The sequence below is a fragment of the Macaca thibetana genome, chromosome 1 (genome assembly GCF_024542745.1).
Source record: "Macaca thibetana thibetana isolate TM-01 chromosome 1, ASM2454274v1, whole genome shotgun sequence".
In the NCBI taxonomy this organism is placed as follows: Eukaryota; Metazoa; Chordata; class Mammalia; order Primates; family Cercopithecidae; genus Macaca; species Macaca thibetana.
In genome coordinates this window covers 219,594,585-219,666,673 of record NC_065578.1, presented here as the reverse complement: position 1 = coordinate 219,666,673, position 72,089 = coordinate 219,594,585, and the positions used below count along the sequence as shown (strand labels likewise).

General features: G+C 36.6%; 4 protein-coding genes across 5 annotated transcripts; all 4 read right to left on the bottom strand.

Moving 5' to 3' along the window:
- Positions 1-6,699: 6,699 nt before the first annotated feature.
- Positions 6,700-9,740, bottom strand: LOC126943492 (olfactory receptor 2L8). Its single transcript, XM_050772326.1, has one exon. It carries the CDS (start codon positions 9,548-9,550, stop codon positions 8,612-8,614), a length of 939 nt encoding a protein of 312 aa, XP_050628283.1. The 5' UTR covers positions 9,551-9,740; the 3' UTR covers positions 6,700-8,611.
- Positions 9,741-29,619: 19,879 nt separating this feature from the next.
- On the bottom strand, positions 29,620-30,945 carry LOC126943486 (olfactory receptor 2L2). The gene has a single exon (XM_050772286.1). It carries the CDS (start codon positions 30,665-30,667, stop codon positions 29,729-29,731), a length of 939 nt encoding a protein of 312 aa, XP_050628243.1. The 5' UTR covers positions 30,668-30,945; the 3' UTR covers positions 29,620-29,728.
- On the bottom strand, positions 29,826-50,322 carry LOC126943487 (olfactory receptor 2L5). 2 transcript variants are annotated; one of them, XM_050772302.1, is made up of 3 exons: positions 50,196-50,322; positions 41,017-42,008; positions 29,826-29,854 (listed from the first exon to the last, which is right to left on the bottom strand). In XM_050772302.1, exon 2 carries the CDS (start codon positions 41,985-41,987, stop codon positions 41,049-41,051), a length of 939 nt encoding a protein of 312 aa, XP_050628259.1. In that variant the 5' UTR covers positions 41,988-42,008; positions 50,196-50,322; the 3' UTR covers positions 29,826-29,854; positions 41,017-41,048. The 2 variants fall into 2 exon arrangements, with proteins under 2 accessions (XP_050628259.1, XP_050628270.1); XM_050772313.1 differs by lacking the exon at positions 50,196-50,322 and having other exon boundaries at positions 41,017-42,045.
- Positions 50,323-63,997: 13,675 nt separating this feature from the next.
- LOC126959489 (olfactory receptor 2L8-like) lies at positions 63,998-64,764 on the bottom strand. The gene has a single exon (XM_050798699.1). It carries the CDS (start codon positions 64,541-64,543, stop codon positions 63,998-64,000), a length of 546 nt encoding a protein of 181 aa, XP_050654656.1. The 5' UTR covers positions 64,544-64,764.
- Positions 64,765-72,089: the final 7,325 nt, after the last annotated feature.

Sequence of the window (72,089 nt, the reverse complement as noted above, 5' to 3'; positions counted from 1 at the left end):
GCAGACCAATTATTAGGCAATCTTCCTGACTTGATTTCTGCGACAGCTTCCCCTTCAACTACTGAATAACCTTTGTGTCTTTTCCCTTCAATTACCTGGGAAGAGCCATCTAAAATAAGTGCTGCCCTGTTTTGAAAGGGGTCTCTATTAAATCAGACCTTCCTTTTGTGTGATAATCAATTAAATCTAAACACTGATGCTCAGGTCCTTTTAGATTTGGATTCCCTGTTAGGAAACCTGCTGGGTCAAGTGAATTATCAGTGGTTAGGGTTAAATCATCTCTTTCTCATAGGATAGCTTCATACTTTAAATCCTTGAGCCACTGATACTTTTAAATCAGTGAGCCATCTTCCTGCTTTCTGGTTTAAAATAGTTCTAACTTGATGGGGTGTGCTTACAACCAAATTTCCCCAAAGGTCAGCTGTCTGCTTTCTTCAGTTAACAAGGTGGTGGCTGCAATAGATGGAACACATTCGGGCCATCCACAGGTTACAGAGTCTAAAACCTTTTGATAGGAAGGCTACAGGTTGCCGGTGGCCCCCATGTTCTTGGGCAAGTACCCCTAAAGCTACCCCTTATTTACATTATCTTGTCCCCCAGTCTGGAGTGCAATGGCGTGATCTCGGCTCACTGCAACTTCCACCTCCCGGGTTCAAGCGATTCTCCTGCCTCAGCCTCCCTAGTAACTGGGATTACAGGTGCGCCCCACCATGCCCAGCTAATTTTTTGTATTTTTTAAGTAGAGATGGGGTTTCACCATGTTTGCCAGGCTGGTCTCAAACTCCTGACCTCAGTTAATCCACCCGCCTTGGCCTCCCAAAGTGTTGGGATTACAGGTGTGAGCTACCGTGCCCGGCCGACTTTGACTCTTATTCTTAAAAATAAAATACATATATTATTTAGATATTAAAGAAAATTAATCTACAAAAAGAATAATATGAGCAAATAATTGCACTAAATATTTTTATTATACTTAGGAGATTTTCCTGGGTTTTTTAAAAACATGCAACTATCTAGGAACAATCAAACTCAGCAATTCAGAGGAAGCCAATTAAAACTACCAGTGAAGATACAGTATAACTATATTTCTAACAAATCAGTTTATTAGGGGGCTGAAAAGATATTTTAGTTGATAATGTGTCAAAGAAGACAATTCTGCTATGATACTGAGAGTTTCAGTACACTTTATGCTGGTAAAATTGCACGTTGAAAAGGTAAATAGGGCTAAACCATTCAAAACTTACAAGATGTTTAATCAGGAAATTAACTCTAACTTGTGAGAAAATTCGTAGCCCTGCTGAATTACTTGTTGCACTTTAAATCAGTGTCACATAGCCAGTGACTGCTCCCTGACATTAAGCCCTTCTTCTTCTCCTGGAGTTAATGCTTCTTCCTGCAAATTGTAGATACTTGTATTCATTTACTTTTAATAAAGTCTGTTGAATCAGTATTTCGCATCTGATCCCTGGTAGGGGATCTTCATTAATTAAGTTTTAGCACCAGGGAAATATCTTTGCAACTACCTAATTGGCCCTTCTAGCTTCACCAGACAGCTTACAATTATAGAATGCATAGAGGATACTGAAGGTAAATAACACACTACTTGTGGTAAAGACAAAATTTCTGTGAAATTTTAAGTTTCCTTAGAGAGGGAAAACCCTATCAAAAGTAAGGGCAGTGAATAGAGGGATGGAGGAAGACAAATGTATTTTAAAATATTTATCAGATAAAATTAAAAGGATCATATGATTGAATTTGTGGCAGTGAGACAAAATAGCTGAGATTAAGTCCCAAATGTCAAATTGACCTCAATCCAACATGTGTGATCCATGTATTCATCTTTGTATTCTCCTCAAACGCTATAAGTACCAAATAAGTATTCAGTGATTTATAAGATATTTCATCTGTAAAATAATTGTCTATTTTTTCTCCAGATTTTAAAGGCAAGTAAAAAACATAGTTAGTAGTGGGGTTGAGGTAAATCTTTTTTTTTTTTTTGTTCGAAATCATCGCTTTTTTATTGAAATTTTCATTTGAAATCATTAATTACATGTTACTTTGTGCCATACTGATAGTATATGTAAAAATCCATTATAGTTTACATGAATTTAATTTTTTGTTTGGGTGCAAAAGTTATCCTGATAATTTCTAGCTTTTTGACTAGATACTAGTTTTATAATATATTCATGTGTCTTTGGCTCTAGTAAATGAAGCTAACATTATATATTTTGTTGCCATGTTTTTCATCTTCTTTTAAGAATGAGGATAATATCTATATAATCTCTATAATATCTATCCTCATTCTTTTTTTTTAATTATTTTTTATTATACTTTAAGTTCTAGGGTACATGTGCATAACGTGCAGGTTTGTTACATATGTATACTTGTGCCATGTTGCTGTGCTGCACCCATCAACTCTTCAGCACCCATCAACTCGTCATTTACATAAGGTATAACTCCCATTGCAATCCCTCCCCCCTCCCCCCTCCCCATGATAGGCCCCGGTGTGTGATGTTCCCCTTCCCGAGTCCAAGTGATCTCATTGTTCAGTTCCCACCTATGAGTGAGAACATGCGGTGTTTGGTTTTCTGTTCTTGTGATAGTTTGCTAAGAATGATGGTTTCCAGCTGCATCCATGTCCCTACAAAGGACACAAACTCATCCTTTTTGATGGCTGCATAGTATTCCATGGTGTATATGTGCCACATTTGCTTAATCCAGTCTGTCACTGATGGACATTTGGGTTGATTCCAAGTCTTTGCTATTGTGAATAGTGCCGCAATAAACATACGTGTGCATGTGTCTTTATAGCAGCATGATTTATAATCCTTTGGGTATATACCCAGTAATGGGATGGCTGGGTCATATGGTACATCTAGTTCTAGATCCTTGAGGAATCGCCATACTGTTTTCCATAATGGTTGAACTAGTTTACAATCCCACCAACAGTGTAAAAGTGTTCCTATTTCTCCACATCCTCTCCAGCACCTGTTGTTTCCTGACTTTTTAATGATTGCCATTCTAAGTGGTGTGAGATGGTATCTCATTGTGGTTTTGATTTGCATTTCTCTGATGGCCAGTGATGAGGAGCATTTTTTCATGTGTCTGTTGGCTGTATGAATGTCTTCTTTTGAGAACTGTCTGTTCATATCCTTTGCCCAGTTTTTGATGGGGTTGTTTTTTTCTTGTAAATCAATGTGCAAAAATCACAAGCATTCTTATACACCAGTAACAGACAAACAGAGAGCCAAATCAGGAATGAACTTCCATTCACAATTGCTTCAAAGAGAATCAAATACCTAGGAATCCAACTTACAAGGGATGTAAAGGACCTCTTCAAGGAGAACTACAAACCACTGCTCAGTGAAATCAAAGAGGACACAAACAAATGGAAGAACATACCATGCTCATGGATAGGAAGAATCAATATCGTGAAAATGGCCATACTGCCCAAGGTAATTTATAGATTCAATGCCATCCCCATCAAGCTACCAACGAGTTTCTTCACAGAATTGGAAAAAACTGCTTTAAAGTTCATATGGAACCAAAAAAGAGCCCGCATCTCCAAGACAATCCTAAGTCAAAAGAACAAAGCTGGAGGCATCACGCTACCTGACTTCAAACTATACGACAAGGCTACAGTAACCAAAACAGCATGGTACTGGTACCAAAACAGAGATATAGACCAATGGAACAGAACAGAGTCCTCAGAAATAATACCACACATCTACAGCCATCTGATCTTTGACAAACCTGAGAGAAACAAGAAATGGGGAAAGGATTCCCTATTTAATAAATGGTGCTGGGAAAATTGGCTAGCCATAAGTAGAAAGCTGAAACTGGATCATTTCCTTACTCCTTATACGAAAATTAATTCAAGATGGATTAGAGACTTAAATGTTAGACCTAATGCCATAAAAACCCTAGAGGAAAACCTAGGTAGTACCATTCAGGACATAGGCATGGGCAAGGACTTCATGTCTAAAACACCAAAAGCAATGGCAGCAAAAGCCAAAATTGACAAATGGGATCTCATTAAACTAAAGAGCTTCTGCACTGCAAAAGAAACTACCATCAGAGTGAACAGGCAACCTACAGAATGGGAGAAAATTTTTGCAATCTACTCATCTGACAAAGGGCTAATATCCAGAACCTACAAAGAACTCAAACAAATTTACGAGGTAAATCTTACAAAAGAAAGCCAATTATTACTTCTATAGAAACCGAGGGATCACCTCCACCTCGCCCACTTTATATCCCCTGTGAGCCTTTTGCCAAGGTCTAGGAAACAAATCTATACGAGACAGATTAACGAGGGAAAAGCATATAAGTTTTATTCATTTTACATGTACATGGGAATCTTCACAAGACTGTGAAGTCCAAATAAATGGTCAAAGCAAGATTTTTTTTATAATTTTAGCAAAAGAATGATAAATTGCAGAAAAAAGTACAGAAAAAAAGAGAAACTAGCTCGAAGCCATACATTCCAAGGGAGTCACTGGGAGGTATATGGGGGTGTAAAGATAGTAAAAAATGAGGGTTAATTCTGGTAGTTTATTTATTCAGGCCCACTGCATTCCTCCGGCTGTCAGGCTCTGGTGAAGGGCAGTTTTCTATTCTGATACAGAAAGGGTACTGGAAGAGTATCAGAACGTACCAGAGGCTCCTGGAGGAATCTTCAGAACTTGCTGTATGCTGAAAAGACAGGTGAGATAACCTTTTTCTCCATTGTTAACCAAAATTTCTCAAATGTTTTCAGCTCAAACTAATAAATATGCTGACTCAGCATATTTGTGGATGGTGTGTCATTCACTCCTTCACTCTACTCAATTATTTCACTATTGAACCACAGCTTGTTGTGATGTGAAAGATACTGTCCTTTATAGTAGAAAGAATACTCATGTCCCTTTCTATAAATCAAACTTTGCTAATTTAATACATAAGAAATTTCTAAATGCACACAGTGTGGCATGAAATGCTAATAGATACCGCATGCTGTAAAATTTGCATCTTCTAGCCTGAGGACATGAAACAATTAAAGAATGACTGTGAAGTGAAAAATAACCACAGCATAACATTTGGAGGGAAAGAAAACTGGCTAAAACCAGGCACAATGAACAGTGAGCCAAGGACTCTGTGAGGTAATGAATTCATTAATTTCCCCAAGATGGATTATTATCCAACTTTCAAAATTATCAGGACTACATTCTCATAAACAATGTAGCAAGTGACAGTATATTTGGAAAATTTGACTTTTCTCCATTATTCTTCTTAATGACCATAAGGGGGAAGGAGTGGCCTCTGAGTGCAGATACTATGCCAGCGGGGAGGGGCTTATTGCTTCCCTGAACCAGAGCCTATGGGGGTAAAAGAATTTTGAAGTCATTTCTGATAGCCTTGAAATGCTCAGCATTCATTGGTGACCTCTTTATCCATTCACAGAGACATTGGCATGAAAAATAGGATTACCGTTGCCTATACAGGAATGTCAGTAGGTGGGACTTCAATGATGCCATTTACCAACAAGGTAAAGCCTTCCATATTGTTTTTCAGTAAACTAACTTCAGAGAGATGGAATGATTTCCCCAGCCATGGTACGTCACAGAAAATCACAGAGCTAGGTCTCCTGCTTCCCTCCATGAACCACCACCTGGAATGGGTAAAGGGTCTGAACTGGGCACCACCGCTCAATTCAGTCCTCCCTCAGGCTCTTTCCAGTAATAACAACTAACAAAAACAGCCGGCATTGTATCTCGGTCTATTCAAGCTTCTATGACAAAAATATCTTAAACTGAGTAACCTATAAACAAGAGAAATGTATTTCTCAGAGTTGCGGAAGCTGGGAAGTTTAAGACACAGTGACTGAATATTCAGTGTCTGGAGAAATCTTGCTTTCTGGTTCATAGATGGTGCCTTCTATGACACCATACATGGTACCATCTGCTGTGACCCCACATGGTAGAAGGGACAAATAAGCTCCCTTGATCCTCCTTTAGAAAGGCATTAATCTTATTCAAGAGGGTGCCATCCTCATGACCTAATCATTTCCCAAAAGGCCCCAACTCTTAATACTATGACATTAAGGGTTAAGATTTAAGCATATGGATTTTGGGAGAATATACAAACACCCAGACCGTCTCACATTCCCACCACTATCCTAGACTGCATGATGTCATTCACTTCCTGCTCACTCTTTCCATCCTTCTCGAGACTGGCCTCATGGACATATGCACAGGATTCCACACTCAAAGGGCTCCATGCATAGTTTCATGCTCTGCTGTTATCATTGGAATATTTAATAATTTCATCTCTGAGTATGCATGTGACAGAAGAGCTGGACAGATTGGTCACATTTGCAAGCAGTTTTGGTCCAGTAGTAGTGTGTACACAAGGGGGCACACACACACACACACACACACACCTTGTAATACTTCCCAGCACCACAGGATTCCAAGGAGTGGCTGGGGTATGGCTGGGCTCAGATTGGTGGTGACGACAGAAGCAGTGGCACAGGTGGCCGTAGGGTACAAGTGTCTCTAACGGGGAAGGAAGGAGGTGATCTCCCTAGAAGCAGCGAGTGACTCATGATGGGAGGCCTATTTTCCCTCTGTTCCAGAGCCCCTCCCCATTGTATTCATGGAATATGACCTATCTGAGTGAATATCAGGACAGGAAATGCCAGGAAGCTAAGGCAGTAAACTTTGTTAGTAAATCATTACAAAATAAAAATACACACTGCTCATTGCAACAAAGCACAACAAAGACTTAGTCTGATTTGTAAAACAAGTTCAAAATTTATGTTTTAACTGCTACAATATGGCAAAACAAATATCCACAGATTAGAAATAGAAATGAAATTTAAAGAGCGTTGAACTATGTAATACTTTACTGTTAACTGTAATCATGGAAGAGAACACTATAATGTGTTTGTAAAAATCATTGGTGAAAGAAAATGAAGAGGAATACAAATGAATGGAAAGAAATCTAATGCTCATGGATTGGAAGAACTAATATTATTTAAATGACCAAACTACAGATTCAATGCAATGTCTATCAAAATACTAATGACATTCTGTACATAAATAGTAAAAACCATTATTAAAGATTTCTATCGAACTATTGTATGGAACCCAAATAGTCAAAGCATTCTAGAATGAAAAGAAAAAAACTGGAGCCATAATAGTACCAAACTTCAACTATACTACAAACAAGTAATAACCAAAACAGAATGGCAATGGCATAAAAACAGACACATAAAACAGTGAAACAGAACAGAGAACGCAGAAATAAATCCATGTATCTAGAGCTAACTGATTTTTTTATTTTAATTACTATGGATACTTAATAGTAATACATAATTGTGGAGTATATGTGATGTTTTGATAAAGACATACAATGCATAATGATCAAATTGGGGTAATTGGGGTAACCACCTCAAATATGTCTTGTTTCTTTGTGTTGGGAACATTCTAATTGCAGACTTTCAGTTATTCTTTAATACGTACAATAAATTCTACAATAATTATTGTTTACTATAGTTACTCTATTGTGCTACCAAATACTGATTCTTATTCATTCTATCTAATTATATTTTTGCAACTATAACCATCCCCACTTTACCACCCCTCACCTGTACCGTTCCTACCCTCTGGTGACCATCAGTCTTTTATCTATTTCCACTAGTTCAGTTTTTTAAAATTTTAGATCCCGCATAGGAGTAAGAACACACAAAACCTTTCTGTGTAACTGATTTTTGACAGCAGTACCAAGAACATTCATTGGGAAAAAGACAGTGTCTTCAATATACGGTGCTGGGAAAACTGGATATTTTTAGACAGAAAAATGAAACTAAACTCCCCGTCCTTACACTATACCAAAATCAACCCAAAACAGGTTAAAGACCTAAATGTAACCATTTTTATTACTGCTGGCACATTCCAGTCCTTGTTGTTGATCAAAATATACCTAATGTTAAATCATTTCCTGGGATTCATTCCCCTATAAAGAACATACTCTTGTCATAGGCCATCCAGAGTGGTATCAGGACTTAAGAATCCCTGATGAGCTCTCTGCTAAACTGCGTAAAAACAACTTCCCTAAATTGAAAGAATGGGTAACTGGTATGTTAAGTGTCTAAGATAAGAAAGATAAGACATCTTACAGCTTTCAATTAGATACACCAAGTCAAGAGACTTATTTTTTGTTTTGTTTTAGACATAAAGTAAATTTAAAATTACTGGAAAACAAATTGACCATAATGAAATTGTTATGCTGAGTGCCAAATTTAGACAAATTTCATTTCCGTTTCTGCATGACCAAAACCAAAAATTATCATTGACAACATATTAGCAAAAGTAGGTGCTTTCAAAATTTATGGAAACAATGCCATGAAGAAAAAAGGTTGTTTAGAATTATGTGTGTGTGTGTGTGTGTGTGTGTGTATGTGTGTGTGTGTGTGTGTAACAATTTTGTCCAGAAATCAGTGATTTTTTTTCTCTTACCTTGATTACTTTTAGCTCCTGAACTCTAGGATTGAAATAATGTTTTAATTACTATACACTGCTAGATGGATGTGTATCTGAGTCCTGGGGCCTTAAAATAGAAAATGTTTCTACATTTTCACAGAGCAGAGTCTCTGACTCACTCGTGTCAGGGCCCCCATCACCTCCTTGTTTCTCAGGCTGTAGATGATGGGGTTGAGCATTGGGGTGAGGATGATGTAGAAAACAGCCAGAACCTTGTCCTCTGTTGGAGATCGCAGGGATCTTGGACGCAGATAGGTGTAGAGAAAAGGTGCATAGTAGAAAGTCACTACAGTGAGGTGGGTGCTGCAGGTCAGGTAGGCCTTCTTCCTCCCTTCTGCAGATTTCATGCGGTAGACAGCAAGGAGAACCCGGCCATAGGAACATGAAATACCAATGAAGGGAAACACCAGAAAGATGGTGGTGCTCAAAAACACTGTGCCCTCATAGACCCAGGTGTCCGTGCAGGCCAGCGTCACCATGGCTGGGACATCACAGAAGAAATGATTGATGGCCCTGGATCGGCAATAAGGAATATGGAGAATATATACAGTGTGAGCACAAGCATTGATAGAGCCTATGATCCAAGATCCTGTTATCATCAGCACACACACTCTTTTGCTCATGCGGATGAGATAGTGAAGAGGAAAGCAAACAGCAATGTAACGATCATAGGCCATAGATGCCAAAAGTAGTGCTTCTGCACCTCCTAATGCCAAGAAGAAGAAACTCTGAATCCCACACCCAGTGAAGGAGATAGACTTGTTTCCATGCAGAAAATCAGAAGCCATCTTAGGAACAATGGTGGAGATGTAACTTAGGTCAATGAGGGAGAGCTGACTAAGTAGGAAATACATGGGTGTGTGGAGGTGGGTGTCCAAAAAGATGAGAAGAATCATGGATAGGTTTCCAAATAGAGCCATGAGGAAAATGAGAACAATGAGGATGAAGAGCAAAAGGCCAATTCTTGATGGCGGGAACAACCCCAATAAGATGAAATCAGTTGATGTTTGATTGTAATTTTCCATGGCGTTTTCATATGCTCTTTCCTGAAGGGAGACACAAGGATAAGTTAAGCACAGAAATCCATCTTTATCTGCAGCGGATGCATTTGAAGCCCCCCAGTAAATTCTCGAGACTGGGGTTGACACTGAGCCCTATATATATTATTTTGTGTCCATACATACTTCTGATAAAGTTTAATTTTTAAATAAGACAAGTAAGAGATAAACAAGAGTAACTTATAATAAAATAGAACGAGTGTACAGTATAGTATAATACAAATTATCTGAATATCGTCTCTTTCTCTCTCAAAATGTTTTATTGTACTCAGCCTTCTTTGATCTGATTTTGTACCTGTTTTGAAAAAGAAATCTTGTTTTTTTACCCAGAGTTTCACATTTGATGAGACCAACATTTGTTACCAGATTTTTTTCTGAGAAATATATAAACTTATAAGAAAGATATCTCTATTACAACTTCAATAGAATAATATTTTACTGCCTGACACTAACTCAGATATAATCAAAATCAGATGTTATATTGAATACATATGCATAGAAAGTCAATATAAATGCATACATTTAGATTTATATTTGAAAAAAATAGTATTATCTTTATAGGAAGATATATTATCTTTCCATATTTATACTTTTATTTTTTTGAGTGACAGGGTCTCTTTCTGTTACTCAGGCAGGAGTGAAGTGGCAATATCATTGCTCACTGCATCCTTGACATTCTGGCTCAAACGATCCACCTGCCTCAGCCTCCTGAGTAGCTGAGACTACAACCACGTGCCACCATACCTAGTTAACTTTTTTTTTTTGTAGACATGAAGTCTTGCTATGTTGCCCAGGCTGGTTTTGAACTCAGCCTCACCAATACTCCTGTCTCGGCCTTGCAAATGCTAGGAGTGCAATCATGAGCTGCCTCACCCAACCCATGTTTATTCTGCCAGATTTACTTCTAAAACTGCAGCAGCCTCTCCGTCATTTTGAGAAACTTGAATGATGTTTGCACAATAATGCCAATTATCAATTATTTCATCAGTTATCATTATTTGGTTCATTTATTTAGAAATCCAGAATAAATCCTTATTGCTATGTCCCTTTAACCAAAGCCATGTTAATTCACACTCTTGATTTTCAACATTCATCATTATCCATTCTCTTTTGCCTCCTTGCCTAATTTCAAAATTCTCTAGTGAAAGCAGACCCCTTACCAAATAGGTTACACATTCTGTCTTTTCCTTCTCTAGTGCTTAGATAACATTATAGATTGCTTTATGGATCCTTCAAAAGAATGAATTTTGAGGAAAGTTCTATCTCCTAAATAAAAACAGAAACTAGAATTCTGGCAAACTTCTGGGTAGAGGTGCGTTAGAAACTCTACTCCAGATAGAAGACGTCAGAGAACAACTTTGCACAGTATGCCTAAAAGGACTGGATATTTTTAGCTTAAATATTAGCCTAGAGCCAAATACCACCAGAATTTTGAGCTAGTATAGCCACATATACGACTAACATTCACACAGCATGCATACACACAGAAATATGCATAATCACACATGATCATACTCATAAATACACTGAGATTATGATGATTAAAAAATGCAGAAGAATTGTTGTGATCAGAATTCATTATCTTCAGAGACGTATGATATGCTATGAAATCCATGAAATAAATATCATTTGCTATCTAAAAGGATGCAACAGGTAACAATAATGGACCATTGAAAAGTAAAAATATAATAAATGATAAAAAAAAATTAAGTGAAAGTTTCGAAAGGCAAAGTAAGAAAAATGTATTAGAAGGTAAACAAAAGCAACAACAATATGAAAATATTATTATTGAGGAAAGATTTTAAAAAGTAGGGAAATCATATTGGAGGAACAATATGTGCTTAAGGACTTTCTTAGAAATGCATTCAGTAAAATAATGAAGTTAATATTCTTAAAAAATTTTCTCTGAAATGAAATATGTTAACTATCATATTCAAATGGCATGCAAATTCACAAAAATAAGTGAGAAATACTTTCCTGAAAAATATTATTTAAAAACTCTATTTCCTTGGAAAAATTTCCTAAAAATTCTAAATATTACATGCAAGACAAAATTGTAAAGCTTTTGAAATGAAAGTAATAAATATCAGAAGAAATATAGATAGATAGATAGATAGATATAGAGATATCTATATATATCTCAAACCAGGTTTTACAATAGTTTATATTTTTTTGCATTGTAGCAATAAATTCTATAAGATTAAATGATGTTGTCAACCCCTCAGTGCAGACATAAAATGGAATGCAGTTCTGCTGTGACAGTGGGAGGAGTGTAAGGAACCTGGGGGTGATGATGGAGGAGGGAGCAGGCCACTATCCGTGGGAGCCTGTATCATGGATCAAGGAATGGAATTTGAGATATAGAAAATCAAGCATTAACAGATGAATGTATTGTCTGAAAATACATGGACAAATATGAGGGAAAACTGGAAAGATAATTTGATGTCCTTGTCTTTGGGGTCAGCAAGAGTTTGTTATGTTTCTAACATTTCACCCTGTGGTCTGTTGAGACCATGTCTATTCATTTGTTGCATAAAACATTAAAGTGATGTAAAAATTATGTCACAGATGGAATTTTAACCCACAGCTTCATCATAATAATGAAAGACTGGCAGTTTTGACTCTAAGATTTGCAACAAGATACGGAAGTCCACTTTCTCTGCATCTACTTAACACATTACTGAAAGTTCAGTCAAAACAATTAAACAAGAAAAGAAATAAAAATTATCTTAATTCAAAAGAAAGAACTAAAATTATTTCTATTTGCATATGACATAATTATATATGTAGAAAACTTAAGATAAATAATAAAATTAGCAAAATTACAGGATGCAACATTAACAACGAGAACGTGTTGTAATTCTATACACTAACAAAGAACAATCTGAAAATTATACTCTGATTTTATTTACAGTAGTAACACAAAGAAATGAAACACTTAAGAATAAACCTGACCAAGGAGTTAAAAACTTTATACATTGAAAATGAGAAAATGCTGACTAGAGCTATTAAAGAAGACAAAAATAAATGGGAATGCATCCTATATATTTATCAATTGGAAGGCTTAATACTGTTAAGGTGTCAACAATGCCCAAAGTCCCCCATCAGTGTGCTGTATTCAAGAGACATGTCTCATGTGCAAAAACGCACATAGACTCAAAATAAAGGAATAGAGAAAAAGTTACCAAGCAAAAGGAAAAAAGGAAAAAGCAGGGGTAGCAATCCTAGTGTCTGACAAAATAGTCTTTAAACCAACAAAGGTCAAAAAAGACAAAGAAGGGCATTACATAATGTAAAAGAGTTCAATTCAACAAAAATTTCTAACCATTGTAAATATTTATGAAACCAATACAGAAGCATCCAGATTCATAAAACAAGTTCCTAGAGACCTACAAAGAGACTTCAACCCCCAAACAATAATAGTGGGAGACTTTAATACCCCACCATCACTATTAGGCAGATAATTGAGACAGAAAATTAACAAAGATATTCAGGACTTGAACTCAGCATTATCCATTCTCTTTTGCCTCCTTGCCTAATTTCAAAATTCTCTAGTGAAAGCAGACCCCTTACCAAATAGGTTACACATTTAGATCAGGTAGACCTGATAGATATCTACAGAACTCTCCATCCCAAAACAACAAAATACACATTTTTTTCTTGGCATCATAAGGCATTTACTCTAAAACCGATCACATAATTGGAAGTAAAACTCTCCTCAGCAAATACAAAAGAACTGAAATCATAACAAACAGTCTCTCCAACCAATCAAATTATAACTCAAAGTTAAATCCCCCTTAAGGCCGGGCATGGTGGCTAATAACTGTAATCCCAGCACTTTGGGAGGCCGAGGTGGGCAGATTGCCTGAGCTCAGGAGTTTCTGACCAGCCTGGGCAACATGGTGAAACCCTGTGTCTACTAAAATCCAAAAAAATTTAGCCAAGCATGTTGGCATGCACCTGCAGTCCCAGATACTTGGGAGGCTGAGGCAGGAGAATTGCTTGAACGCAGGAGGCAGAGGTTGCAGTGAGGAGAGATCACACCATTGCACTCCAGCCATCAAAAAAAAAAAAAAAAAAAAAAAAAAAAAAAAAGCCCCTCGAAGCCACACAATTACAGGGAAATAGAACAACCTGCTCCTGCTTCTGAATGACTCCTGGGTAAATAATGAAATTAAGGCAGAAATCAGGAAGTTCTTTGAGACCAAAGAAAGCAAACAGACAACTCATCAGAATCTCTGGGACGCAGATAAATCAATGTTAAGAGGGAACTTTATAGTACTAAAGGCACAAAGCAGAAAGCTAGAATGATCTCAAATTGACACCCTAACATCAAAACTGAAAGAACTAGAGAACCAAGAGCAAACAAACCCAATAGCTAACAGAAGATAAGAAATAACCAAGATTGGAGTGGAAATGAAGGAGATGCAGACTCAAAAAACCCTTCAAAAAATTAACGAATCCAGGAGCTGGTTTTTGAATAAAATTCAATAAGCTTGATAGACTGTTATCAAGAATAATAATGGAGAAAAGAGAGAAGATTCCAATGAACACAATCAGAAACAATAAGGTAAATACTACTACTAACCCCACAGAAATATAAACAACCATCAGAGAATACTAACAGCACCTCTATGCAAATAAACTGGAAAATCTAGAAGAAATTGATAAATTTCTGGACACATAAACCCTCCCAAGACTGAACAAGGAAGAATTTGAAACCCTGGATAGACCAATAACAAACTCTGAAATTGAGGCATTAATAGCCTACCAACCCAAAAAAGCCCAGGCCCAGATGGATTACAGCTGAATTCTACCAGAGGTACAAGTGGAGCTGTTACCATTTTTTCTGAAACTGTTCCAAACAATTGAAAAGAAAGGACTCCACCCTAACTTTTTTTTTTTTTTCTTTTTTGAGATGGAGTCTCACTGTCACCTAGGTTGGAGTACAGTGGCACAATCTCAGCTCGCTGCAACTTTCACCTCCCAGGTTGAAGTGATTCTCATGCCTCAGCCTCCAGAGTAGCTGGGACAACAGGTGCGCAACACCACACCTGGCTAACTTTTTGTACTTTTAGTAGAGATGGGGTTTCACCATGTTGGCCCGGCAGGTCTCGAACGCCTCACCTCTGGTGATCCACCTGCCTCGGCCTTCCAAAGTGCTGGGATTACAGGTGTTAGCCAACATGCCCAGCCTAGGCTAACTCATTATATGAGGCCAGCATCATCCCAATACCAAAACCTGGCAGAGACACAACAAAAAAAGAAAACTTCCTGTAATATCCCTGATGAACAATGTGATGCAAACATACTCAATATGGACAAATTGCATCCAGCAGCACATCAAAAAGCTTATCCACCACAATCAAGTCAGCTTCATCCCCTGGATACAGAACTGGTTGTACATACACAAATCAATGAATGCAATCAATCACATAAACAGAACTAAAGACAAAAACTACATGATTATCTCAATAGACACAGAAAAGGCTTTCAATAAAATTCAACTTCCCTTCATGTTAAAAACTCTTAATAAACTAGGTATTGAAGGAACATACTTCAAAATAATAATAGCCATTTATGACAAATCCATAACCAATATCATACTGAATGGGCAAAAGCTGGAAACATTCCCCTTGAAAACTAGCACAAGACAAGGAGTCCATCTCTCATGACTGTTACTCAACGTAGTGTTGGAAGGTATGACCAGGGCAACCAATCAAGAGAAAAAAAGAAAAGGTATTCAATTAGGAAGAAAGGAAGTCAAATTATCGTTGGTTTCAGATAACATGATTCTATCCAGAAAACCCAATTAACTCTTCCCAATGCCTTCTTAAGCTGATAAGCAAATTCATCAAACTCTCAGGATACAAAATCAATGTGCAGAAATCTCAAGCAATCCTACATTCCAGCAACAGACAGGCAGAAAGCCCAATCACGAATGGGCTACAAATCATTGCTCAAGGAAATCACAGAGGACACAACCAGAGGGGAAAACATTCCATACTCATGGATAGGAAGAATCAATATTGTGAAAATGGCCATATTGCCCAAAGCAATTTAGAGATACAATACTATTCCACTTAAACTACCATTGATATTCTCCACAAAATTAGAAAAAAAAATAACTATTTTAAAATGAATTGGAACCAAAAAATGGCTTGCATAACCAAAGAACAAAGCTGGAGACATCAGGCTACCCGACTGCAAACTATACTACAAAGCTACCGTAACAGAAACATATGGTACTGGTACAAAAACAAGCACATAGACCTATGGAACAGAATGAAAAACTCAGAAATAAGACTTCACATCTACAACCATCTGATCTTCAACAAACCAGACAAAAACAATCAATGGGGAAAGGATTCCCTATTTAATAAATGGTGCTGGGAGAACTGGCTAGCCATATGCAGAAAATTGAAACTGGATTCCTTCCTTACACATTATATAAAAATTAACTCAAGATGGATTAAAGACTGGAATGTAAAACTCAAAACTATAAAAGCCCTAAAAGAAAATATAGGCAGTATCATTCGGGAAATAGGCATGGGCAAGGATTTTATGACAAACACTCCAAAAGCAATTGCAACAATAGCAAAAATTGACAAATGGGATCTAACTAAACTAAAGAGCTTCTACACAACAATCAAAGCTATCAGCAGAATGAACAGACAACCTACAGAATGGGAGAAAATTATTACAATCTATCCATCTGACAATGGTGTAATATCCTGAATCTACAAGGAACTTAAGCAAATTTACAAGGAAAAAACAACCCCATTAAAAAGTGGGGAAAGGATATGAACAGACGTTTCTCAAAAAAAGACATACGTGCAGCCAACAAACATATTTTAAAAAGCACAACATCACTGATCATTAGAGAAATGCAAATCAAAACCATAATTAGATACCATCTCCTGCAAATCAGAATGTCAATTATTAGAAAGTCAAGAAACAACAGATGCTGGTGAGGCTTTGAAATAGGAATAGGAATACTTTTACACCGTTGGTGGGAATGTAAATTAGTTCACCTATCATGGAAGACAGTGTGGCAATTCTTCAGAGACTTAGAACTGGAAATACCATTTGATCCAGCATTCCCATTACTGGGTGTATACCCAAAGGAATATAAATTATCCTATTATAAAGGTACCAGCATGTGTATGTTCATTGCAGCACTATCCACAAGAGCAAAAACATGGAATCATACCAAATGCCCATTAATGATAGACTGGATAAAGAAACTGTGGTACATATACACAGTGGAATACTATATAGCCATAAAAAAGAACAATATCATGTCCTTTGCAAGGACATGGATGAAACTGGAAGGCATTATCCTCAGCAAACTAATGCAGGAACAAAAAACTAAATACTGCGTATTTTCACACAGAAGTGGGAGCTGAACAATGAGAACACATTGACACAGGAAGGGAACAACACTTACTGGGGCCCGTTGTGGAGGGCAGTGGAGGGGAGAGCATTAGGGTGAAGAGATAATGCATGCTGGGTTTAATACCTAGGTGATGGATTGATAGGTGCAGCAAACCACCATGGCACACATTTACCCATGAAACAAAACTGCTCTTCCTGCACATACACCCTGGAACTTAAAAACAAACAATAAAATAATTATTAAAAATAATAATAATAAAGTACACAAAGCCAAAAAAAAGTGGAATCTCTATCAAAATTAAAATGATAAATCTTTTTTTTTTTTTTTTCAGAAACAGGAAAGCACATTCTAAAATTTACATGAATCTTAAAGGATCTTCAGTAGTCAAAAAATCTTGATTTTTTTTGGAAAAAGAACAAAATTTAAAGACTCACACAATCTGATTTTTTTTTCTTTTGAGATGGAGTCTTGCTCTGTCACCCAGGCTGGAGTGCACTGGCACCATCTCAGATGACTGCAAGCTCCACCTCCCGGATTCACGCCATTCTTCTTCATCAGGCTCCTGAGTAGCTGGGACTACAGGCACCCGCCACCACGCCCAGCTAAATTTTTTTGTACTTTTAGTAGAGACAGGGTTTCATCATGTTAGCCAGGATGGTCTCAATGTCCTTACTTCAGTATCCGCCCACCTCGTCCTCCCAAAGTGCTTAGATTACGGAGGTGAGCCGCTGCACCCAGACATACACTTTCTGATTTTAAAACTTACTCAAAGCTGTAGTAATCAAAACAATGTGGCAATGGCACAAAGCCAGACATACGCTCAACGGGATAAAATAAGAGTCAAGAAATAACCTCTCACATACATGGTAACCTTTTTTCAAAAAGGAACTAAGTCCACTCAGTGGAGATGGAACAGTCTTTTCAATAAACGGTGTTTGGAAAAATGGATATTTACATTCAAAATATTGAATTTGGATGTTTACACCATATTAAAAAATTAAGTCAAAATGAATAAAAACCTAAATGCAAGAGATAGAAGTATAAAGAATAGTTGGTGAAAATGTCGAATAATAAAGGCACTCTGGAGTGCTTCTCAATTTGCAGTGGAGTTTCACCTTTATAAACCCACCGTAAGTTGAAAAAATTGTAAGTAAAAATGCATCTAGTATCTGGATAAACTCATCATAATGTCAAAAATTGTAAGTCAAAGCATGTATGTCCAGGTATTCCTCAACTTACAATATGGTTATGTTCCTATAAACTCATCATAAAGTCCAAAATCATCAAATTATTGTAAATCTGGAACCATCTGCATAGTAATTCCTCCAAAATTTAAACAAAGAATGAGTATATGATCCAACAATTTCAGTTCTGAATGAAATAAATAAAATAATAAATAAATTAATAAAATAAATAAAAGCAGACACCTGAACAGATATTTTTGGATTTTTTTTTTTTTATTCAGGAAGTACATTCGTGGTTTGTTACATGGATATCCTGTGTGATGCTGAGGTTTGGGCTTCTGTTGAATCCTTCTCCAAAATAATGAACACAGCATAGATACGTAGCTTTTCAACCCTTGCCTCCTCCCTCACTCTCCTCTTTTGGAGTCCCCAGTGTCTACTGTTCCCATCTTTATGTCCGTGTGTACCCAATTCTTAGCTCCCACTTATACCTGAGAACATGCAGTATTTGTTATTCTGTTTTTGCATCAAACAAATATTTCTATTCCCATGTTCATAGCAACACTATTCACAATAGCCCAAAGGCAGAAGCAAAGCAAGTGATCATCTACAGAGAAATCAATATAAATATAGTATGTATATACAGTTTTTAAAAGTGAAGAAGCTTTGACACATGCTACAACATAGATGAAACTTGAATACATTATGCTAAGAGAAATAAGCCCATCACAAAAAGACAAATATTGTATGAATTCACTTACATGAAGTACCCAGAGTAGTGAAATTCACAGAGACAGAAGTGGAATGGTGGACTCTGGAGGATGGGGGAAGGGAGAGAAGGAGATTAATTGTTTAACAAGAACAAAGTGTTAGTTGGAGACAATGAAATGGTTTTGGAGATAGGTGCATGGTAGTGATGGTTACACAACAATATATGTACTTAATGACACAGAATTCTACACTTAAAAAGGTTAAAATGGTGTTTCTCTTATGCATATTTAAATCACTTAATAAAATCACCTAATAAAAAAATCACTTACATGTACTGAAACTATTCCAATTTGGATTTCCAAATAAATTTTTTAAATATCTTGGCAGGTTTCTAAGCCACAGCACAGCAATTTATTTTCAATTATTTTATGACACCGGTAATTTTTGAAAGAAAATTTAGAAGAGCAAATTATTTTCATAAATGTCATTTGGAATCAAGAGGAGATTGGCATTAAGACTATTCCAATACTTAATAATTGGATTAAGACTAATCCAATACTCTGTAATTTATATTACTAGGGTAATTATTGGTAAGTAGAACATGTAATATTTGAAATTATTAACACAATTAACATTTCAAACATTTATATCATTTGTGTTCTACATAGGACTCTCTATGACAAACTGTCCAAGAGATAGTTAACATTATTCTAATTTTAAAGAGAAGAAAAAATAACATAGAACAGCATAATAAATGGCACATCAGATCTGATAGTTAATGCCATGTTTTATGACTGCCAATGTATCATCTTTTTATTATCCATGTTCCAGGGTTCTAATATTCTAATGTCCTATCATATAATATTATTTAAATAAAATTAGGGGCTGGTTCCTGGCAGGAAAGCAGCCTCAGCCATGATGCTCCCGTTTCAATAATGTGAAGAAGATATTTTTTTCTTATGTACAAATAAATACAAATGGATTATTTCTGGCTCTTTCATTTTTGTATTAACAGAAATAGCTATAAGGAAGGTATTTTAGCCTACTAAGAAACATCTTCACTTGCTTTTACTTTTTTTTTTCACTAAAAGTTCTGTATGCAGTCATCAGCATTAATGACAGAATACACAGGAGGAAAGAACAAGCAGAAAAATTTCTGGTCAAGATTTCAGAGTTAGTAGGACCCACAAACCTCAAACTTGAATTACGTCTCACATGAAAGGAAGGAGGGAGGCATGAACTTTCACGGACTATCTCCACACATTGGCACCTAGAATGTCACAGGATTCATTCCTTGATTCTGTTGGAGTTCATCAAACTAACTCTTCAGATTGGTATCACCACTGATATTTTATAGATATCAAAACTGAGATTCAGAGATTTTCAGTAAACTTCTCTAGATTCACAAACACACATACATATATGCATATATACATATGTACACACATATCTGCTACAAATAAATGTGACATCTAGATAAATAAACATGCATTAATATAAACCTTTTAAAAATGTGTAGTGTAGTTCATTCCTCAAAAATTTTTGGCAGTAAATTTGAAATAAGGCTGGTTCAGTTTTTATTCAGCCAAGACAAAAATAAAAGAAAAAAATTAAATGTATTAAAACAAAAACTCCATATAAATATTAAATTGAGAAAGTATAAGAAATGTAAAACAAGAAGTAGGATTTTGTAATAATTAATATTTACTCATTACAAATCTTTTTCTGTTTCCTTGTATCACCCAGTTTTACTGTACTTTCACTTTACCTGGCAACTATTATGTAAATTCACAGAAAAAATGGCTTCTCAGAAACTCTAAATGAAAGACATTTTCTATCTTGCTCCCAATGTAAAAGTTTCCCTACTGGAAGAATTCAGTTACCAAAAAACACCCATATACTCTCCTGTGTAAATCAATTTGAGGATGTACATATTCAGCATAATAATTACAATTCTCCAAATGCTGTCCAAGTTTCAAATGAATTACCTATTACTAACTATTGAAGTCAAAAAGCATCATTGCGTTGCATGGATCTCTTTCCTATCCTTCAATTTAGAGTTGAAAGTGAGATGAAGACAGTAGCGTAATTTAGTGATTCATATATTCAGAGAAGACAAAGACTTTTCAAACATAGTCTCATTATCACAAGGAAGAAAAACTGAATCACAAGATTTGAAGAGAGTTATTCATGACTGTGTAACGACCTAGTGACAGACTTGGGAACCAAGGAGGACGGTCCTCTTGAGTCCAGATGCTGCAGTTTTCCACAGAGGCACAGATTTTACTCCCTATACTTTCCTCAGCTTTGATCAAAGCTATTCTCAAAGAAAAATCATTATTCATCACAAAATAAGGCTGGTCTCCTTAAAGTTGGTATGATCATTTGCATAGGTGCAGAAAACGTGAAGATTTACCAAAAAAACAAAAAACAAAAAAAGAGAGAGAAGAGAAAAAGCTGGGGAAGCAGGGGCACAAGTTGGCTTTGCTTGAAGTTTTGTAAGAAATCAGATTGAAGTTTTAAAAGTCTTCAATATCCAAGACACTCTTTATGGAGTTTTCCAGAATCTGGATTACTTCCTCTCTTCTGAAGCGATATCTGAAATATACTAAAGTTCTGAATCTCTGAAAATTCCAGAAAGTGATCTCCCTTACACATAGGGCTGGGAAACGGTAACACAGGTGATGGTCAGTTTCACTGCAATGGCTGAGAACTCATTGACTCCATGAGTCAGCCTGAATTCCTTAACACAAGCTGTCTGTACCTGAATCTGCATGTCTGTAGTAAGAATTATTTCACATTGATAACACTTGTCTAGAATGTCAATCAGATGACACAGAAGAGAGTCCTCTGGAGTCTAGACAAGGACGGCTCTCCACAGCATCCTGGCATGGAATCCTAAAGGAGATTCCTCCTTCCTTCAAGTTCCTCCACAATGGATTCTCCTAAGAAGAGACTCAGTACATAATGTTGTACTTAACTGACTTAGGAATAACTGATCTTATTTAATATTTGCGCAATGTGTATTTGTAATTGTTGAGAAGGGTATGAAGTTGGAGAACCAGAACTCTTTGAGGTGTAAAGGAGTAAAGAATGTAAAGTGAGTATTTGCTTGTGTGTACATGTGCTTCCAAGTCACAACCTGCCATTGAGGTCCACGATGGTGCGTCAGCTGTCATAGATAGATACACAGGTAAGTGGGCAGACAGACATTGCCGTGGCTAGACAGAAAGTGATTATGAAAGTGAGGATGAAGTATCCTTTGACGGTTGTTTTGGAATGAGGATGTGCTTACTCTGCTTCACTGTGTAAGTTCAAGGGACAGAGGCTCCATTTAAAAGTAAATCGAATTCTACCTCTTACAGTTACTAAAAATGTAAGCTTTTGTTGATGAACATCTGGCCCTGTATGTTATAATTACAACAGGGAGAAGAATCCATGGGTTGTTAGGAACTGTCTGTGAGATAGTGACTGTGTATTACTTGACTGGGTGTGTCACTGAAGAGAACCTGCAGGTTTCAGCATCTTCATCATTATCATTTCCCTCATCATCAACATAATCACTATGGCTTACATTCACACACTTGTTATCTGCTATGACTGTAGAGTAATATAGCCTGCACATTGTTTCCACATACTATGCTCATTGGCTTCTCACAAAAACTCTGCATGGTTGTTAAGGCAGATAGTTCTATAATTTCACTGGAAGTTTACCTTGTGTCCCGACAGAAAATAAATACATTGTAAAAGTTAAAAGCACAAAAAACTACAATTTGACACAAATTGGCTGTAAAAACAAAATCTGGATAACCACAGCACAGCTACTAATCATACGGTTACCTTCATTACTGCTTTCCAGAAGAACCTCCTCCTTTTAAAAAAATATATCATTGCACTGCAGACCGGTGATTTTTTTAAAAATTATACTTTATGTTCTAGGGTACATGTGCACAACGTGCAGGTTTGTTACATATGTATATATGTGCCATGTTGGTGTGCTGCACCCATTAACTCGTCATTTACATTAGGTATATCTCCTAATGCTATCCTTCCCCTCTCCCCCTCCCTACAACAGGCCCTGGTGTGTGATGTTCCCCTTACCAGACCAGTGATTTTAACCATTCTCATTGTACCTTTACTTTAATGACCCTTTAACATTTTTATGCAAAAACAACACTAATACTTTCCAGGTATTTCATTAAAAACATGGGATTCATATAAGGTAAAATACCAAGTGAGAAGCAGCGATAAGATTATAATGAGCATCATATAATCACTCATCATTCATGGTAAAAGAAATCAAACCAAAATAGCACAAGACCCCAGCCAAGTAGGAACGAGGAACTGCTGCCTCCTATGATCATTATTGTGAATGTGGGTTCTTTAATTTCACTGGAGCCCATAAAAGTATAGTCTAATATAATCTATCCCTGTCTCTTCCATTGACCATCATTTCCCTTCCCGTCCAGAAAACACATTTATGAATTAGCTTCAAAATCACTTTTGGTTGTCTGCATTTCATACTCCAAGATTTCTGCTGAATGGTGTTACAGAAAGTACAGTCATTAGTGCTGAAATTCACCTCAATTCTATTTCTGAACAAAGTTATCTCAAGCACTTGCCAGAGTTCCTTCTTCCCTGTAATCAATAAAAATTTAAAAATACAGTTATAATTAGTACTTTTATTATTTCCTCATTTCCAAACATTCACTGCCTTTGCTTAGCTGACAGCAGTCCTACAGTCATCATAGAAACAAATTCATGGTTTTTAAAGAAATGTATACATTGGTTTTTCATCCCTACATGTGAGATTTCAGAGACCTCCATGGGGATTCAGCAGCAATCATGCATCCACTCCTTCTTTACCTGGAGAATGAGATTAACAGTTGTTTTGCTGGTATTCACTGGAGACTGTCCAGTGAGACTTTGGACATTCTAGGCTGAGTCACTGATACAGAGGATGGCCTTAGTCCAACGTTCAGAAATGAATTCTGATCATGTATTTAGATGTTTCAATGCATGTCAAGGGTAAACTCAGTGGAGAAGGAAACAAATATATTTATTCATATTATGTCAATGTTATTGTGTTTCTAAATTTTATGAAACCCTAAAGTTTGAATGCTTTTACTCAGGCATCGACAATAACAATATGTCTGCCTACATTAATTTCTTTCTCAGTTTGGTTTATATTGGGAATTAGATTTAAACCACTAAAATAGAATGAGGTTAATTTAATAGAAACACATACGTGGTAATTATTAAAATATCACATACATGGGAGATATCTTTTAACACATTTTGGGTAATTATACGTGTTCGAATTGTTTCTTTTCATTTGGAAATGCTCATTAAATTATAAAGCTATTTTATCCTATTAGATGACCTAATGATATTACTACTCTGTTTTTTAATATTTAGAAAATATTTATTAATTGAATTTTTATTCAGTAGAGTGCTTTAAATGTTTTCAAATTTCTTACTGTTTCTAGCAAATGAATTAATTATACCATCTACCTGAGAAAAGTGATATTGGTTCGTTTTAATTTCTTTGAGTTTTAAAAATATTTTTTAAAACATGTATTAATTGACAAATTATACTTTGACATATATTGATATATATTTTGACTTATTTTTATTGTGATATATATTTTGATATGTATAGGCTAGTCAGGTGAAGCAGTGGGAGTGGAGAAGGATCCAAGAAACCTGTAACTGGTTGTGATCAATTAGTTGTAAACACCACTACACTCCGACCAGACAATTTAATTTACTGATGCATGTATATGTTTTATAATTATCCAATCAGCATAGTTAGTGTACAGTCCTGGCAAGGACAATTTCCTGAAAGTCAAAGTGTGCAGATGTTTCAATATTCCTGCATTTGAAAAGCTGAATAATTCCTTTATTAAGTTTACAACCATGACTTTTAACATATAGGAGGAGCCATATCTAGTGCAAGCAGGGAACTATTTTCACATCTTCAAAAGACAGAAGACAAAACTTATTTGTGCTGAAAGAGGAGGTAACACTCCTTATTTGACGTGGTAAGACAGACTTCAAGGGAATTTCTGTAAAAGGAAAGACTTTTAGGTTTACCTGAAAACTACCCACCAGGGTCAAGTACGCAAATATGGTGGATGTGAGTCAGCAACTTCCTCTTGAAATACCCCAGATCTCCCTGAGAGTGTTCTGGAAGCAGGAATTGACTATTTCACACTTCTCCAGTACAAAGCACAAAACCAAGCATAGAGTAGGTCAAAACCTGGTTATTCTGAAAGAAGAGATTAGAATGAGGAACGTAAATAAAACTGAGCTGCTTATTTTACATTTTTAAATGTCTGTGTTCAGCGTATTTGAATTATTCATGAAATCACATAGATCTTTAATTTCATAATCATATTTACTTAATAAGAAGCCCCATTCTATATCCCAAAGATACAAGATTCAGATGATAAGCATTTATGTCAAATCTTTTGTAAAAGAGCAAGAGACAGTGGCACAGGCCTGTAATTCCACCAATGGGGAGACTGAGGCAGGAGGATTGTTACAGGCCCACAGGGTTCAATTGCCCATGGAGTGTTATCAGACCAAAACACCAAAACAGCAGGGGTTGCAGCGGAGAAAGTTAATAATCATAGGTCAGCTGAAGGAGGAAGAGAAAGGGAGCCTCAAATCAGCCTTCTGGAGACGCTTCGGGATGGCATTTTTAAGGGGTGTGGATGCGTGATGAGCTGAAGTGTGGGGCTTGCTGATTGGCGGAGAAGTGGGTGGTGACGTCATGACAGAGGGAGATGAGGGCGCTGCATCCTGTACTGAGTCCGTTTCTTAGACAAGTTAACTTTGAGCAACCACCGTTCTACTCTCTGTTTCTATGTATTCCATTTATTTTTAGGCCCAATATATAGGTGAGATCAGGTAGTATTTTTCTTTTTGTGTCTGAAAGCCAGTCTGGATTGAAGGACAGAAAAAAGAGAAACTGAGATTTGCACTGGGAGGCTACAATCTTGGTAACATAATTATTGTCCGCTCGTTTTGTCAGAAGCTTTTGAACCACAGCGACTCCACCTTGAGCGAGGGCTGGAAAATTAGCCTGGGACTTGCTGGGCTGCATTCCCAGAAAGATTGGTATTCCTAGAAAGTTTGGGATTCCTAGAAAGTTTGGTATTTCTGGCCTCTAGATGTTTACGGTTAAGGAAACAGGTTGGCAATGTTTACTAAACAGACCCAGACTTGGGAGTGCCCAGATATCCCGATATTTTAAGAACAAAGGCCGAGACGGGTGGATCACGAGGTCAGGAGATCGAGACCATCCTGGCTAACACGGTGAAACCCCGTCTCTACTAAAAAATACAAAAAAACTAGCCGGGCGAGGTGGCGGCGCCTGTGGTCCCAGCTACTCGGGAGGCTGAGGCAGGAGAATGGCGGGAACCCGGGAGGCGGAGCTTGCAGTGAGCTGAGATCCGGCCACTGCACTCCAGCCTGGGGCACAGAGCGAGACTCCGTCTCAAAAAAAAAAAAAAAAAAAAAAAAAAAAAAAAAAAAAAAAAAAAAAAAAAACAAAGGCATTCTTAATTTTTCTTTAAAGATAATAATTTTGATTCTTGAAAAATATACTAATTAAGAAAATTAATCATTTAACACAAACACTTGTAGCAGAGCACATCTCCCCATGATATTTTTTATTCTGTATTTAAACAAGTATTGTACCCAGGGTGGACACGTTCCTCCTCTTACTTTCGGGAATGCGCTACTCTGTCTATGGCGTTGCTGTTCTTTCACCACTTTTCCTTCTTAATAAACTTGATTTTGCTTTGCCCTGCGGACCTGCCCTGAATTCTTCCTGGCGCGAGATCCACGACCCTTCTTTTGGGGTCTGGATCGGGACCCCTTTGCAGCAAGTTTCACTCTTCACGGAAGAGTTTCTTCCATGTCAAGTCTATCTGCCTCTCTTGAGACTCCATTCAATGTCTGTCCAAATAGGGCCACCGGAATTTGTTGGCCTACTTGAGAAATACAAAACAAATCATGTCTACTCTTTTCTTCTCCCCTGGATATTTCTCCAAGTATCATGCATATAACAAACTTCTCACATATTCTATATCTCCTTCATATTGGCCCACGTAAATAGATAAATCTGTGGCTGTGAGACTGTTGGCTCAACATATAGTGTAGAATTTATTTACCCTTCTTTGTGTATCTGAACTCTCTTTTGACATGCCTCAGAGAGCAAACATTTCACTGTCTCTGCTAGAACTCACACACTTACTTCCCTACCTGACTTTCAGCTATGGCTACGGTATATAGGTGGAGAGTCTGCATTGGATTTTTTGATCCCAGATTTTAACATGGGAATGGGTAGCTCAAAGCAGCAGGGCAGGTGAAAATCCTGTAAGGCTACAAAGACACCACAGAAACAAATTCACCAAGTTTGTAGGGCTGGGAATGGCACCCAGAAGGAGCAAGAGTCGTGACCTCACAGAACTCATTATCAAGCACATTGGAAACTGCTCATGCTGGCAGATTTTCAGACCTTACTCATGTCCATTTTTTTGGAGATTTGGCAATGCTTCACTTTTTAAAAAAATACTGTATTTTCAGTTTAAATTACACTGATTTTGTTGTTTTTAGTTAAGAATCTTAGCCGGTAATATCAAATTTCAAATTCTATTTTGATTTAGTTTGAAAAACTTTAGTGAAGAGAAGATGAGGAGCTGGAGTAAGGTGGTGATTATAAAATATGGGAAAGAGAGCTTTAAAATATTAATGTGGACAAGATTGATAAAATGTTATGATTAGTTGTATTCATTACAATAAAAGAACAAAAGGCCTAAGTTAACTTGCAGTTGCCATATTGTCTCATCATTTTATGTGACATGTGATTGTCTGTGTCCCTCACAGTGGAGTAAGTGCTTGGTAAGTACTTATCTTTTATTTTATTTTCTTTTATTTATGTGACATTAGGAAAATCTTTCAACATCAGGCAACTACTACCCTTTCTCATATTATTATGACATTCTCATGCAGTCCTAATGATGAGAAAATTCTACTTAATTTAAATTAGGGGAGAAGAAAAGTCATATACATTTGCCATTCTGTAAGTCAAAATTTAAATTATTCAGTACTCTAGTAAACTTTAAATGCTTAATTGGTATGAGTATATCCAGATCCATATTTGTACCTCCTATTCAAATGTTAACGTTCTTGTTTGAAAATGATTATTCCAATTGTAATACAGATGACTCTAGGACAACATAGAAATTAGGGTCACTGACCCCCATGCAGTAGAATATGCACATAACTTTGAACTTCCCAAAACCTAACTACTGATATCCTACTGTTGACAGGAAGCCTTATAAATAACATAAGCATTCAATTAACTCATATTTTATATCTTATATGTCTTATATACTCTATTCTTACAGTAAAGTGAGCTAGAAAAAGAATATCTTATTGAGAAAATCATCAGAAAGAGAAAATATGTTTACTATTTATTGAGGGAAAGAGGTTTGTCATAAAGTTCTTCATCATTGTTGTCTTCACGTTGAGTGGGCTGAGGAGCAGGAAGAGGAGGAGAGGTTGTTCTTGTTGTCTCAGGAGTGGTGGAGGCAGAACAAAATCCACAACTGAACCTGCACAGTTCAAATCTGTGTTGCTCAAGGACCAACTGCATAATCAGTCATTCACCACTGCTATCACTTGGATAATATGAGGCTCTTCTTACTTGCTCATTCTACCTTCCTTCTTGCCTCTTCTCCTCAGAGACAAAAGAGTTTCTCAGGAATGGGCTCTTCTGGAGAGCAATGGCCTTTCACTCAGAGAATGGACCTAAGCAGATAACCTTTATGAAATAATGGTGATCCTTTTAGGCACATGCCTAAGCAGGTATAAAAATAGTGGAGCAGAGGAGCTGATCCCAATTCAAGCTGAATAGTCCTGTTGATTTATGAGAAGAGTAAGTGGAAATAAAATTGTACAGAACACAATGTCTTGTATGAAAATACCCATGGCTACAGAGGAGGCAAATCTTGAGTGTGTTGTGATGTGACTGGGGAATGGTTCAAATAACCTACTCCACAATCAACTAAGTCAATTACAGTCTAAGAGGGTCTATAGACTGTAACTTCTATAGAATTTCTTATACAGAAACTCTTGTTTTTCTAAAGCCAAATTGGCTGCTCCGCCAACATAATTATTTATCCTCAGGTAAACTTATTAGTAAAACATTGGGAAAAAGAAGACATACACACCAGTTGAGAGTAAATAAAGACTACTTGATATTCAATGAGATTCAGTAATCGTAAATAATTTGTTATATTTGTCTTTTAATAATAAGGAGATTAACAACTATTATATAATTATTATGCTGAATAATATGATTAGTTTGGATCTTTACTGTTTTGATTTCTACATGTTAATGAAACCCTGTTGCCCACATTTGGTAGAAAATATATAACCTATATTTGATTAAAAAAAAAAAAAAAAACAGGCAGGGCGTGGTGGCTCATGCCTGTAATCCCAACTGACTCAGGAGTTTAGGCAGGAGAGTTGCTTGAGCCTGGGAGGCGGAAGTTGTGGTGAGCTGAGATTGCGCCATTGCACTCAAGCCTGAGAAACAAGAGCCAAAACCCATTAAAAACAAACAAATAAACAAACCAAAAAAACACACAAACATAATCAAAAATAGATGTCTTAGAATATGCATTATAATGTTGTCAAGACTAAATTAAAAGACAAATGTTCTAGATTAATCTCTGTTTGACACACTGGGCATGTAATAATGTTTTTCTTCACTGCTGTACATGGCTAAGTTGATATGAACCTTGTGCTTTGACTCTAAGACAGAACGTTTGTCTATATTTTCACCGAGAAGATTTTCTGAATCACTCGTGTCAGGGCCCCCATCACCTCCTTGTTTCTCAGGCTGTAGATGATGGGGTTGAGCATTGGGGTGAGGATGGTGTAGAAGACAGCCAGAACCTTGTCCTCTGTTGGAGATCGCAGGGATCTTGGGCGTAGATAGGTATAAGCAAAAGGTGCATAGTAGAAAGTCACTACAGTGAGGTGGGTGCTGCAGGTCGAATAGGCCTTCTTCCTCCCTTCTGCAGAGTGCATGCAGTAGACAGCGAGGAGAACTCGGCCATAGGAACATGCGATACCAATGAAAGGAAACACAAGAAAGATGGTGCTGCTCAAAAACACTGTGCTCTCATAGACCCAGGTATCCGTGCAGGCTAGGGTCAACATAGCTGGAACATCACAGAAAAAATGATTGATGGCTCTGGACTTGCAATATGGGATATGGAGAGCATATACCGTGTGAGCACAAGAGTTGATGGAGCCTATCATCCAAGATCCTGTTATCATCAGCACACACACTCTTTTGCTTATGCGGATGGGATAGTGGAGAGGAAAGCAAATAGCCACATAACGATCATAGGCCATTGATGTCAGGAGCAGTGCTTCTGCAACTGCTAAAGTCAAGAAGAAGAAACTCTGAATCCCACATCCAATGAAGGAAATAGACATGTTTCCATACAGAAAATCATAAACCATCTTAGGAACAATGGTAGAGATGTAATTTAGGTCAATGAGTGAGAGCTGACTAAGTAGGAAATACATGGGTGTGTGGAGATGGGTGTCCAAAAAGATGAGAAGAATCATGGATAGGTTTCCAATTAGAGCCATTAGGAAAATGAGAACAATGAGGGTAAAGATGAAAAGGCCAATTCTTGATGGTGGGAACAACCCCAATAAGATGAAATCAGTTGATGTTTGATTGTAATTTTCCATAGGGCATTCCTATAATCCATACTGAAGGGAGACACAAGGGTAAATTAAGTACAGTAATTCACTTTTATCCACAGCAGCTGCATTCCAAGACCCCCAGTGGGTGCCTGAAACTGGGGTTGATACTGAACCCTATATACACTATTTTTATATCCATAAATACGTATTATACACTTTAATTTATAAATTAGGCAAGGAAGAGATTAACAAAAATCACTACAAATAAAATAGAACAATTATAGCTATATAATGTAATAAAACTTATGTGAATGCAATCTGTATTTTTCTTTCAAACCATCTTATTGAAAAAGTGCTCATTTTTCTTGTGATGACAAAATGCTTCATAGGAAGACAAAATGTCTACATGATGAGATACAGTGAGGGGAATAATGTAGGCACTGTGATGCAACATTGGGCTATGATTGAAAACCAAATTAAAATTTATGAACTGTTCATTTGTGGACTTTTCCATGCAATATTGTCAGACCGCATTTGATCACAGGAGAAACCATGGAAAGCAAAACAGTGGATAAGAGGGGACTACTTACAGAATAGTAAGCCAATTGTTTTTAAAAATCCTTACTTTAGTTAGACTGTGAATTACTTATACAATTTTATAACTCTTAAATGATGAACTAATCTTTCCTTTTAGAAAATAATCGTATTTTCTATCCAGAGATTAATATTTGATGAGACAAATATTTATAACCAAATTTTTTTCTAAGAAATATATACATTTATAGGAAAAATCATTTGTCTTACAACTTCAAAAGGATATGAATGTTTGATGCCGAACACAAACTCAGATGCCATTAAGATCATATGCTATGCTTAAAACATACACATGGAAAGGTAAATTAAATGCATATGCTATGGATCTGTATTATAAATAAATTAGCATTATTTTTTCTGGATAATTGGTTTTTCTAAATTTATTCTTTAAGACTTACTTCTGAAACTGCTGCATCCTATGACTCATTTGGAGGAACTTATGTTTCCTTCTTGAATTGTCTTTGCATAATTCCAAGTCAAACTTTCCCTAAGTCAGACATCATTATTTGGTTCTTCTATTTGAAAATGTAGAATGAATTGTTATTTTAAGTACCTTTTTCATGAAATGGAATTCATAGCCTTGATTTTGAATGTCCACCACCATCAAATGTCCATTTTCTTTTGCCTCCTCATCCAATTTCTGAATTCTCAAGTTAATGTAGACACTCTAATCTCAATATCTATATGCCAAGTTCATTTTAGCTTCCATGTCTCTGCTCAAGGTCTCCCTAGATATGATGTATATTCTGTGTCTTTGCTTCCCTCATGCTTAGATTACGTAGACTTTATGGATCCTCCCATTCATATGAAGGGATTATATTTATCAATTTTTGAAGGATTCATAAAGTGTAATATAATCTAAGCATTAGGGAAGCAAAGACAGTAAATCACTTTATGTCTTCAAAAGACAGGATTTGGAGAAATGACCATTCACTGAAATGGAAAAAAGGAAACAGCAACCTGACAGTTTTCTGGGTAGAGGTGGTTCGAGCATTCTTCTCCAGATAGAAGACATCAGTGGACAACTTTGCACAGAATGCATAAGAGGAATGAAGTTTTTAGGCTTGAAAAATATTTTAGAGCCAAAAGTCAGCAGACCTTTGAGGAAGTGTAACAATATGAAAGAGTAAGAGCCACACAGTGTGCAAACTCACATCTATACACGCACACACAAAGATGCACACTCACTTAAGGATCAATACACATATATGCACACTGAGTTAAAACTATCACAAACCTGCAAAAAGAATGAGTTTTTAAAATTAAGAATTCCTATCTTCAGGAATGAAGATGTCTATGATATGTTATAAAATCCACCAAATATCATTAGCTATATACAAGGATGTGAAATGCAACAATAAATGACTCTTGGAAATTAAAGATACAATAATTCTACCTATGTGTTAGCATGATATGTGTTTCCATAGGTTTGTTTCATCTATGATTTCTTTCAGCGGTGTTTTGTAGTTTTCCTTATAGAGTTCTCTTACCTCCTTGGTTAGGTATATTCCTAAGTGGTTTAATATTTGCAGCTGATTTGTGTACATTAATTTTGTATCATGAAACTTTGCTGAATTCTTTTATCAGTTTTAGAAGTTTTCTGGAGAAAGCTTTAGAGTTTTCTAGGTAAACAATCATATAATCAGCAAAGAGGAACAGTTTGGCTTCCTCTTTACTGATGTGGATAACCTTTATTTCTTTCTCTTTCTGACGGCTCTAGCCAGGACTTCAAATACTATGTTGAAGAGGTGAGAATGGGCATCCTTGAATTTTTCCAATTCCAAAAACTACAGAAATCAAAACAGTATGGCATTGGTATAAAGCCAGACATGTATACCAATAGAAGAAAGAGAGGACAGGTGTGGTGGCTCACACCTGTAATCCCAGCACTTTAGGAGGTTGAGGCAGGCAGATTGCTTGAGCTCAGAACATCGAGACCAGCCAGTGAAACATGGTAAAATTCTGTCTCTACAAAAAAAAAAAAAAAATTAGCCAGGTGTGGTGGCTCGCACCAGTAGTCCCATCTACTTGGGGGCTTGAGGTGGGAGGGTTGCTTGAGCCCAGGAGGCAGAGGTTGCAGTGAGCCAAGATCACACCAGCACATTCCAAGCTGTGTGACAGAGTGAGACCCTGTTTCAAAAAAAAAAAGGAAGGACAAGAAGAAGAAAGAGGAAACAGAGTAACAGAGTCAAGAAATAGACTGTCATATACACAGCAGTATTTTTTTTGGCAAGCAAACCAAGTTTACTCAATGTGGAAAGGACAGTCTTTTCAATAAACAGAGTTTGAAAAACTAGATATCTACATTCGAAATGTTGAAATTGGATGCTCACTTTACACCATATAGAAAAATTAAGTCAAAATAAATCAAAGACCTAAGTGTAAGAGGTAAAACCATGAAAGTATAGTCAGCGGCAAAATGAGATTGTACAGACTCTGTGGAAAATGATTGAGAGGCTTCTCGATTTATGATGGGTTTCATCCTGAAAAACCCATTATGAGTTGAAAATATTGTAAGTAAAATACACATTTACTATCGTGAAAAAGTTATCTCAATGTTAAAATATTCTTTAAGTCAAACCATTGTAATTTCAGATGCTCCTGGACTTACAATAGAGTTTTATGTTTTTATAAATGCATAGTAAAGACAAAAAATGGTCAAATTATTGTGTTTCTGGACCATCTGTATAGTAATTTCTTCAAAAATTAAACAATTAGTATAGGTTCCAACTATTTCACTTCTGAACATGAACTCAAAGAAACGAGACACACAAAAATCTACTTCTATGCCCACGTTCACAGCAGCAGTATTAATAACACCCCAAAGGCAGAGACAACGTCAGTGTCCATCCACAGAGAAATCAATAAAAAATGTAGTGAGTACACACAATGGAATATTATTCAGTTTTTAAAATGAAAGAAATTTTGACATATGCCACAACATAGATGAAACTTGATTACATTATACAAAGTGAAATAAGCCAGGAACAGGCAAATATTGCATGAATTTACTTTCATGAAGTACCCAGAGTAGTCACAGAGACAGAAAGTAGAATGCTGGACCCCGGGGGATGGGGGAAGGGAGTCAAGGAGAATAACTGTGTAGAGAACAAAATTTTAGTTGGAGACAATGAAACTATTCTGGAGATGAATGGTGGGGATGGTTGCAGAATAATATAAATATACTTAGTGCCACAGACCTGAACAGTTAAAATAGTTTAAATGGTGCAGTTTATCTTATGTATATTTAATACATGAGATAATATGTAGTATCTCATGTATGAAATAAATAAAAATAATAAAAACATTTAAATGTACTTAAATTATTTCATATTTGGATGTCCAAATACATTTTAAGAAAATTCTGGCAAATTTCTGAGCCTCTACAGAGCAATTTATTTTCAATTATTTTATGACCTCTGTTTATTTGTGAAGGACAATTTAGAAGGACAAATTATTTTTTATATGTATCATTTGGAAACAAGATGAGATCAGCATTAAGACTGATGCAACAGTTTGTAATTTATATTAGTAGTTTAAGTATTGGCAATTAGAACATGTACCATTTGAAATTACTAACACAATTAACATTCCAAGCATTTCTATTATTTGTATTTTATATAGGGCAGTCAATGATAAACTTTCCATGAGAGTTATTATCCTAATTTTAAAAAGAGGAAAAGTAACACACATCAGAATATTAAATGGCACATCAGATCTCATACGTAATGCCATGTTGTAACTGAGTACCCTATTTTTAAAAAAGAAATACAACAAATTTATTTTTCCAATCTCCCCCTACCTTCTGCTTAACTGTTTAGGAATGGAAATCTATCCTTTACACTCTCCACCAGACACGTTCTACAAGGCAAGCTTATATGACTTTGCGTTTGCTTAAAAGTTCTAGAGAAGGAACCTTGAAGAAAATCAGGCACCCCCAAAACTGCCTCCCACTAGGAGCTTGCCTCAATTTACAACCAAGCTCTGCCTGAGATGGTGCCAGCCAGACCACCGGGTAGAAAATACATCAGAAGCTATAAATGACGAGTTGATGGGTGCTGATGAGTTGATGGGTGCAGCACACCAACATGGCACAAGTATACATATGTAACAAACCTGCACGTTATGCACATGTACCCTAGAACTTAAAGTATAATAATAATAAAAGAAAAGAAAAAGAAAAAAAAAAGAAAATACATCAGAAGCAAGTCATTGGACCCCCCATCTCCTCACCCCCTGCATGCCATTCAAGCCAAGACCCCTTTAAAAGACCTTGTCTACTGCCCTGAAAGGGGAAGGATTTCCCGTTCAGTCAGAAGCTTGTCCTGCTTCCCCTCAGCTAAGCTTGGAATAAAAAGTCTCTTTCTTTCTACCAGACCTTGCTCTTGTTAATAGGACTTTGCAAGTGGTGAGGGGCAGGAGTGTGTTCTGTGACTGTAGTTACAATATCTCATGAACACCAATGTAGCATCTCTTTGATAATTCATTTTCCAGGGTTCTAATTCTATCATATAATATTGTTTTAAAAAAATAGAGCCCTGTCCCTAACGAGAAAGCAGCCTCAGCCATTATATATCTGTTTCAGTAATGTGAAGAGGATATGTTTTTCTTATGCAAAAATAAATCCACATGGGTTCTGTCCCTTAGTTTTTTATCCACCCAAATAGCAATAAATATTTTAAGCCTATAAAAACATTTCCAGTTGCTTTTTTTTTTGTAACCCTCCTAAAATATATATACCTAGGCATCAGCATTAATGGTGTTATACACAGGAGGAAAAAGTGAGCAGAAAAATTTCTGATGATATTTTCATTGCAAGTAGCAAAACCAACCTTCAACCCCAATGATGTCCTGCATGAAAGGAAGGATACCGGCATGAACTTTTATTGACTATCTCCACACACTGGCACTTGCAATATGTCAGGATTTGTTCTGTGATTCCATTGGTTTTAATCCTAGTAAAAAGCTCTTTACATGGACATCACCACCAACATCTTAGATGACAAACATTGAGATTCAGAGGTTGTAAGTGAACTTCTCTAGATCACAAAGTAAGAAGCAGCATTAAGATTACAATGAGCATCATACAATCACTCATCACTCATGGCAAAATAAATCAAACCAAACCAAAACAAAACACCAACCAAGTAGGTACAAGGAAATGTTGCCCCCTACAATCATTATTGTGAATTTGGGTTCTTTAATTTCACTTGAGCCCATAAAAGCATAGTCTAATATCATCTATCCCTGTCTCTTCCATTGACCATCATTTCCCTTCCCAACCAGAAAACACATTTATGAATTAACTGCAAAACCACTTTAGGTTGTCTGCATTTCCTACTCCAAGATTTCCACTGAATAGTGTTATAGAAAGTACAGTCACTCGTGCTCAGATTCACCTCAATTCTATGTCTGAAACAAAGTCCTCTTAAACCCTTGCCAGAGTCCCTTCTTCCCTGTGATCAATAAAAATTTTAAAATACAATTATAATTAATACCTTTCTTATTTCCTCATTTCCAAACACCCACGACCTTTGCTTAGCTGACAGCAGTCCTACAGTCATCATAGAAACAAATTCATTTTTTTGAGTAAGCCTAAAGAATATTGTTTAAAGAAATGCATATATTCATTTTTCTTCCCTACAGGAGATTTCAGAGACCTTCATGGGGATTCAGTAGCAACCATGATTCCACTCCCTCTTTACCTGGAGAATGAGATTAACAGTTGTTTTGCGGGTATTCACTGGGGATTGTCCACTGAGACTTTGAACATTCTAGGCTGAGTCACTAATAACAGAGGATGGCCTTAGTCCAAGGGTCAAAATTAGTTCTGATTATGTATTTAGATGTTTCAAGGCATGTCAAAGGTAAACTCAATGGAGGAAGAAACAAATAGATTTATTCACATTATGTCAATGTTTTTGTGTTTCTAAACTTTATGAAAACCTATAGTTTGAATGTTGTTATTCAGGCATCCACAGTAATAATGAATCTGCATACATTAATTTCTTTCTGAGTTTGATTTATATTGGCAGTAAGATTTAAGCCACTAAAATAGAATGAGTTTAATTTAATAAAAACACATAAGTAGAAATTATTAAGCTATCACATACATGGGAGTTATCTTTTAACATATTTTAGGTGCTATGCATGTTCACATTGGTTCTTTACATTTGGAAATGCTCATTAAATTATACAGCGATTTTCTCCCATTAAAACAGATAATAAAATGTTGTTACTACTCTCTTTGGTTTATTAATATTTAGAAAATATTTATATTTAATTTAAGTAATTAAATTTTTATTCAGTAGAGTGCTTTAAATGTTATCAAATTTATTTTTTTACTAAATGAATTAATAATACAATCTACCTGAGAAAACTAATACTTCTTCACTTTTAATTCTGTTGAGTTTTAAAAGTATTTGAATTTTTCCACGTGTATTTGATAAATTATTATTTGACACATTTTGATATGTATTTTTATTTATATTTATTTTGATATATTTTGATATGTATAGACTAGTTAGATGAAGCAGTGGGAGTGGAGAAGGAACCAAGAAACATGTAACTGGTTGTGATCAATTAGTTGTAAACACTACTGCACTTGGACCAGACAATTTGATGTACTGATGTATATGTATGTTGTATAATGATCCAGTCAGGGTAGTCAGTGTACATCCTGGCAAGGACAATTTCCTGAAAGTCCAAGTGTAGAGATGTTTCAATATCCCTGCATTTGAAAAGCTGAAGAATTTTTTTGTCAAGTTTAAAACTTTGGCTGTTAACATAATAATAGGTGCCATGTCTAGTGTAACCAGGGAACTGTTTTTCACATCTTCAAAAGACAGAAGACAAAACCTATTTGAGCTGAAAGATGAGATAACACTCCTTATTTGATGTGGGAAGACAGACTTCAAGGGAATTTCTGTAAAAGAGAAAGACTTTTAGGTATACCTCAAAACTACCCACTAGGGTCACATCACATATGCAAACATGGGGGATATGAGTCAACAACTTACTCCTGAAATACCCCAGATCTCCTGAGAGTTTTCGTGACGTAGAAATTGATTATTTCACACTTCTGCAGTAGAAACGACAAAACTAAGCAGATAGTCGGCCACGACTTGGTTTATTCTGAAAGAAGAGATTAGAATAAGAAACATAAAACTGAGCTGCTTATTTTACATTTTTCCATGTCTGTATTCAGTCCATTTGAATTATTCATTAAATCACATAGTTCTTTAAATCCATACTCATATTTACTTAATAAGAAATCTCACTGTATGTCCCAAAGATACAAGATTCAGATGATAAGCATTTATGTCAAATCTTTTGTAAAAGAGCAAGAGACAGTGGCACAGGCCTGTAATTCCACCTACGGGGAGACTGAGGCAGGATTGTCACAGGCCCACAGGGTTCAATTGCCCATGGAGTGTTAGCCGACCAAAACACCAAAACAGCGGGAGTTGCAGGAGACAAAGTTTAATAATCGTAGGCCAGCTGAAGGAGGAAGAGAAAGAGAGCCTCAAATCAGCCTTCTGGAGACGCTTCGGGATGGCATTTTTAAGGAGTCCGGTTGCCTGACGAGCTAACGTGTGGCGATTGCTGATTGGTGGAGAGTGAGTGGTGACCTCATGAGACAGGGAGATGAAGACGCTGCATCCTGCACCGAGTCAGTTTCTCAGACAAGCTAACTTTGAGTAACCACCATTCTACTCTCTGTTTCTTTGTATTCAGTTTATTTTTAGTCCCAATATATAAGTGAGATCATGACGTATTTTTCTTTTTGTGTCTGAAAGCCAGTCTGGATTGAAGGACAGAAAGAAATGAAACTGGGACTTTCACTGGAAGGCTACAATCATAGTAACATAATCATTCCCAGTTTTTCCCAGCTTGTGAGAACCAATGTGAACCATGCTTGGGATTCTCTCCAGGAAAGTTCCATGTGAAAAAATACGAAACATTCAGGACCTCTGAATGACCTTCGAAGAGGAGGAGAGGTTGGTCTTGCTGTCTCAGGAGTGGCGGAGGCAGAGGGAAATCCATGTGTAAGTGGCCTGCACAGTTCAAGTCTGCATTGTTCAAGGGTCAACTGCAGATCAGGCATTCATCACCGCTGTGGTTTGGACAATCTGGGGCTTTTCTTTTTAAAACAATGTTAGATTTACAGAGGTAAACACGTTTATGATCTACTTTTTACATAGACACACTTATATTTGTCAAATGACTTTTAATGGATACACAGTGTATTTTAATAAAAATGCATTTTATAAAAGACAAAACGTAGTTTTATATTATTTACAATGAAAAGATAAGTTCATGTTGTAAATATTGAATACATATTTTCTTGTATTTAACAGTCATTTTACACTATCATCTATCATCTATTTTATTTTACATTGCTATAATAGCATTTTAGATACATAATATTAAAGCCTACAGTTTTCTTTTTCAAATCAGATATAAAATTTTCTACATTGAGATTTTAATGGCTATCATTACAAATTCTTGGGCAAGGGGAGGGAGGGCATTAGGACAAATACCTAAAGCATACGGGGCTTAAAACCTAGATGGTGGGTTGACAGGTGCAGCAAAGCACAACGGCACGTGTAAACCTATGTAACAAACCTGCACGTTCTGCTCACATATGCCAGAACTTAAAGTAACATAAAAAATAAATAAACAAAATTAATTAATACTAAATGAAAATATATTTTCTGATCACGTGATGTTACTCTTCAAATAAATACTTTTTATGCATTTTAATTATATTTCCAGAGTGAAGATTATTCTATTTGAGAGCAACAGAAAGAACTTTGGAAAAATAATTATAGAAAAATGTTACATTATGGAAAATTGTAAAATGCAGGGCTTTTCTCTTACTTGTTCATTCTACCTTCCTTCTTCCTCCTCTCCTCAGAGATTAAAGAGTTTCTCAGGAATGGGCTCTTCTGGAGAGCAATGGCCTTTCACTCAGAGAATGGACCTAAGCAGATAACTTTTATGAAAATAATGTTGATCCTTTTAGGCACATGCCTAAGCAAGTATAAAAATAGTGCAGCAGAGGAGTTGATCCCAATCCAAGATCTACAGACTTGTTGATTTAGAAGAAGAGTAAGTGGAAAAAAATTTGTTCAGGATAGAATGTCTTGCATGAGAATACCCGTGGCTACTCAAGAGACAAACATTGAGTGTGTTGTGATGTGACTGGGGAATGGTTCAAATAACCTACTCCACACTCAACTAAGTCTAAGTCAACTGTAATCTAAGAGGTTCTAGAGAAGGTAACTTCTGTAGAATCTCTTATAGAGAAATTGTTGTTTTACTAAAGCCAAATTGACTTCACCCCAGACATAAGTATTTATCCTGAGGTAAATTTCTTTATAAATCATTACTTTAGCAAAAAGAGGAGACAGCAGTTGAGAGTAAATAAAATATTATTTGATATTCAATTAGATTCAGTAGTCTTAAATAATTTATTGTTATTTTGTCTTATTTTAATAATAATGGGAAATAATCAACATATAACTATTATGCTCAATGATATGATTCCTTTGGACAGTTATTATTTTGATTTCTACATGATAATGAAATTCTGTGCCCTTACAATTTAGTGGAAAATATATGATCTGTCTTTTGATAAAAAGAAACACAAATAAAAACAAAACAAATGTCTTAGAATATGCAACTATAATGTCAAGACTAAATTAAAAGGCAAATCTAGATTAACCTCTGTTTGACACACTGGACGTGTAATAATGTTTTTCTTAACTGCTGTACATAGCTAAGATGATATGAACCTAGTGCTTTGACTCTAAGACAGAACGTATGTCTACATTTTCACCGAGAAGATTTTCTGAATCACTCGTGTCAGGGCCCCCATCACCTCCTTGTTTCTCAGGCTGTAGATGATGGGGTTGAGCATTGGGGTGAGGATGGTGTAGAAGACAGCCAGAACCTTGTCCTCTGTTGGAGATCGCAGGGATCTTGGACGTAGATAGGTATAAGCAAAGGGTGCATAGTAGAAAGTCACTACAGTGAGGTGGGTGCTGCAGGTCGAATAGGCCTTCTTCCTCCCTTCTGCAGAGTGCATGCGGTAGACAGCGAGGAGAACCCGGCCATAGGAACACGCAATGCCAGTGAAGGGAAACACAAGAAAGATGGTGCTGCTCAGAAACACTGTATACTCATAGACCCAGGTGTCTGTACAGGCTAGGGTCAACATAGTTGGAACATCACAGAAAAAATGATTGATGGCTCTGGACTTGCAATATGGGATATGGAGAGCATATACCGTGTGAGCACAAGAGTTGACGGAGCCTATCATCCAAGATCCTGTTATCATCAGCACACACATTCTTTTGCTCATACGGATGGGATAGTGGAGAGGAAAACAAATGGCCACATAACGATCATAGGCCATTGATGTCAGGAGCAGCGCTTCTGCACCTGCGAAAGTCATGAAGAAGAAACTCTGAGTCCCACACCCAATGAAGGAGATAGTCTTGTTTCTACGCAGAAAATCAGAAGCCATCTTAGGAACAATGGTGGAGATGTAATTTAGGTCGATGAGGGAGAGCTGACTAAGTAGGAAATACATGGGTGTGTGGAGATGGGTGTCCAAGAAGATGAGAAGAATCATGGATAAGTTTCCAATTAGAGCCATTAGGAAAATGAGGACAATGAGAATGAAGAGGAAGAGGCCAAATTTCGTCGGTGGAAACAGCCCCAATAAGATGAAATCAGTTAACGTTTGATTGTAATTTTCCATGGAGCATTCATACGATCCTTCCTGAAGGGAGACACAAGGGTAAGTCAAGTACAGTAGTTCCCCATTATCCGCAGGGGCTGCATTCCAAGGCCCCCAGTGAATGCCTGAAATTGCAGTTGACACTGAATCCTATATACACTATTTTTTATATCCATCAATACATGTTATAAATTTTAACTTATAAATTAGATGAGATTAACAAAAATAACTACAAATAAAATAGAACAATTATAACTATATACTGTAATAAAAGTTATGCAAATGCAGGTCCTATCTTTTTCTCAAAATACCTCGTTGTACTGTGCTCATTTTTCTTGTGATGACAAAATACTTCATGGGAAGACAAAATGTCTACACGATGAAATAAAGTGAGGGGAACAATGTAGGCACTATGAGGCAACACTGGGCTATGACTGAAAACCAATTTATAATTTATGAAGTGTTCATTTGTGACATTTTCCACACAATATTTTCAGACTGCAGTTGATCACAGGAGAAACCATGGAAAGCAAAACAGTGGATAAGAGGGGACTGCTTATAGAATAGTAAGCCAATTATTTTAAAAATCCTTAGTTTAGTTAGACTGTGAATTATTTAAACAACTTTATAACTCTTAAATGACAAACTAATCTTTCGTATTTAGAAAAAAAATCGTATTTTCTATCCAGAGATTAATATTTGATGAGACAAATATTTATAACCAAAATTTTTTCTAGGAAATATATACATTTATGGGAAAAATCATTTGTCTTACAACTTCAAAAGGATAGGAATATTTTATGTCGAACACAGACTCAGATGTAATCAAGATTATATGTTATGCTTAAAACAAATGCATGGAAAGGTAAGTTAAATGCATATGTTTGGATCTTATTATGAATAAATTAGCATTACGTTTTCTGGATGATATTATTCTACACTTATTGTGTAAGACTTACTTCTAAAGCTGCAGCAGCCTGTCACTCATTTGGAGGAACATTTATTTCCTTCTTGAATTGTCTTTGCATAATAATCCCAAGTCAAACTTTCTCTAAGTCAGACATCATTATTTGGTTCTTCTATTTTGAAATGTAGAATGAATTATTATGTTAGGTACCCTTTTCACAAAATGTAACTCACAGTCTTGGCTTTTAATGTCTGCCACCACTAAATGTTCATTCTCTTTTGCCTCCTCATTCAGTTTCACAATTCTCAAGTTACCGCAGACCCTAGATATAGATATCTGAATATCTATATGCCAATTCCATTTTAGCTTCCATGCCTCTGCTCAAGCTCTCACCCGTAGGATGTGTATTCTGTGTCTTTGCTTCCCTAATGCTTAGAATCTCTGCTTGGCTGCTGTTGGTGAATAGGAGAGCTACTGATTTATGTAAATTAATTTTGTATCCTGAAACTTGGCTGAATTCCTTTATTAGTTCTAGGAGCTTTCTGGGGGAGTCTTTAGGGTTTTCTAGGTAAACAATCATATCATCAGCAAACAGCAACAGTTTGACTTCCTGTTTACCAATATGGATGCCCTTTATTTCTTTCTCTTGTCTGATTGCTCTGGCTGGGAATGGTGAGAGTGGGCATCCTTGTCTTGTTCCACTTCCAAAATCTACAGTAATCAAAACAGTATGGCATTGTTATAAAACCAGGCATGTATACCAATAGAAGAAAGGAGAGGTCAAGTGTGTTTGTTCACGCCTGTAATCCCAGCTCGTTGGGAGGCTGAGGCAGGCAGACTGCTTGAGCTCAGAACATTGAGACCAACCAAAATGGAAAAATCCTGTTTCTACAAAAAATACAAAAATTAGCCAGGGGAGGTGGTTCACACCAGTAGTCCCAGCTACTTGGGGAAACTGAGGTGGGAGGATTGCTTGAGCCCAGGAGGCCAAGGTTGCAGTGAGCCAAGATTGTAGCCCCACATTCCCACCTGGGTGACAGAGTGAGACTGTGTCTCAAACAAGAAGAGGAGGAGGAAGAAGAGGAAGAGGAAGAGGAAGAAGAAGAAGAAGAAGAAGGAGGAGGAGGAGGAGGGGGAGGAGGGGAGGAGGACGAAGAAAACAGAGTCAAGAAATAGACTCTCCTATAAACAGCAATATATTTTTGGAAAGGGAACTGAGTTTACTCAATTGGGAAGGGACAATGGTTTCAATAAACAGTGTTTGAAAAACTGGATAACTACATTCAAAACATTGAAATTGGATGCTTACTTTACAGCACAATTAAGTCAAAATAAATCAGTGACCTAAGTGTAAGAGCTAAAATGACAAAAGTATAGCCAGAGCCAAAATGAAATTGTATAGCCTCTGAGGAAAATGATTGAGAGGCTTCTCGATTTATGATGGATTTCAGCCTGATAAAATCATTAGGAGTCGAAAATATCATAAGTAAAATATACATTTACTATCCTGAAAAAGTCATCTCAATGTTAAAATATTGTAAGTCAAACCATTGTAATTCCAGATGCTCCTTAACTTACAATAGGATTACATGTTCCTATAAATGCATGTTAAAGTCAAAAAATCATCAAAATATTGTGTTTCTGGACCATCTGTATAGTAATTTCTTCAAAAATTAAACAGAATTAGTATATGCTCCAGCTATTTCACTTCAGAATGTGGACCCGAAGAAATAAGACCCTCAAAAAGATACTTCTATGCCCACGTTCACAGCAGCATTATTCACAACATCCCAAAGGCAGAAATATCTTAAGTGTCCGTCCACAGAGAAATCAATAAAAAATGTAGTGAGTACATACAATAGACTATTATTCATTTTAATCATGAAATAAATTATGACACATGCTATAGCACAGATGAACTTTGATGACATTATGCAAAGTGAAATAAGCCACAAAGAGGCAAATATTGTATGAATTCACCTACATGAAGTACCCAGAGTAGTGAAATTCACAGAGACAGAAAGTGGAATGCTGGACCCCGGGGGATGGGGGAAGGGAGACAGGAGAATAATTGTGTGGAGAACATAATTTTAGTTGGAGACGATGAAACTGCTCTGGAGATGCATGGTGGGGGTGGTTGCACAACAATATAAATGTCCTTAATGCCACAGAACTGTACACTTAAAAAAGTTAAAATGATGCAGTTTATCTTAAGTATATTCACCCTAATTAAAAACATTTAAATGTACTGAAATTATTCCCTATTTGGAATTCCAAATACATTTTAAGAAAATTCCTACAAGTTTCTGGGCCTCTACAGAGCAATTATTTTATGACCTCTGGTAATTTGTGAAGGGCAATATAGAGGAATAAATTATTTTCATGTAAGTCATTTGGAAACCGTATGGGATCAGCACGAAGACTGAGCAGTAGTATATAATTTGTATTAGTAATTTAATTATTGGCAGATAGAGTAAGTACTATTTGTAATTACTAACAACATTCCAAACATTTCTATCATTTGTATTTTATATAGGGCAATCTATGATAAACTTTCCATGAGACTTTTTTTTTTTTTTTTTTTTAAGACGGAGTCTCCCTGTGGCCCAGGCTGGAGTGCAGTGGTGTGATCTCGGCTCACTGCAAGCTCCGCCTCCCGGGTTCACACCATTCTCCTGCCTCAGCCTCCCGAGTACCTGGGACTACAGGCGCCGCCACCTCGCCCGGCTAATCTTTTACATATATATATATATGTGTGTGTGTGTGTGTGTGTGTATATATATATATGTGTGTGTGTATATATATATATTTACTTTTAGTAGGGGTGGGGTTTCACAGTGTTAGCCAGGATGGTCTCGATATGAATTTATTTTTTCCTTCTCCCTCACCTCCTTCTTGGCTGGTTAGGAATACAAATATATCCTTTACTGTCTCCACCAGACACATTCTACAAGGCAACTTTATGACTTTGTGTTTACCTAGAAGTTCTAGAGAAGGAATCTTGAAGCAAATCAGGCACCCACAGAACTCCCTTCCACTAGGAGATTGCCTCAATTTACAACCCAGCTCTGCCTGCGATGGTGCCAGCCAGACCACCGGGTAGAAAAGACACCACAAGCAAGTCATTGGACCCCCGTCTCCTCACCCCCTGCATGTCATTACTGCCAAGACCCCCTTAAAAGACCCTGTCTACTGCCCTGAAAGAGGAGGGACTTCCCATTAAGACAGAAGCCTCTCCCGCTTCCCCTCAGCTAAGCTTGGAAGAAAAAGTCTCTTTCTACCAGACTTGCTCTTGGTAATAGGACTTTCCAAGTGGTGAGTGGCAGGATATGTTCTGTGACGTTCCAATATCTCTTGGACACCAGTGTAGCATCTCTTTGATTATTCATGTTCCAAGGTTCTAATCCATCACATAACATTATTTAAATAAAATTAGATCCCTGTTTCTAATAAGGAAGCAGTCTCAGCCATTATACATCTGTTTCAGTAATGTGAAGAGGACATTTTTTTTCTTATGTAAAAATAAATCCAAACAGGTTACTTGTGTCCCTTAATTTTTTATCAACAGAAATAGCTGTAAATATTTTAAGCCCATTTAAAAACATTTCCACTTGCTTTTATTCTTATAACTCTCCTAAAATGTATATACCTGGGCATCAGTATTAATGCTGTCATACAAAAGAGGAAAAAGCAAGGAGAAAAAATTCCGATGATTGTTTCACAGCGATTAGGAAAACTAAACCTTCAATCCAGGTGGCATCCTACATGAAAGGAACAATAACAGCATGAACTTTTATTGGCTATCTCCACACACTGGCACTTGCAATTTGTCAGGATTTCTTCCGTGATTCCATTAGATTTAATCCTAATAACAAGCTCTTCACATTGACATCACCACCGACATTTTATAGATGACAAAATTGAGATTCAGAGGTTTTAAATGAACTTCTCTAGATCACACACATACACATATATACACAAACACACACATACATACATAAGTTTATATACACACATACATACCTGTGCAAACATGTAAATAAATATATATGTTACATATATAAATATACATTTATATACATGTTTTAAAAAATGTGTGGTTTAGTTTATCCAAATATTTTTAGGCAGTACACCTGAAATAAGGCTGACTCACTTTTTAATTATCCAAAACAAAAATAAAAGCCAGAGGTTAAATTTACAGAAATACATAATCATTATAAAAGCTAAGTAAATGAGAAATAATAAGATTTTTTATGTCACAAATAAGATTATTTTAATGGCTAAAATTTAAACTTCTGTTTCCTCATATTATCTGGTTTTACTGTACTTTCACTTGACCTGGCAACAATCATACATATTTTCAGAGAAAGAAGATTTCTCAGAAAATCTAAAAGAAGTGCAATTTCCACCATGTTCCCAATGTAAAAGTTTACCTATTGGAATAATTCACTTACCAAAAAAACCCCGTATAATCTCCTTTGTAAATCAAGTTGAGCATGCACATATTCAGCATGATAATTACAATTCTACAAATGGTGCCCAATTTCCAAATGAATTACATATTACTATCTTTTGAAGTCAAAATGCATCATTAAATTGCATAGATCTTTTTCTTATCCTTCAATATAGAGTTGAACATGAGCTAACGAAAATAGCCTAATTTAAGTAATTCAGATATTCATAGAAGACAAAGATTTTTCAATGATAGTCTCATTATCACAAGGAAGAATAGCTGAATCACAGGATTTGAAGAGAGTTATTCATGACTGTCCAGTGACCTAGTGACAGAGTTGGGAACCAAGGAGGACGGTTCTCTTGAGTCTAGATACTGCAGTTTTCCCTTGGGGCACTGATTTATTTTCCCTATACTTTCCTCAGATTTGATTTCTCAAAGAGAAATCATTATACATTACAAAATATGGCTGATCCTCTTAAAGTTGGTCTGATCATTTGCATAGCTCCAGAGAATGTGTGAATTTACCAAAAAAAAAAAAAAAAAAAAAAAAAGAAAAAAAGAAAAAGCAAGGGAGATAAGGGCACAAGTTGGCTTACTGGAAGTTTTATAAGAAATCAGATTGAACTTTTAAAAGCCTCCCTTTACCAGGTTTTGCAAAAATCTGGGTTTCTTCTTGTCTTCTGAAGCAATACCTGAAAATTCTAAAGTTCTAAAGTTCTGAAACTCTGAAACTTCCAGAAAGTGATCTTTCTTACTAACAGATAAGGCTAAGAAACGGTAAAACAGGTGACAGGGTCAGTTTCACTGGAATGGCTGTGAAGTCATTGACTTAATAAGTCAGCCTGAATTCCTTAAAACAAGCTGTCTGTACCTAATTGTGCATGTCCATAGTAAGAATTATCTCACATTGACAACACTTGTGTAGAATGTCAATCAGATGACACAGAAGAGAGTCCTCTGGAGTCTAGACAAGGACGGCTCTCCACAGCATCCTGACATGGAATCCTATAGGAGATTCCTCCTTCCTTCAAGTTCCTCCACAACAGATTCTCCTAAGAAGAGACACAGTACCTAATGTTATATTTAACCGACGTAGGAATAATTGATCTTATGTAATTTTTACACAATGTGTATTTGTAATTGTTGAGAAGGGTATGAAGTTGGAGAACCATAACTATTTAAGGTGTAAAGGAGTAAATAATATAAAGTGAATATTTGCTTGTGTGTATGTGTGCTTCCAAGTCACAACCTGCCATTGAGGTGTATCTCTCATAGATAGATACAGAGGTAAGCGGGCAGACAGACATTTCCGTGGCTAGACAGAAAGTGAGTATGAAAGTGAGTATGGTTTTCTGTTCTTGTGAAACACCGCATGTTCTCACTCATAGGTGGGAACTGAATGAGATCACTTGGACTCAGGAAGGGGAACATCACACACCGGGGCCTATCATGGGGAGGGGGGAGGGGGGAGGGATTGCACTGGGAGTTATACCTGATGTAAATGACGAGTTGATGGGTGCAGCACAGCAACATGGCACAAGTATACATATGTAACAAACCTGCACGTTATGCACATGTACCCTACAACTTAAAGTATAATAATAATAAATAAATTAAAAAAAAAAAAAAAGAAAGTGAGTATTAAGTATTCTTTGACTGCTCTTTTGGAATAACGATGTGCTTACTTGGCTTCACTGTGTAAGTTCACGGGAGAGAGACTCGGCTTAGTGCTAAATCGAATCCTAGCTCTTACAATGACTAGAAATGTAAGCTTTTGCTGATGAATATCTGAGCCTGTATTTTATAATTGCAACAGGGGGGAATAATCCAGGGGTTGTTAGGAGCTGTCTGTGACATAGAGACCATGTATTACTCGACTGGGTGTCTCATTGAAGAGAGCCTGCAGGTTTCAGCATCTTCATCATTATCATTGCCCTCATCATCAACAGAATCACTATCACTGACATTCACACACTTGTTTTCCACTATGACTGTAGAGTAATATAGCCTTCACATTGTTTCCACATACTATGCTCATTTGCTTCTCACAAAACCACTGCATGACTGTTAAAGCAGAAATCATATTTCTGTTGTTTCACTGGAAGTTTATCTTGTGTACCAAAAGAAAAAATAAATATATTGCAAAATTTAAAAGCACAAAGCATGACAATTTGTTCCAAATTGGGTGTAAAAACAAAATTTGGATACCCATAGCACAGCTACTAATCATATGGTTTCCTTAATTATTTATAAGAGGGTCCTTTATTTTAAAAACTATATTGTTGCTCTACAGACTGGCAATTTTAACCACTCTCATTTTGTCTTAACTTTAATGGCCTTTTAATACTTTTAAACAACACGAGTTGTTTCTAGGTATTTCCTTGGAAAGACTGGATTCATATGAGGTGAAATAGCAAGTAAGAAACAGCAATAAGATTACTATAAGCATCATATAATTAATCATCACTTGTGGCAAAAGAAATCAAACCCAAACCAACAAAACACCAACCAAGTATGAATGAGGAAATGCTACCCTCTATGATAATTATTGTGAATATGGCGTTTTTTAAATTTCACTTGAGCCCAAAACAGCATCGTTTAATATAATTTAGCCCCATCTCTTCCATTGATCATCACTTCCCATCCAATCTGGGAAACACTTTATGAATTAGCAGCAAAAAACACTTTGGTTGTCTGTATTCTATACTCCAAAATTTCTGCTGAATTTTCTTAACAGAAAGTACAGTTACTAGTGCTTAAACTTCACTTCAGTTCGATTTCTGAAATAAAGTTCTCTTAAGCACTTGCCAGAGTCCCTTCTTCCCTATGATCAATAAAAACTTTAAAATACAAATATAACCAGTACCTTTTATTAACTCCTCAATTTCAAACACGCACCGCCTTGGTTGGCTGCCAGCAGTCTTACAGCCATCATATGAACAAAGTCATTTTTCTCAGCAAGATTTCTGAATGGTTTTTAAAGAAAGGTATATATTCATTGATCATCCCTACACGTGAGATTTCAGAGACCTTCGTGAGGATTCCATAGAAACCATGAATCCAGTCCTTCTTTACTTGGAGAATGAGATTACCAGTTGTTTTGCTGATATTCACTTGGGATTGTCCACTGAGACTTTGGACATTTTAGGCTGAGTCACTAATAACAGAGGATGGCCTTAGTCCAAGGTTCAGAAATGAGTTCTCATCATGTATTTAGATGTTTCAAGGGATGTGAAGGGGAAACTCAGTGGTGAAAGAAATAAGTATATTTATTCAGATTGTGCAAATGCAATTGTGTCTCTAATACTTTATGAAATCCTACACTTTTTATGTTGTTTTTCACCACATTTATAGCAAGGATGTGTCTGTATATATTAATTTCTTTCCCAATATAGCTTATTTTAGCAATAAATTTTAGAACATGAAAATGGAACAAGGTTAATTTAATTAAAACATATAAGTAAAAGTTATTAAAATATCACATATTGGAGTTATCTTTAACATATTTTAAGTATATGTTTTATTGTTTCTTTTCTTCTGGAAATATTCATTAAATTTTAAAACAATTTTCTCTTATGAAAATAGATAATAAAAATGATGTTACTACTGACTGTGGTATAATACTATCTAGAATATATTCAATAATTAAATTTTTATATGAAAGAGTACCTTAAAGGTATGCAAATTTTTCATGGTTTCCAGTAAATAAAATATGCCTTCTGTCTTGAAAAAGTAGCATTAGTCAATTTAAAATATTTGGAGGTTTATAAATGTTTAAATGTTTTTAATAATTATTTATTTATTTAATTGACACATTATTATTGTATGTATTTATGGGTTTCAATTTAATGTTTTTATTTAAGCGTATGTTGCATAATGATCTAATCAGGGTAGGTAGTGTATATTACTAGCAAAAATAATTTCCTGAAAGTCAAATACAGATGTTTTGACATTCTTGCATTTGAAAATCTAAAGAATTTCTTTACCTCTAAAACCCTGCTTTGAACATAAAAGCAGATGCTATATCTAGTGCACACTTGGCAATGTTGTTATATCTTCTTTAGAAAACAAAACACCTTTGTGCTGAATGAGGAGGGAAGAATCCTTATTTTATGTGGGGAGAGGTGCTTTGAGAGGATTTCTGTATGAAAGAAAGACTTTAAGGGTCATGACTGAAGACGGTCCACTGGGATCCTGTAAACATGTGTGGGGGATATGAGACAGAAAGTAACATGGACTTGGGCATATGAAACAAAGGAAACCTGTAGTCTGGATCTCAGCACAGAATCCTCTTCAGGGGACCACCAGGACTGTGGGTGGGTGGCCTGTGTCAGAGAAGCACTGTGGCCATCCCTTACAGATCCTCCCCAACAAGTCCAGAGAAGGAGGAGACCCTGAAATACCCCTGTTCTCCCTGACAATGGTCTGGAAGTAGAAATGGAGTATTTCACACTAACTCAGCAGAAACCACAAAACTAAGCATAGAGTAGGCCACAACTTGATTTCTTCTAGAAGAAGTGATTTGAATAAGGAAAATAAATAAAACTGAGCTGTTTGTTTTACATTTTTAAATGTCTGTGTTCAGTCCATTTAAATTATTCATTAAATCACATAGATCTTAAATGCATAATAATAATTACCTGAAAAGAAAGCCCATCCTATGTCCCAAATACAAAATTCAGGTGATAACCATTTATGTCAAATCTTTTGTAAAAGAGCAGGACACAGTGGTACAGGCCTGTCATTCCACCTGCAGGAAGACTGAGGCAGGAGGATTGATACAGGCCCACAGGGTTCAATTGCCCATGGAGTGGTAACAGACCAAAATGCCAAAACAGCAGGAATTGCAGCAGAGAAACAGTTTAATAATCATAGCTCTGCTCAGTTTCTCAGACATGTTCTGCAGACGCCCTGGGTCAGTGGACCCACTGGAATTCAAGATCTGGAAAACATTTTAATGAAGTACTGATACATGCTACAAGATGGATGAACCTTAAAGAGATTACATTAAGTTCAAGAAGCCAGTTACAAAAGACCATATATGATTTCTTTGATATCAAAGTTCAAAGTACGGAAATCTACAGACAGAAAATAATTAGTGGTTAATCGGGGTTGGGGGCAGGAAACTGAATGAATGGGTGCAAGGAGTAGTAGATCATCTTATGGAGTTTCCTTTTGAAGTGAAGTGTTCTAAAATCAATTGTTATCATGGCTGAACATATCTGTGAATATATTAAATAACATTACATTGTAAAAAAAAATTAAAGATGATATCTAAAGAAGCAATTAAGGGTAGTTAGGACCTGGTGACAAGGGCCACATGACTTTTAAGCCATAAGCAGCCATGCAGAAGTGGGCTATCGGGCAAGCTGGTTCATGCTTAGTTTATGTTTCTACTAAAAAGTTATGCTTTTGGTTAAACACCCGGCAATTAGTTTTATTCATTTTATGAGGATGGTTTCAGGATGACTTGCACCCATGTGTTTCAGATGAACCTGGGCAACACAATAACATAGGGTCTCAAAAAAAAAAAGAAAGAAAGAAAGAAAGAAACTAGAGGAATCATAATTAAATCGTTCCCATCAACAGTGACTGAGATGTGGATGGGTTTCTGCTCTACATAAATAGACATATATGTAGTAAAATACGTTTCATTAATAATCAAGAGATTTGATATAGAAAACATTTTATGATTCCACAAATTATGCTCTAGATTGTATGAAATCACATTGAAACACAAATTTTTTTTTCCTGCAAACACTTTGCAGGCTGACTCTAATTATTATATGAAAATGCAATGGGCTAAGAATAGCTAAACATGCTTTGAGGTATGAATAGTTTAATGTAGAACAGGTACTCAAGAGCAAGATCTGGGCAGGTGAAGAAGAAAAGAGCAAGCCACTGATGGTAACAGATAATAGTCTGTGGAGCTATAGAGAAAAGCGATTTTTATAATACATTGTGATGGCACATGTTATCATTAGGAATAGTGGGATGTATGAGAGCAGAAGAGAAAGATAAAGTTGAACAAGTACATTCAACATGCTTCCTTATGCAGATGATACCTAATGTTCACACTGAGAAAAGGGAGAAATGGGGATTCATGCAGTTAAATAACTGTATGAGGATAGAGAACAATGTATTAAAGTTACAAGCAATCATACCTAATGTCATGAAGGACTAACTTTCACAACTTCTTCATAGAACTGCATTCAATGTAGCATGAAGAGAATAAAAATTTCCATGTAGACTGTGATCCTGCAGATGTAGGAGTGAATTAGCCAACTGAGAGAATCACATGACATACTAAGGAAAGTGACATCATCAAAATATTTTTTGATTAGATAACTCTAAGAACAATTCAAGCCAGTCTGGATTGATTGATTTGTTATTGATTTCATTAAAGCAGTATCACATAATATTCTTTATTAAAAATGTACAATATGATGTTTGACATCCATCTACATATTGAAATGATTACTACACTCAAACAAATTATACAGCACTTTCCATAGCTCTGATCTTTATAGTAAGAGGACTTAAAACCCATTCTCTTAGCAAATTTTCAATATATAATGCAATATTATTAACCATTAGCTATCAAGACTTACTCATGCTACATAACTGCAAGTTTGTACCATTTGACCTACACTTTTATTTTCTCTCCCTCCCCGCCCCTGTAACCACCATTTTACTCTCTTTTTCTATGTATTTCACTTATTTTGGGGCCCAATATATCAGTGAGATCATGCAGTATTTTTCTTTTTGTGTCTGAAAGCCAGTCTGGAATGAAGGACAGAAAGAAGAGAAACTAACACTTGTACTGGGAGGCTACAGTCACAGTAACATAATCATTCGCAGTATTTCCCAGCCTGTGAGACCAAATGGGAATCCATTATGTTTGGGATTCTCCCTGGGAAAGCTCCATGCCACAAAATCTGAAATATATAGGACCTTTAAGATGCCAAAGAGAATAAGAGACATTCCTGCATCCCTGCCACACATTGTTTCCATTAACAAAATGAACAGATGACCTTTCTACACAGTTCTGAGTCACACTCCATCACTATGTCCTATAGGTACCAATGGTTGTCCATTCGTTTCACAAACACTTTCCTAAGAAGGTTTCTCTCTCTCTCTTTCTCTCTCTCACCTCCCTCTCTCTCTTTCTCTTTCTGTCTCTTTCCATTCAGGGTGTGTCCAAATAGCACTGCAGGAATTTGTTGGCTCAATTGATGAATCAAGACTAAACTGTATCTACTTTTTTCATCTCCCATGTCTGTTTCACCAAGTATCATGCATATAACAAACTTCTTACATATTCCATATCTCCCTTATAATGACCATGTAAATAAATTAATGAGAGGCATGGTACTCCTGGTTCAGCAGAAACTCTACAATCAATTTACCATTCACTACACATCTGAACTCTCTTTTGACATGCCTCAGAGAGCAAACATTTCAGTATCTATGATAGAACCCAAATACTTACTCCTCTACCTGCCTTACAAGTCTCCAAAAGCAGTGGCAACAAAACAGAATTGACAAGTGGGACCTAATGAAATTAAAGAGCTTCTGCACAGCAAAAGAAACTGTCAAGAGAGGAAACAGCCAACCTACAGAATAGGAAGTAATATTTGCAAACTATGCATATGACAAAGATGTAATGTCCATAATCTATACGGAAGTCAAATACACCTACAAGCAAAAAACAAATGACCCTATTAAAAATGGACAAAGTACATGAACAGACACATCGCTGAAGAAGACATACAAGTTGTCAACAAACATAGGAAAAAATATTCAGCATAACAAATCATCAGAGAAATGCAAAACAAAACCACAATGAGATACCATTTTATAGCAGTCAGAATGAATATTACTAAAAAGTCAAAAAGAGCAGATACGGGTGAAGCTACAGACCAAAGGGAATTCTTATACGCTGTTGATAGGAATGTAAATTAGTCCAGCCAGTATGGAAAACAGTCTGTAGATTTCTCAAAAAACTTAAACAGAGATACCTTTTGACCAGGAAATTCCAGTGCTCAGTACACACACACACACACACACACACACACAGAGAGACACACACACACACACACACACACACTCTCACACATACACACACATACACACACACAAAATCATTCTACCAAAAAGACACATGCATTTATATGCTAATTGCTGCACTATTCATAATAGCGAAGACATATTGCCAACCTATGTGCCCATCAACAGTGACTTATATAAAGAAAATATGGTACATATACAACATGAAATACAACACAGCTATAAAAGAAGAGCATGAGAGCATGGTCTGTGCAAGTGAAATAGATGGAGTTGGAGGCCATAATTCTAAGCAAATTGACTCAGCGATAGTGAACCAAGTGTTGAATGTTTTCACTTGTAACTGGGAACTAAGCATATAACCACACGTGTATATAAATATGGTAACAAGAGACATCGTGCACTGCTAGAGGATGGGGGGTGGGATTAAAAACTACCAATTGGGTACCACATTCATTACCAGGGTGACAGGTTCTAAATCTAAGCAACAAGCAATATTCCCATTTAACATATCTGCACATGTATGCACATATCTAAAAGAGAAGTTGACATAAAGCACCTGCGGGGGAAGGGTGGTTGTGGGTGCAGCTTCCGTAAATTTAAATATCCCTGCCTCCCAGCTCTGTGCAGTGGATCTCCCAGCACAGCGTTCTAGCTCTGCTAAGGGTCAGACTGCCTCCTCATGTGGGTCCCTGACTCTTGTGTCTCCAGACTGAGACACACCTCCCAGTTGGGTTGACAGACACCTCATACAGGATAGCTCCAGCTGGCATCTGGTGGGTGCCCCTCTGGGACAAAGCTTCCAGAGAAAGGAATAGGCAGCAATCTTTGCTGTTCTGCAGTCTCCATGGGTGATTCTCAGGCAAACAGGGTCTGGAGTGGACCTCCAGCAAACTCCAGCAGACCTGCAGCAGAGGAGCCTGACAGTTAGAAGGAAAACTAACAAACAGAAAGGAATAGCATCAACATCAACATCAACATCCACAAGAAGAACGTACACTCAGAAACCCCAACTGAAGGTCACCAACATCAAAGAACAAAGGTAGATAAATCCATGTAGATGGGGAGAAACTAGTACAAAAAGCCTGAAAATTCTAAAAACCAGAATGCTTCTTCTCCTCCAAAGGATCACAACTCGTCACCAGCAAGAGACCAAAGCAGGACAGAGAATGAGTTCCACAAATGGACAAAAGTAGGTTTCAGAAGGTGGGTAATAACAAACTCCTCCAAGCTAAAGGAAAATATTCTAACCCAATGCAAGGAAGCTAAGTATTGGGGGAACCCGCCCCTAATATTTCAATATAGGTTCTTTCTATTTTCCATAAGGGAAAGAGCACAAAGAGAGGAATTTTACAGCTGGGCTGCCAGGGGTGACATCACATATCAGTAGGACTGTGGTGCCCACCTGAGCCACCAAACCAGCAAGTTTTATTAAGGATTTCAAAAGGGGAGGGGGTGCAAGAACAGGGAGTAGGTCACAAGATCATATGTTTCAAAGGGCAAAAAGGAGAACAAAGATCACAAAGCAAAGCGCAAAAGGAAAGATCACAAGGCAAAGGGCAAAAGCGGAATTACTGGTAAGGGTCTATGTTCAGTGGTGAACGTATTATCTTGATAAACATCTTAAATAACAGAAATCAAGGTTCAAGAGCAGAGAACTGGTCTGACCACAAAATTACCAAGGTGGGGTTTTTACCCACCCTGGTAAGCCTGAGGGTACTTCAGGAGACTAGGGAGTATTTCAGTCCTTATCTCAACCACATAAGATAGACACTACCAGAGCGGCCATTTATAGACCTCCCCCCAGGAATGCATTCCTTCCCCCAGGATATTAATATTTCTTGCTAGGAAAAGAATATATCCTTCTCCCAGGATCCTTCCCCCAGGATATTAATATTTCTTGCTAGGAAAAGAATTTAGAGATATCTTCCCTACTTGCATATCTGTTTATAGGCTCTCTGCAAGAAGAAATATATGTCTCTACTTTGCCTGACCCTGCAGGCAGTCAGAACTTATGGTTGTCTTCCCTTGTTCCCTGAAAATTGCTGTTATTCTGTTCTTTTTCAAGGTGCACTGATTTCATATTGTTCAAACACACACGTTTTACAATCAATTTGTACAGTTAACACAATTATCATAGTGGTCCTGAGGTGACATACATCCTCAGTTTACAAAGATAACGGAATCAAGAGATTAAAGTAAGACAGGCATAATAAATTATGAAGGTATTATTTGGGAACTGGTAAATGTCCATGAAATCTTCACAATTTATGTTCCTTTGCTGTAGCTCCAGCCGGTCCCTCCACTCAGGGTTCCTGACTTTTTAGCAACAGCTAAAACCCTTGAAAAAAGGTTACAGGAATTGATAACTAGAGTAACCAGTTTAGAGAAGAACATAAACCACCTGATGAAGCTGAAAAACACAGCAAGAAAACTTCATGAAGTTCTCCAGCCAAACTAAGCTTCATGTGTGAAGGAGAAAAAAATCCTTTACAGACAGGCAAATGCTGTGAGATTTTGTCACCACCAGGCCTACCTTACAAGAGTTCCTGAAGGAAGCACTAAACATGGAATGAAACAACCGGTACCAGCCACAGCAAAAACATACCAAATTGTAAAGACCATCGACACTATGAAGAAACTGCATCAACTAATGGACAAAGTAACCAAATAGCATCATAATGATAGGATCAAATTCACACATAACAATATTAACCTTAAATGTAAATGGGCTAAATTCCCCAATTCAAAAACACAGACTGGCAAATTGAATAAAGAGTCAAGACTCAATGGTGTGCTGTATTCAGGAGACCCATCTCACATGCAAAGACACCCATAGGCTCAAAATAAAGGGATGGAAGAAGGCTTATTAAGCAAATGGAAAGTAAAAAAAAGGCAGGAGTTGCAATCCTAGTCTCTGATAAAGAAGACTTTAAACCAACAAAGAGCAAAAGAGACAAAGAAGGGCATTACATAGTGGTAAAGGAATCAATACAACAAGAAGAGCTAACTATTCTAAACATATAGGCACCCAATACAGGAGCACCCATATTCATAAAGTAAGTTCTTAGAGACCTACAAAGAGACTTAGACTCTCACACAATAATAATGGGAGATTTTAACACCCCACTGTCAATATTAGAGAGAGCAATGAGACAGAAAATTCACAAGGATATTTAGGACTAGAGCTCAGCTCTGCACCAAGAAGACCTAATAGAAGACCAAACACTGCATGTTCTCACTCATAGGTGGGAACTGAACAATGAGAACAGTTGGACACAGAAAGGGGAACATCACACACCGGGGCCTGTCATGGGGTGAGGGGAGTGGAGAGTGATAGAATTAGGAAATATACCTAATGTAAATGATGAGTTAATGGGTGCAGCACACCAACATGGCACATGTATGCATATGTAACAAAACTTGCATGTAGTGCAAATGTACCCTAGAATTTAAAGTATAATAAAAAATAATAAAAAAGAAAATAATAATAATAAAAAGAAATCTACAGAACTCTCCACCCCAAATCAACAGAATACACATTCTTCTCAGCACTACATTGCACTTATTCTTAAACTGACTACATAATTGGAAGTAAAACACTCCTCAGCAAATGCAAAAGACAGAAATCATAACAAACAGATTTTGGGCTGAGACTATGGGGTTCCCTAAATATACAATCATGTCATCTGCAAACAAAGACAATTTGACTTCCTCTCTTCCTATTTGAATACGCTTTATTTCTTTCTCTTGCCTGATTGCCTTGCCCAGTACTTCCAATACTATGTTGAATAGGAGTGGTGAGAGAGGGTATCCTTGTCTTGTGCCGGTTTTCATAGGAAATGCTTCCACCTTTTGCCCATTCAGTATCGTATTGGTTGTGGGTTTGTTATGAATAGCTCTTAATATTTTGAGATAAGTTCTATGAATACCTAGTTTATTGAGAGTTTTTAGCATGCTGGAGTGTTGAATTTTATTGAAGGTTTTTTTCTGCATCTATAGAGATAATCATATGGTTTTGTCATTAGTTCTGTTTATGTGATGCATTACGTTTATTGATTTGCTTAGGTTGAACCATCCTTGCGTTCCAGGGGTGAAGCCAACTTGATCGTGATGGATAAGTTTTGTAATATGCTGTTGGATTCGGTTTGCCAGTATTTTATTGAGTATTTTCGCATCAATATTCATTAAGAATATTGGCCTGAAATTTTCTTTTTCTGTTTTGTCTCTGACAGGTTTTGGTATTGGATGATGCTGTCCTCATAAAGGGGAGGAGTTCCTCTTTTTCTATTGTTTGAAATTGTTTCAGAAGGAATGGTACCAGCTCCACTTTGTACCTCTGGTAGAATTCAGCTGTGAATCCATCTGGTCCTGGGCTTTTTTTGGTTATTACGCTATTAATTACTGCCTTAATTTCAGAACTTGTTATTGTTTTGTTCAGGGATTCGATTTCTTCCTAGTTTAGATTTCAGAGAGTATATCTGTCCAGGAATTTGCCCATTTCTTCTAGATTTTCTAGTTTATTTGTGTAGAGGTCTTTATAGTGTTCTCTGATGATAGATGGTATTTCTGTGGGATCAGTGGTGATATCCCCTTTATCATTTTTTACTGTCTATTTTGTTCTTCTCTCTTTTCTTCTTTATTAATCTGACTAGCAGTCTATTTTGTTAATCTTTTCAAAAAACCAGCTCCTGGATTCACTGATAGTTTGAAAGGTTTTTTGAGTCTATCCCCTCTGATCTTAGATATTTCTTGTCTTCTGCTAGCTTTTGAATTTGTTTGTGCTTGATTCTCTGTTTGCTTTAATTGTGATGTTAGTGTGTCTATTTTAGATTTTTCCTGCTTTCTGATGTGGGCATTTAGTGCAATACATTTTCCTCTAAACACTGCATTAGCTGTGTCCCAGAGATTCTGATACATTGAGTCTTTGTTCTCATTGGCTTCAAACAACTTATTTATTCCTGCCTTAATTTCATTATTTACCCAGTAGTCATTGAGGAGCAGGTTGTTCAGTTTCCATGTAGTTGTGTGGTTTTGAGTGAGTTTCTTAATCCTGAGTTCTAATTTGATTGCACTGTGGTCTGAGAGACTGTTTGTTATGATTTCCAATCTTTTGCATTTGCTGAGGAGTGTTTGACTTCCAATTATGTGGTCAATTTTAGAACAAGGGTGATGTGTTGCTAAAAAAAATATATATTCTATTGATTTGGAGTGGATAGTTCTGTAGATGCCTATTAGGTCTGCTTGGTCAAGAGCTGAGTTACAGTCCTGAATATTGTTGTTAATTTTCTGTCTCAACAATCTCTCTAATATTGACAGTGGTGTGTTAAAGTCTCCCACTATTATTTTGTGAGAGTCTAAGCCTCTTTGTAAGTACAAAAGGAAGTCAATTGTTACTTCTGTAGAAACATGAGAGATCACTCATTTCATCTCCTATATGAGCTTTTTGCCCAAGTCTAGGAAACAAATTGATACAACACAGATTAATGAGGAAAAAGCATGTAAGTTTTATTAACATTACATGCACATGTGAATCTTCACAAGAGTGTGAAGTCCAAATAAGTGATCAATGCGAGATATTTTTATACTTTTAGACAAAGAATGATAAATTATAGAAAACGCCAAAGAATAGAGAAACTGACTTGAAGCCATAAATTCTAGGGCTATCACTAGGAGGTATATGGGGGTGTAAAGCTAGTGGAAATTAAGGGTTAATTTTTAAAGTTTATTTACTCAGGTCCACCACATTCCTCCAATTCCCAGGCTCTGGTTTAAGTGCTATTTTCTACTGTGATAGAGGGAGGGTACCAGAAGAGTATAAGAATGTACCAAAGATTCCTGTATGAATCTTTATAGCTTGCTGCATGCAGAAGAAGAGAGCTCAGATAATCTTTTCTTCTCATGTTAACCAAAATTTCTCCAATGTTTTCAGTTCAAACTAATAAATGTGCCAAGTCAGCATATTTGTGGATGGTATGCCACTCATTCCTTTACTTTAATTATTTCACTACTGAACCACAACTTGTTTTAATGAGAAATATACTCATCCTTCAAAGTAGAAAGAGTACTCATGTCCCTTTCCATAAATCAAACTTTGCTAATGGAATACATAAGATATTTCTAATTGCACACAGTGTATGTTATGAAATCCAGATAGATACCATGTGCTATAAAATTTGCATCTTCTATTTCAAAGACAGGAAATAATTAAAGAACGACCATGTAGTGTAAAATAATAACCAGAGCATAACATTTGGATGGAAATAAAAATGGCTAAAACAAGGCAGAGGCAACATTAACAATGAGCCAAGAATGTTGTGAGGTAAAGAATTCATTAACTTCCCCACCAAGAGGAACTACTGTCCAACCTTCAATATTATCTGGATACATGCTCATAAACAATGTAGTAAATGACAGTAGATTTGAATAATTTGACTTCATTTTATGTTGTTCTTCTTAATGATTGTAAGGGGAAAGGAGTGGCCTCTGAGTACAGACACCATGTCAAAGGGGACTAGCTTATTGCTTTCCTGAGCCAGAGCCTCCTGGCGTAAAAGAATTTTGAAAAGTCATTTATGATAGCCTTGGAAGGCTCAGTATTCACTGGTGACCTCTTCATCTCCACCACCAGAGTCATTGGCATGAAAAATAGGATTACCATTGCTTATACAGGAATGTCAGTAGGAGTGATTTCAATGATGCCATTTACTGATAAGGTACAAGGCATCCATATTGTTTTTCAGTAAACTAATTTCAGAGAGATGGAATGATTTCCCCAAGGCCGTGGTACGTCACAGAAAATCACAGAGCTAGGTCTCCTGATTCCCTCCATGAATCACCACCTGAAATGGATAAAGGGTCTGAACTGGGCATCTCTGCTTAATTCAGTCCTCCCTCAGGTTCTTTCCAATAATAATAAATAATAAAAGCAGCAGACATTCCATCTTAGTGTATTCAATCTGCTATAACAATTGTATCTTAAACGGGGTAACCTATAAGCAAGAGAAATGTATTCTCAGAGTTGTGGAACCTGGGAAGTTTAAGACGAAGTAACTGAAGATTCAGTGTCTGGAGAAATCTTGCTTTCTGGTTCATAGACAGTGGCTCGTATGACACCATAGTTGGAATCGTCTGCTGTGACCTCACATGGCAGATGGCACAAACAAGCTCTCTCAAGCCTCCTTTAGAAAGGCATTCATCTTACTCAAGAGGGTGCTACCCTCATGACCTAATCATTTCCCAATGGGCCCCAACTCCTAATACTATCACATTGAGGGTTAAGATGTAAGCATATGGATTTGGGGAGGATACAAACATTCAGACCATCATGCATTCCCACCACTATCCTAGGCTGCATGATCTCATTCACTTCATGTTCACTCTTTCCATCCTTCTTGGGACTGGCCTCATGGACCCATGCACAGGGTCCCACACTCAAAGGGCTCCATGCCTGGTTTCATGCTCTGCTGTTATCACTGGAATTTTTAATCATTTCATCTTGAAGTATGCATGTGACAGAGGAGCTGGAGAGGTTGGCAGCGTTTGCACGCAGTTTTGGTTCAGTAGCAGTGACTACACAAGTGGGCTCAGGCAACACCCACATGAGGCAATTGGCCTGGCATTCTTATGCACGCACGTGCACGCGCACGCGCGCGCGCGCACACACACACACACATACACACACACATCTTGCAATATTTCACAGCACCACAGGACCCCAAGCAGTGGCTGGGGTATGACCGGGCTCAGATTGGTAGTGATGACACAAACAGTGGCACAGGTGACAGTTGGATACAAGCATCCCTAACAGGGAAGAGAGGAGGTGCTCTCCACGGCAGGAGCAAGTGATTGCAGATGGGAGGGCTATTTTCCCTCTGCCCCAGAGCCCATCTCTGTTGTATTCATGGATTATGACCTATCTGACTGAGTTCAGGACAGGAAATGGCAAGAAGCTTAGGCAGTAAACTTTGTTCGTAAATCATCACAAAATAAAAATATATGCTGCTCATTGCAACAAAGGACAATGAAGACTTACTCTGATTCATAAAACAAGTTCAGAATATGTGTTTTAACTGCTACAACATTGTAAACCAAATATCCACAGGTTTAGAAATAGAAATGACGTTTAAAGAGCATTGAAATAATTTTAACTATGTAATACTTTACTGTTAACTGTAGTCATGGAAGAGAACACTAGAATGATTTGTACAAAACACTGGTGAAAGAAAATGAAGAGGAATACAAACAAATGGGAAGACATCCAATGCTCATGGATCGAAAGAATTAATATTATTTAAATGACCAAACTACAGATTCAATGCAATGTCTATCAAAACACCAATGACATTCTGCACACACATAGTAAAAAACATTCTAAGATTTGTATGGAACTATAAAAGACCCCAAATAGTCAAAGCAACCTTGAACAAAAAGAACAAACCTGGAGGCATAACAGCACCAAACTTCAAACTATACTACAAACATGGAATAACCAAAACAGAATGGTACCGGTGTAGAAAAGATGCATAGAACAATGAAACAGAACAGAGAACCCAGAAATAAATCCACACATCTACAGCTAACTGATTTTTTTTTTTATTGTCAATTACTATAATAGTAATATAGAATTGTGGAGTGTATGTGGCAATAAGGAATATGGAGAATATATACAGTGTGAGCACAAGCATTGATAGAGCCTATGATCCAAGATCCTGTTATCATCAGCACACACACTCTTTTGCTCATGCGGATGAGATAGTGAAGAGGAAAGCAAATAGCAATGTAACGATCATAGGCCATTGATGTCAGGAGTAGCGCTTCTACAACGGCTAAAGTCGTGAAGAAGAAACTCTGAATCCCACACCCAGTGAAGGAGATAGACTTGTTTCCATGCAGAAAATCAGAAGCCATCTTAGGAACAATGGTGGAGATGTAATTTAGGTCAATGAGGGAGAGCTGACTAAGTAGGAAATACATGGGTGTGTGGAGATGGGTGTCCAAGGAGATGAGAAGAATCATGGATAGGTTTCCAATTAGAGCCATCAGGAAAATGAAAACAATGAGGATGAAGAGCAAAAGGCCAATTCTTGATGGTGGGAACAACCCCAACAAGATGAAATCAGTTGATGTTTGATTGTAATTTTCCATGGGGCTTTCACACGATCCTTCCTGAAGGGAGACACAAGGGTAAGTGAAGTACAGAAATTCGTCCTTGTCCACAGAATTTCAGTCCCTGAATAGACCAATAATAAGTTCTGAAATTGAGGCAATAATAGCCTACCAACCAAAGAAAAGGCCCGGGTTCCGATGGATTATAGCTGAATTCTATCAGAGGTACAAAGAGGAGCTGGTACAATTTCTTCTGAAACTGTTCCAAACAATTGAAAAGGAGGAAATCCACCATCCACCATGATTCCTTTTTTTTTTTTTTTTGAGACAGAGTCTGGCTCTGCCGCCCAGGCTGGAGTGAGCCGCGCCATCTTGGCTCACTGCAAGCTCCGCCTCCCGGGTTCCCGCCATTCTCCTGCCTCAGCCTCCCCAGGAGCTGGGACCACAGGCGCCGCCACCACGCCCGGCTAATTTTTTGTATTTTTAGTAGAGACAGGGTTTCGCTGTGTTAGCCAGGATGGTCTGGATCTCCTGACCTCGTGATCCGCCCGCCTCGGCCTCCCAAAGTGCTGGGATGACAGGCGTGAGCCACCGCGCCCGGCCTGTATACAGTTTTTAAAACAGCACAAATTTTGACACATGCCACAACATGGATGAAGCTTGAATACATTATGCTAAGTGAAATAAGCCTGTCCCAAAAAGACAAATATTGTGCGAATTCACTTACATGAAGTACCCACAGTAGTGAAATTCATAGACAGAAAGTGGTATGTTGGACCCCAGAGGATGGGGGAAGGGAGAGAAGGAGAGTAATTGTTTGACAAGAACAAAGTGTGAGTTGGAGACAATGAAATTGTTTTGGAGACAGGTTCATGGTAGTGATGGTTGCACAACAATATATGTACTTAATGACACAGAACTCTACACTTAAAACAGTTAAAACTGTGTTTCTGTTATGTATATTTACCCTAACAAAAAATCACTTAAATGTACTGAAACTATTCCAATTTGGATTTGCAAATACATTTTTTGAACATCTTGGCAGGTTTCTAAGCCACAGCACAGCAATTTATTTTGAATTATTTTATGACACCGGTAATTTTTGAAAAAATATTTAGAAGAGAAAATTGTTTTCATAAATGTCATTTGTAATCAATAGGAGATTGGCATTAAGACAAATCCAATACTATATACAAATCCAATACTATAGAATTTATATTATTGGTTAATTATTGGTAAGTAGAACATGTAATATTTGAAATTGTTAATCCAATTTACATTTCAAACATTTCAAACATTTGTATCATTTGTATTTTACATAGGGCTATGACAAACTGTCCAAGAGATAGTTTACATTATCCTAATTTTAAACAGAGGAAAAAAGAACAAAAAACAGCTTAATAAATGACACATCAGATCTGATAGTTAAAGCCATGTTTTATGACTGCCAATGTATCATCTTTTTATTATCCATGTTCCAGGGTTCTAATATTCTAATGTCCCATTACATAATATTATTTAAATAAAATTAGAAGCTGGTTCCTGACAGGAAAGCAGCCTCAGCCATGATGTTCCCGTTTCAATAATGTGAAGAAGATATTTTTTCCTATGTAAAAATAAAATCCAAATTGATTATTTCTGACCCTTTTTTTTTTTATTTACAGAAATAGCTATAAGGAAGGCAAACTAAGAAACATCTTTTTTTTAAGCAAACTAAGAAACATCTTGCTTTTACTTTCTTTTCACTAAAAATTCAGTATGCAGGGGTCAACGTTATTGAAATAATACACAGGAGGAAAGAACAAGCAGAAAAAATTCTGGTCAAGATTTCAGAGTCAGTAGGAACCACAAACCTTAAACCTGAACTGCGTCTCACATGAAGGGAAGGAGGGAGGCATGAACTTTCATGCACTCTCTTCACACATTGGCACCTGGAATGTCACAGGATTCATTCCTTGATTCTATTGGAGTTCATCAAAATAACTCTTCAGATTGGTATCACCATTCATATTTTATAGATGACGAAACTGAGATTCAGAGATTTTCAGTAAACTTCTCTAGATCCACAAACACACATACATATATGCATATGTATATACACACACACAAACCTATGAGTAAATGGCACACCTACATAAATAAACATACATTAATATAAATCTTTTAAAAATGTGTGGTGTAGTTCATCCCTCAAAAATTTTTGGCAGTAAATCTGAAATAAGGGTGGCTCACTTTTTAATCACCCAAAACAAAAAGAAAAGAAAAAACGGTAAATTTATTAAATCAAAAACTCCATATAAGTGGTAAATAATTGAGAAAATATAAAAAATTTCAAACAACAACTAGGATTATTTTAATGATTAAGCTTTACTCATTACAATTCTTCTTCTGTTTCCTCATATCACCTGTTTTTAATGTACTTTCACTTCACCTGGCAATAGTTACATATCTTCACAGAAAATTGGTTTCTCAGAAACTCTAAATGAAAGACATTTTCTATCTTGTTCCCAGTGTAAAAGTTTCCCTACTGGAAGAATTCAGTTACAGAAAAACACCCGTATAAACTCCTGTGTAAATCAAGTTGAGGATGAACATATTCAGCATAATAATTACAATTCTCCAAACGCTGCCCAAGTTTCAAATAAAGTACCTATTACTAATTTTGAAGTCAAAAACGTCATTGCATTGCATGAATCTCTTTCCTATCCTTCAATTTAGAATTGAAAGTAAGATGAAGAAAGTAGCCTAATTTTAGTGATTCATATATTCACAGAAGACAAAGATTGTTCACCTATAGTCTACTTATCACATGGAAGAATCACGGAATCACAGGATTTGAAGAGAGTTACTCATGACCGTGCAGTGACCTTGTGACCGAGTTGGGAACCAAGGAGGACAGTCTTCTTGCGTCTAGATACTGCAGTTTTCCACTGAGGCACAGATTTTCCTTCCTATACTTTCCTCAACTTTGATCAAACAGAAAAACCATTATTCATCACAAAATAAGTCTGGTCTCCTTAAAATTGACAGGATCATTTGCATAGGTGCAGAAAACTGGATTTACAAAAAAAAATAGAACGAAAGAAGAAAAAAAGGAAAGGAAGGAAGGAAGGAAAAGAAAAAGAAAGAAAAAGAAAGAAAGAAAGAGAGAAAGAGAAAGAAAGAAAGAAAGAAAGAAAGAAAGAAAGAAAGAAAGAAAGAAAGAAAGAAAGAAAGAAAGAAAGAAAGAAAGAAAGAAAGAAAGAAAGAAAGAAAGAAAGAAAGGAAGGAAGGAAAGAAGGAAAGGAAGAAAGGAAGAAAGGAAGGAAGGAAGGAAGGAAGGAAGGAAGGAAGGAAGGAAGGAAGGAAGGAAGGAAGAAAGAAAGAAAGAAAGAAAGAAAGAAAGAAAGAAAGAAAGAAAGAAAGAAAGAAAGAAAGAAAGAAAAAGAAAGAAGGGGAGAAAGAAAAGCAAGCTAGGAAGGCAGGGGCACACGTTGGCTTTCCTGGAAGTTTTATAAGAAATCAGATTGAACTTTTAAAAGTCTGCAAAATCCAAGACACTTGTCATGGGATTTTCCAGAATCTGGATTACTTTCCTTCTTCTGAAGTGATATCTGTAATATCCTAAAGTTCTGAATCTTTGAAAGTTCCAGAAAGTGATCTCCCTACTAACACATAGGGCTCGGAAATGGCAAAACCCGAAGCAGCATCAGTTTCACTGAAAGGGCAGTGAAGTCATTGACTCCATGAGTCAGCCTGAATTCCTTAACACAAGCTGTCTGTACCTGAATCTGCATGTCTATAGTAAGAATTATTTCACATTGATAACACTTGTCTCGAATGTCAATCAGATGACACAGAAGAGTGTCCTCTGGGGTCTAGACAAGGACAGCTCTCCACAGCATCCTGACATGGAATCCTAAAGGAGATTCCTCCTTCCTTCAAGTTCCTCCACAATGGATTCTCCTAAGAAGAGACAGAGTACATAATGTTGTATATAACTGACTTAGGAATAACTGATCTTATTCATATTTATGCAATGTGTATTTGTAATTGTTGAGAAGGGTATGAAGTTGGAGAACCATAACTATTTAAGGTGTAAAGGAGTAAAGAATGTAAAGTGAATATTTGCTTGTGTGTATGTGTGCTTCCAAGTCACAACGTGCACTGAGGCCCACAACAGTGCATCAGCTCTCACAGATAGATACACAGGTAATTAGGTAGACAGACATTTTCATGGATATATGGAAACTGATTATGGAAGTATATCCTTTGACTGTAGTTTTGGAATGAGGGTGTGCTTACTCTGCTTCACTGGGTAAGTTCAAGGGACAGAGACTCCATTTCAAACTAAATCAAATTCTATCTCTTACAATTACTAGAAATGTAAGCTTTTGTTGATGAATGTCTGATCCTGTATTTTATAATTACAACAGGGAGAAGAATCCATGGGTTACCGGGAGCTGTCTGTGAGATAGTGAATGTGTCTTGACTGGGTGTATCACTGAAGCTGCAAGTTTCAGCATTTTCCTCATTACCATTGCCCTCACCATCAAGATAATCGCTATCACTTACATTCACACACTTGTTATCCACTATGACTGTAGAATAATATAGCCTTCACATTGTTTCCACATACTCTGCTCATTTGCTTCTCACAAAAACTTTGAGTGGCTGTTAAGGCAGATACTTATATCATTTCACTGGAACTTTACCTTATGTACCGAAAGAAAAAATTAATACATTGTAAAAATTAAAAGCACAAAGCACTACAATTTGACACAAATTGGGTGTAAAAACAAAATCTGGATACCCATAGCACAGTTACTAACCATGCGGTTACCTTCATTATTTATTTCCAGAAGAAGGTCCTTCTTTTAAGAAAATATATCATTGCAGAGAGACTGGTAATTTTAACCATTCTTATTGTGCCTTTATTTAATGCCCTTTTAACATGTTTATGCAAAAACAACACTGGTACTTTCCAGGTATTTCATTAGACAGAATGGATTCAAATAAGGTAAAATACAAAGTGAGAAGCAGCGATACGTTTATAATGAGCGTCACATAATCACTGATCATTCAGGGCAAAATAAATCAAATGAAAAAAATCACCAGCCAGGCAGGAATGAGGAAATGTTGCCACCTACAATAATTATTGTGAATATGGGTTATTTAGTTTCACTGGATCCCATAAAAGCATAGTCTAGTATCATTTATCCCTATCTCTTCCATTGACCATCATTTCCCTTCCCCTCCAGAAAACACATTTATGAATTAGCTGCAAAACCACTTTTGGTTGTCTGCATTTCATACTCCAAGATTTCTGCTGAATGATGTTACAGAAAGCACAGTCACTAGTGCTGAAATTCACCTCAATTCTATGTCTGAAACAAAGTCCTCTTAAGCACTTGCCAGAGTCCCTTCTTCCCTGTGATCAATAAAAATTTAAAAATACAATTATAATTAGTACCTTTCTTATTTCCTCATTTTCAAACACTCATGCCTTGCTTAGCTGACAGCAGTCCTACAGTCATCATAGGAACAAAGTCATTTTTCTGAGTAAGCATTAAGAATGTTTTTTAAAGAAATGTATATATTCACTCATCATCCCTACACATGAGATTTCAGAGACCTTCTTGGGGATTCAGTAGCGACCATGCATCCTGTCCTTCTTTACCTGGAGAATGAGATTAACAGTTGTTTTGCTGGTATTCACTAGGGAATGTCCACTGAGACTTTGGACATTTTAGGCTAAGTCACTAATAACAGAGGATGGCCTTAGTCCAAGGTTCAGAAATGAGTTCTGATCATGTTTTTAGATGTTTCAAGGCATGTCAAGGGTAAACACAGTGGAGAAAGAAATAAGCATATTTATTCACATTATTTCAAATTTGTTTTTGTTTCTAAACTTTATGAAACTCTATAGTTTGAATGTTGTTATTTAGGCATCAACAGTAACAATGTGTCTGCATTCATGAATTTCTTTCTCACTTTGATTTATAGTGGCAATAAGATTTAAACCACTAAAATAGAATAAAGTTAATTTAATAAAAATACATAAGTAGAAATTACTAAGCTATCACATACATGGGAGTTATCTTTTAACATATTTTAGGTATTATACATGTTCAAATTGTTTCGTTTCATTTGGAAATGCTCATTAAATTATAAAGTGATTTTCTCCTATTAAATCAGATGATAAAATGATATAACTACTCTCTTTGTTTTATTAATATTTAGAAAATATTTAGTAATTGAATAAATTTTTATTCAGTCGAATGCTTTAAATGTTCTCAAATTTCTTGTTTCTACTAAATGAATAAATTATACCACCTATATGGGAAAAAAGGTATTCATTCATTTTAATTTTTTTGAATGTTAAAAGTATTTGAGTTTTTCCACATGTATTTAATAGATAAATTATTTGACACATTTTGATATATATTTTTATTTATATTTGTTGTGATATATATTTTGATATGTATAGGCTAGTCAGATGAAGCAGTGGGAGTGCAGAAGGAACGAAGAAACCGGTAACTGGTTGTGATCAATTAGTTGTAAACACCACTGCACTCGGACCAGCCAATTTGATATATTAATGCACGTATATGCTGTATAGCAATCCAGACAGGGTAGTTGGTGTACATTCTTGGAAATGACATTTTCCTGAAAGTAAATATACAGTTTTAAATTCAATGGGCTGAGAATAAGTAAACATGCTTTGAGCTATGAATAGGTTGAATGTAGAACAGGTGCTCAAGTGTAACATCTGGGCATGTGAAGAGGAAAAGAGCAAGCCACTGATGGTAACAGATAATAGTCTGTGGAGCCATACAGAAAAGAGCTTGTTGCAATACATCTCGATGACACACGTTATTATTAGAAATAGTGGGATGTATGAGAGTGTAATAGAAAGATAATGTTGAACAAGCACATTCAGCATGCTTCCTTGTGTAGATGATACCTGATGTTTACACTGAGAAAAGGGAGTGTTGGGGATTCATGCAGTGAAAGAACTTGATGAGAATAGAGAACAATGCATTAAAGATACAAGCTATTGGACCTAATGTCACGAGGACTGGCTTTTCAAAACTTGTTCAGAGAACTGCGTTCAATTTAGCATGAAGAGAACATAAAGTTCCAGGTAGAGTCAGATGTAGAAGGGAATTAGCCAATGGAATCACATACCATACTAAGGAAAGTGACATCATCAAAATATATTTTAATTAGATAATTCCAGGAACAATTCAAGCCAGTCTGAATGATTGTTGATTTTATTAAAGATGTACCAGACAATGTTTTATTTTATTAAAGATATACAACATGGTGTTTGACATCCATATACATATTGAAATGATTACCAAACTCAACTTATACAGCATGTTCCAGTTATGATTTTTATACGAAGAACACTTAAAACCCACTGTCTTAGCAAAATTTCAATATATAATACAATAGTATTAACCATAGTCTTCATTAGCTATCTAGACTTACTCATCCTGCATAACTTCAAGTTTGTACCATTTGACCTAAACTCTTTCTCTCCCTCCCCACTGCTAGTAACCACCATTTTCCTCTCTGTTTCTATCTATTCCACTAATTT

Bases quoted from the DNA above. Each gene is read 5' to 3' on its own strand.
- LOC126943487 (XM_050772302.1), bottom strand. From the start codon at position 41,987: ATGGAAAATTACAATCAAACGTTAACTGATTTCATCTTATTGGGGCTG.
- LOC126943486 (XM_050772286.1), bottom strand. From the start codon at position 30,667: ATGGAAAATTACAATCAAACATCAACTGATTTCATCTTATTGGGGTTG.
- LOC126959489 (XM_050798699.1), bottom strand. From the start codon at position 64,543: ATGGAAAATTACAATCAAACATCAACTGATTTCATCTTGTTGGGGTTG.
- LOC126943492 (XM_050772326.1), bottom strand. From the start codon at position 9,550: ATGGAAAATTACAATCAAACATCAACTGATTTCATCTTATTGGGGTTG.